Below are 71,752 nucleotides of genomic sequence, written 5' to 3'. Positions count from 1 at the left end.
TTTCCCGGAAACACTTGCTCGAAATTGTCAAAGGCAAATATGACAATACTGTCTCATCTTCTGAACCTCCTCCCCATGAAACACCACACTGTGGCTCCCTTAAACCAGAGTCAGGTTTAGCAGGGTTCTGCTAAATAATATCGATGTTCTTGCTTTTACATGTCTCTTTTTTCCCCACTCTCAATAGGCACACTCACTGCCGAAAGTTTAGAAAGAGAAAAAAAAGCAAATTTTTTAAAATTTAATACTGTCTAATATGGGAAAAGAGGTGAGCATGTCTTGAAATGAAAAGGGACGTACCAGGAGGCAGGAAACGTGGATTCTGGTCCCAAAGCTGTAAGAGTTAGCTGGGTTGGCCCTGGGGCAAGTGACATGTTCTTGATTTTTTCATTCATAAAAGGAAAAGTTTGGGCCAGGCACACCCACCATCCTAGCATTCCCAGGTCACAGAACAAATCAGGCAGATGCTATGGCCTGACTGTCTGGGTTTAGGCTCCCAGGCTTATCCTATACGAATGGTTTGAGCCAAGGCAAATTTCGTAGGCTATCTGTGTTCATTGTCACCAACTATAAATGAAGACCACGGTAACAGGTCTCATGTCCTGATGGTTCAGTGAACTCTGGCTTCTGTTGTTATCTTTAATATGATCTAGTCTGCCTGTCCAGCCATAGCTAATGTCACACAAGACCTCTCTTCTGAGAGACACATGCCCTATGTTGACTTCACCTTAACCCCCCCCCATGTTATTTGGAAACCACAGCTTTGTGATGTCCCAAAGTAAGTGAATAATCCCCATGCGTCTCAAACCGGGGCCTCCTTGACTGCTCCCTATCTCAGCAAATAAGACGAACACCCACCCATTTACTCATCCCCCAAGCTGGGGGTCCACCAGATAGCTCTTGGTCCCTTACTCCCGAGATCTGATCAATCAAGTTATGTTGACTATCTCCTTGGTGTTTCTTTTAACATCAACTTCTACCATCTCCCCTGCCACCAGCTAAGTCCAAGTTACCAGCATCTCTTACTTGGGCAACGACAATGGGGCCTAATCGGGTCCCATTCATTCCTGCTCCCACACCTACTTCTAGCTTCCAATTTTTTCTGCTCATGGTGACCAGAAAATTATTTTTAATATTGGGCATTTCACCTTTCTGCTTTGAGTTCATCAGTTGGGCACCGTAGCTCTTAGGACGCAGCCTATTTGTAATGACTGCTACATGACCCTGAGACCCATCCCATGTCCCTCTCTCTCGTCTTTATGCCCCTGCCACACTGGCCCCCTTTCCATTTCTGGAAAACCCAAGCCTCTTTCTGCCACAGGGCTGTCACATGTAGCCAACATTCTTCCTCACTTACCTCTTACCTGGCCAGCTTCTCCTCTTTGAGGTTCTAGCCAATATTGTGACTTCCTCAGGCAAAAATCTCCCCTGACTCCTCCCACCAAGACTGGGGTAGATCCTTCCATCATGCCTCTTCTGGGTCTATTTTCGTTAAATGCATTTTTTTTTTTTTTACTCATTCAAGGAAAAGATAGGATTTTTATACCCACATTCATGGCAGCTTTGGTCACAATAGCCCAGAGGTGGAGGCAGCCCATATGTCCGTCCAGAGATGAGCAGATGAATACGCACACAGCCCCATATTATTCGGCTTTTGAAGGGAAGAAAATTCTGACACATGCTACAGTACAGTCAGTAATTATGTGCTTCCCTCCATGCTGTCTGTCTTTGTCTGTCTGTCTTCCTAACTGGACTGTCAGCCCCCTGAGGACGGGGCTTGCTGCTGCTGCTGCTGCTGCTGCTTCTTCTTCTTTTTAAGATTTTATTTATTTATTTGACACAGCGAGAGAGGGAACACAAGCAGGGGGAGTGGGAGAGGGAGAAGCAGGCTTCCGCTGAGCAGGGAGCCGGATGCGGGGCTCGATCCCAGGACCCTGAGATCATGACCCACACTGAAGGCAGATGCTTAACCAACTGACCCACCCAGGCATCCCAATACATAACTCCTACTGCATTGCAAATCCCCCGTAAGCTTGGTATGAATGTCTGTGGAGTGAAGACACAAGAGACATGTAGCAGCTCAGCGGTAGGAAAGGTTTCTTCTCACTGCCTGAAGTTTTCTTCCTCCACTGTGGCCCTATGAGAAAGCTACAGTTATGATCCCCATTTTACAGGTGAGAAAACTGAGTCAAAGAGACTTTGAATAGCTAGCTTAGGTCAGGTAGCCTTGAGCAGTAAGTAGCAGAGCTGAGATTTTTCACCCCAGGCAGGATGGTTCTAGAAGGAACCCTCCACAGGCTGCCCTGGGCTGCTTCGGCCCAGGTGAATACCAGCTTGATGACCTTAGGGGACACAGGTTACCAATGTCTCCCTGCCTCTAGGGTTTCAGCGTCCCTAGTGTTCCCATCACAGGCACAGACTCGGTCTTCTGGACCTTCAGCCTCTCCTTCTGCTTCTAGAAGACAACAGATGGGGAGGAACAGATGGGGGAGACCCAGACAGTGTGTCTGTCCTACCGTGACTTTCCAAAGCAAGGGGCTTTCCAGAGTTCCTCCCAGCTGCCTTCTGCCTCTGGCTTTCCCAGGGAAGCCTCCTTCTAGAAGGGCGCAGGAAGATGACTGATCTTGGATAAACAAAGGAAATGAAAGCGGGGGCACCTGGGAGGATTTTGACATCCAAAGTTTTCCCTTTCTGAATTTAGACAGGCTGTTCCAAATCCCACTCCCCTCCCTCTTATCTCTCCCTGCTCCCACAGGTCTAAACTCAGCTTCTCTACCTCTCTCCCCATCCTCTGCTTTTCTCCCTCCTTGCTGGCTTTCTCCTTCCCCAGTAACACGAGTCGTCACCCCTGCCTTGGAAACAGTAGCTCTGTCCTTTTGCATCCCCTGTCTCTCTTCTGTGGCCAGGCAGCTCTGCTAGGTTCAAAGCCAAGGCTGCTCTACAGACAAACTTTTTTTTTTTTTTTAATTCAAAGCCTGAGAATTTATCTTCCTCAAGGATGGCTAGCATGCTAGCATCCCTTCTTCCAAAACCTTCTTCCAAAACCAAGAATGTGACTCCCAGTTGCCTCACACATAAGGACCGCAACCCTCATCCTGGCATTCCAAGGACGCTCCCCAAGACCCTGTTCTATGATCAGTTCAGGTGACTTGCTTTCTCCTGGGCGCACGATGAACCTGCATTTGGCTCTGGCCTCTCCCTCTACCTGAATCCTCTCCTCCACATCCTTTGCCGTTGCTGCAGTCCCAAAGCCCCGCTTTGGGAACAGCTCCCTGCACCCCCAGCAGAGTCGCGTTTCCTTCCTCTTCTTTGGCCCTGGTGCGGTGCCCGCTTGTGACCCTGGCTGCTCTGGGAGCCAGAGTGGGAACACCACAACCCCTCCAGACTGCAAACATCCCCAGGGGCAGAGCGAGGGGCTCCAACAAACCTCTTCACACCCCTCACCCTGCCCCTGCATTACACCCTTGTCCACCACCCACCTGCCTCCCCATCTCGGCCATGCTCCAGAAGTCCCCTTCCTGAACAAACTCCCCTCTGTCCTCCTCCCTCAGTTCCTCTCCCTGCAGAACTCAGCCTGCCTGGGGAACTCCGCAGCCAGCCTGAGGGCACCACCTCCCTCGCTTCTCCCCTGTCCCCTCCCTCACGCCCAGAGCAGTGGCTTCCTGCTTCCTCCCACACTCCCCCACTCAGATGCTACAAGCCCTCCTCCTCTGGGGCTCGTTCTGCCAGATACTGGTCTCCAGGTTTCTCCCCGGTGTTCAGTCTTCATGTTGGGTGACTTCAGAGCCCGTCCCCCACCCCCAGGTGACCCATCCGATGTCCCAATCTTATAAATTCCCAAGGATCTCTGCTGCCTCTTCACGTCAGACACCCATGCTCGAGGCCACCCCCTGGACATTTCTTCATTCAGAAATAGGCCTCCTTCAAAACCTGGGTTTCAACTTCTAGCCGTGCGAGCTGCTTCCAGCCCTTCCAGCTGTTTCCCTCGTGCTCTCTCAGATGCCCCTCACTGCCAGGGGCCAGCCCTCCGGGTCCTCCCTACCCACATTTCCCACCCCACTGGGCCTGGACTGCAGGTCGTTGGAATGAGCTAACTTCTCCACAGCCTCTTTGAGCCCCTCCATCCCCGCCACCCAGCAGGTGGACCCTCACAGCCCCCAGGCAGGGCAATTCCATGGGCAGTTGCTGAAGAGAAACTGAGGAAAACCCCAGTTGTGAAACCTGGTCTGTACAGTCCCAGGCTACTATCAGATTTGGGTCAGCCCCTCACTGACCTTGGCTGCTCCCTCTGCAGGTCTCCCACACATCGGCCCTCTTCTCAGGCTTGAGCAAACCCCCAAACCACTCATTCTCCACAGGCCACCCGGTATGAGTTTGGCTAAGCAGCTGGCAGCCTTGAACCCTCCCTGCCCCCCTCCTCCCCACCGCCACAAACGCCTCCTCAAGAGCGTAAGGTGTCATTTCTCCTGTTCAAGGCCACCTTGTCCAGCTGTGTTTCCACTTGAGTCTTTTTCTTACTCTCTCCTCCGTGACCTTGCTCTATTCTAGTACTCTCTGTCTCTGTGTCTGACTCTTTCTGTCTCCTCCCTTGGCTATGGGCCTTGCCAAGAATGGTCTGCTTTGGTAGGGATTGAGTTGTGTCCCCACCAAAAAGATATACCTAAGTCCTGACACCCAGTACTTCAGAATGTGACCTTATCTGGAAATAGGGTCTCCACAGGGGAGATCCAGTTAAAATGAGGCCAGGTTAATCTGCAATGCTTGGCGTCCTCATCCCAGGGGGAAATTTGGACCCAGGGAAGGTGATGTGAAGACGCACAGGGAGGGGAGGGCCATGGGGGTAGAGTGATGTGTCCTCAAGCCGTGGGTGCCAAGAAGTGCGGGCAGACACCAGAGGCAGGAGCAGCAAAGGGGGGGTTCTCCCCCAGAGCTGTGCGAGAGAGTGCAGCCCTGCCTACACCTTGATTTAGAACTTGAACCTCCACAACCGAAACAAAGAATTTCTGTTGCTGCAGTTTGGCTACTTTGTTAGGGCAGCCCTGGGGAGCTCTTGCAGGTGGGGGTGCTGACCCTAAGAAGGGCTTCAGCACGTCCTTGCTGTGAGGCCGGCGATGGACACACAGCTGAATGTGGAGGCTCCCTGAGAACCCTCTAGACTACTGAGTGCCTCCCTAGGGAGTTAAAATTGTGCTCACAGCTGGCTCTAGTGACCCCAGATTCTGCACCATGGGGTAATTTATAAACCTGAGCCCCGAACCCCCCACCCCAGGACATATCCTAAGTACATTCAAATCCCCAGCTCCCAGCCCAGACCTAACACCCACAGGCTTCCGAGGCCAGGCATACGAGTCAGTCAACTCCAGCCAGCTGAGGGAACAGGAGTCTGTGGAGGGTTCGGGGTGGCGAGGGGTGTCCACCGGCCTGACATAGCTTGGGTTCTACAGACTGCTTCCCAGGGGCCACTCACAGCTCCGTGGAGAGTAGCAGGTCTGGAAAAGAGCCTGGGCTTTCTTCTCCTTCTGTCTTTCCAGGAAAGACAAGAAGCTCTTGGAACAGGATGTAAAAGCAACTCTCCTCATGGAGCCAGGCATCCTGCTTCCAAAGGCAAGAGGCCAAGCAGGCCACAGAGATGACATTCGAGTGACCATGACCATGATGTTCCTATTTGAAAACAGGAGCCCAGCAACTGCCCTCTTTCTCCCATGTCCAGACCTTTAAAGTGGTCTGATAATACATTCTGCTTTTAATCAGTCTTCCTTGCTAGAGGTGACCCTCAGAAGCAGGGGCATATGTCATATGAATCTTTATGGGCTGGGGTTCGGCTCCTAGCAGGACCTCAACAAATATGTCGTAAATGAGGTGTTTTGGGGGGCTTTTTGTGTTCTTTTTAATAATTTTAAATTTTTTATAAACATATAATGTATTATTAGCCCCAGGGGTACAGATCTGTGAATTGCCAGCTTTGCACACTTCACAGCACTCACCATAGCACATACCCTCCCCAATGTCCATAACCCCACCACCTTCTTCCTACCCCCTCCCCCCAGCAACCCTCAGTTTGTTTTGTGAGATTAAGAGTCTCTTATGGTTTGTCTCCCTCCTGATCCCATCTTGTTTCATTTATTCTCGTACTACCCTCCAAACCCCCCACATTGCATCTCCACTTTTGAGGGTTTTTTTTTTTTAGAGATTTATTTATTTATTGGGGGAGAGAGGCAGAAGGAGAGGGAGGGAATCCCAAGCACACTCCCCCTACTGAGCTCAGAGCTCGACGAGGGGCTCGATCTCATGAACCTGAGATCATGACTTGAGCCAAAATCAAGAGTTGGATGCTTAACCAACTGAGCCCCCAGGTGGTCCTTTAAACTGAATTTTTAAAACAATTATTGAAAGGCAGGTCAATGTTGGAGCAAAGTGACACAAAGGAACCACTTGGAGGAGGTTTGCGGGACACCCCTTCAATCAGGCTCCCTCTTGCACTCCGTATGGTGACCGTCTTCAACAAGGGCTCAGTTGCGCAGATTTCACACCTTCTTTTCCCCCAGGCCCTCCCAGTCTGGACCCCCAGACCAAAAGACAGAAGCTGACGCGGGCTGACTTTTGCGTGGAACCTGAGTGATTGTGCTTTCGAACGAAACTGACGCCGCCAGCGCTTCGTCTCACTGATGAAGGTACTTTTAACATCCCCCAGGCCCCTGGTGGGAGCTAAGCACCCTGGAATAGACAGGAGAGAAGCCTGAGAGGAACAAGGCTCGTGGGTGGCCACAGGTCCAAGTCCTGCTGGAGTCTGTCTACAAAAGTGCATTTCTTCCTGCCGCGATGTCATCTCGTGCGGTGGTGGCTTTGCTCTGGAAAAGCTTTACCGTATTTCTGTGGGATTAGTGCCCCAATCCAGCGGCTGAAGGCTGAGTGCTGAGCTAAGGGTTACGTACATGTGCAAGCATTTGTCGGGCACTTATGATGTGCACATGGTGGTGGAGAATCCAGGGCAAAGGACACAGTCACCAGGGAAAGATCCTGCTTGTATGGGGGAGCCGAGAGCCACCCAGAAGAGCATAAACAGCATTGGGAAGAATGGGGAGAGGTCACGGGCTTTAGAGCCAGGCCGGCTTCCAGGCTCGGCTCCAGGTGTGCTGGACCCGCTCCCCAACCTCGTCCCGTCTCATTCTCTTGAAGTGGAAAATGGGAATGATACTCATCATCTTACCGACTGACTACTTTGTAGGGCCACTGCCGAGCCTGGGACGGAGTACGTGTGAAGCTCTGAGGGCAGTTTCTGCCACTTGGTCGGTGTTCATTGATGTGATTATTACCATTAGCTATACTGTTAAATGAGATATCGTTTATGAAGTGCTAAGCCAGGCCTGGTACTTCTCAAGCACTCAGTAATGCTAACGGCCATTGTTCGTGTCATTTGCATTTTGAAGTTCTGGGTTAGTTATATCTTGCTGCATGACAAGTGACCCCCCCCCCCCCCCCCGATTTCACAGCCTTGTGCAACAACACACACTGATCTCTCATGGTTTGCCTGGGCCGGGAACAGGGCAGGAGCATATCGCTTCATGGTTCTAGCTCAGAGCCTGTCAAGGACTGGCAGACAGCTGGGGCTGGGGTCTGCTTCCAAGGTGGCTCGCTCCCCTCCCTGCATGTCGGCGCTGGCCCTGGGCAGGAGGCTTCCTTTCTTTCCTTACCTGGACCCCTGCCCGAGTGCCCTCACGGTATGGTGGCTGGCTTCCCCTCCGGGGAGTGATCCAAGACAGGGAGGCAGAGACACGGTTGCTGTATCGTGAAACTCCATGCCACCATAACCCACTGGTTACACAGGCCGGCCCTGCTCATCTGGGGAGGGGCTACCCAAGGGTGCGAGTACCAGTAGAGACTCACTAGGGACCATCCTAGAGCCTGGCCACCACAAGTCCCCAGCTGTGCAGCAAAGACATGATTTCCGTAGGAGTTCAGATGAGAGGGAGAATAATGGAGTGCTCGGGAACATTTGGATTTTTTTTTTTTTAAGCTAAATCTTGACCATTTCTTTTTTTCTCATCTTCCTTACTGGGAAGAGAGGACGATAGGACTCTTACAACCAGAAGGGCGAGAGGGAGGCAGGAAGTATGGAGAAAAGTTTAAAACGGGTAAACAGGACCTGTGGGAGGGATAGTAAGAGAGAGACTGACGGGGGGCATGAACAAAGTCCAGAAACAAAGAGACAGCTGGGCCCCCAAGCCAGGTAAATAGGCTGAAACCAGCTGCGGTAGGAAGTCAACGTTAAGGGCAGAAGGCTTTGGCTAAACACATTTTCAAAATGCCTGCAGGCTTGTTTGATGTGGGGGAGTTGAGGCTGGGTGACGGCTTTTTGAAGGTGAAAAAATATTCTCCTCTAAGGGACATTCACTTCGATGCAAGGCTGCCCTGGAGAGGTCAAGGCAATGCCAGGAAATGGACTTTAATAGCTTCCTTCTATCAGGGTGGGAAGCTTCAAGTTGATAAGGAAGTCAGAACCAAGCATCCCACTTGGAGAAGTCTCTCCACAGGAAGCGTTGGAGGGGGAGATAGTCAGTGTTTACACAGCACGCCGCGAGGTCTACAGTTTATACAAACGGAGCTTGCTCAGGCCTGCAGAAGACAGACCTGCCTGACCTAGAAAAACCCACATCTGCTGCCCCGCCAGCCCCGGGAGGAAGTGGCTGCTCGGACCCACCCTGCCAGGAGGCTCGGACCTGCTGGACGCCTCTGGGGCTGGAGCTCCCTTCCACCGCTCCCCTCCACGCTGGCCGCTGCCGTGCTGGGCAGGGCTCTGACTGTCACTTCATGTCCTAAATGGACATGTCCTAAATGGATCCTTTAGGGATCCCCTTCGTGTCCTAAATGGAACCACCTGTTCAACCCTTCCGCTTATCCCCGGCAGCCCCAGGAAGGCCCTCATGACCATCCTAAGACATGACTTCGGTCCACTTACCAAGACAGGAATAAAACCTAATGTTTGTAGATCCGTGTGGAGGTCCTAAGGGCTCCCAGTAAGAGGCCGGGGAATTTGCCAGTCCTGGAGTGTACTGTGTGCTGAGAGGAGAGGCATGAGCAGGTCATTTCTGGATTCAGATCAGCACCAGCTCTTGAGTCTGACCTTGGCAAGAGCATTTTACCGCTCAGAGCTTTGGTTTCCTCATCTGAGAACTGGGGAGCAGGCTGACAGATAAGGTGCTCTTGGACAGTGCCCAGCATCTAGCAATGACCACCGCCATACTCTCACTATTAGTCCATTTTTCTTCCACACCTCCCGGGCTTCATCTGGGTGTTACAGGGCCCTCCTTCCCAACCCCTTCTTCTTTCAAAACTCTGCTTCCAGCAGCCCCTGGATGGCTTAGTCTGTCAAGTGTCTGATTTCAGCTCAGATCATGATCTCAGGGTTTTGGGATCGAGCCCCACGTTGGGCTCCATGTTCAGTGGGGAGTCTGCTTCTTCCTCTGTCTCTCCCCCTGTTCGTGTACTCTCGCTGTCTCTCTCAAATAAGTAAATAAATAAATAATCAGAAAACAAAACAAAACAAAAAAACTGTACTTCCAAAGAGGCCCCACACGGAGCTCTGTAGCTGGTAGAGATGTTCTAGCTCTCGGGTCCCTGGGCAGCTGTCCCTGCTGCCATCACTTAGCACAGTAATGGCTGGCTGACCAGCTGGCTGTGCCCACAGTGAGCTCCTCGTGAACTCATTCTCCTTTTGTTCCCCCACAAGTAGCACAGGGCCTGGTCCAAGCAGGCAATCCCCACATGTCCAGACAATGCAGTGTCCGGTATGTTTCCTAGTGCCAGGTCAGATCTGACTATGTGCCAGCGGCCCCCAGAGGCTTGCTTTTGACCTGGACCATTGACATTTGGAGACAGGAGATGACAGTAACTCAGTCTGTTTGGTGGATTAGGGGGGCCCAGGGACTTCCTTTCCAGCAGAGCCTTCTCCCTTGCATCTAACAAAACCTGAATTCAAGGTAGAAGTAATGCTTTTCTCAGAGAAGGTGTCAGGTATACAAAAAACTAGCAGGGAGTGGAAGGTTAGACATTTCCTCTGACTACTGAGAAGTCCTTAACTCTGTTCCGACCTAGACCCCACACCCCAAGGAGTTCCCTAGAGCTAAGGAGTGTCTTCTACAATCTCAGAAACTCTGGGCAAAGTCCAGGGTCACTGTGTAATTCAGCGGGTGGAGTCAGTGTTATAAATTATACATTTGCCTTAAAAAAAAAAATCCATAAAAAACACAGTCTCCTGGGCGTGGATTCAGCTACTTGTCTAAGGGGAATCACTTTCTGATAAGCACCAGCACCCTAGTCCCTTAAGACTTTCCATGTTAACCCTGTCCCCCAAGCGTGCAGCCCCCAAGCCTCCCGCCATCTTGCCCCTTTCCTCACCCTTGCCCTGAAGAGCCTCATCGCTTTCTAAGCCTATAAACTGGGCTTCAAGAAGTCTCTGGAGGGTTCTCTTCACTTGGCCAGCTGCTATCACTGCCCATCTGAATTACCACAGCCACCTCCAAGCTGCTTTCCCTGGCTCCCAACTCTCCCCTCTCCATCCCCTCATGGGAACCAGATGGATCTTCCTAAAACAGTACAAAAGTCACCCACGCCCTGCTTAAAAATACTCCAGTACCAGGTGCCTCGATGGCTCAACAGGTTAAGCATCCGAGTTTTGATTTCAGTCTCGGTCATGATCTCAGGGGCGTGAGATTGAGCCCCACTTGCGCTCCACACTCAGTGGGGGGTCTGCTTGAGATTCTCTCTCTTCCTCTGCCCCTCCTGCCACTTGTGTGCTCTCTCTTTCTAAATAAACACATAAATAAGTAAATAAAATCTTAAAACAAATACTCCAGTGGTTCATTTTTAGCAGCAGAATAAAATCATAATGTCATAACCCAGGATCCAAACCCTTGACCAGGTTCTGATCAAACTAGCTCCCGTGTTGTCCTGGGCACACACCAGGGGCGTGCCCATCTTGAGGCTGTTCCACCTGCCTGGAATGCTGTTCCTTAATCCTTTCCTTGTAACCAGCCGTTCAAGGCTTCTGTCTACTTCCCATGGATTGACCCAGGAAATAGCCACTAGCTCCATGTATCTATTGAGCACTTGAAATGTGGCGAGTGACACTCATTGAACTTCATTTTTAAATTTTATTTAATTTTAATAAATTTAAAGAGTGATATTTGATTGCTTTAGTGGGAAATATTTAAGTATGTTTGGAATCTACTTTTGTGAACCCCTTTTCAACTCTAAATTTTATGACATCTCAATACAGACCAGGTCTCTCTGATGACAATTCAGCCCCTGAATTGAGACTGTCATGAATGTAAAATGCACGCGGGATTTTTGGACTTTGTACCAAAAAAGAAGATATCTCTTTAATAATCATTACATCAGTTACATGTTGAAATGATATTTGGGGCATACTGGGCTTAATAAACCAGATTGTTAAAATCAATTTCACTTTTTAAAAAATTTTTCTGATATGGCTACTAGAAAATTTAAAATTACATATGTGGCTTGCGTTATATTTCTCATAGGCAGCCATGCTCTCCACTTTAGATCCCTGAAGCAATGATCAGTATAATCCATTTAGAACTTAGCATATGTGGGCCACCTAAGTGGCTCAGTTGGTTAAGTGTCTGACACTTGATTTTGGCTCAGGTCATGATCTCAGTCAGGGTCACGAGATTGAGTAGCTGCCCCCACCCCCACCTTGGCCTCCGTGCTCAGCAAGAAGTCTACTTGAGGTTCTCTCTCTCCCTCTGCCCCTCCCCCTGCTTGCTCTAAAGAAATAGATAGATAAATAAAATCTTTTTAAAAAGTATTTTAAAAAACTTAGCATATGCAACTTTGCATTTAAAAAAAAATCTCTATATGACAAAATCCTTTTAACCGCTTTTAACCCCCATCTGACAGCTATTATTTGGGACTAGGTACTTTGCTACGTGCTTTGCATATCTTATGGCACTTCATTCCCCCTGCAATCCAGGGAGGTGTGGGCATAATTGCCCCCATTTTTCAGATAAGGAAAACGAAGCTCAGGGAGTTTATGTGGTTCATGCCAGGATCCTGAGGACAGATACAAGAGACAGCCGAGTTGGGATTTGAACCCACACCTGTCCAATTCTCGCTGACGTTCTTTGTGACCCCAGCTCATGCCTGACGAGAATGGGCACCCACTAAGTATCTGCTGTTGCTCACGTTCAAGTTCCTCACTGAGAGGTAGAAGCACTGTCCCGCTTGCCCCCTTTGTGAGCAGGCTACCTGGCTGGCATCCAACATGTGATGGTGTGTCCCGATCACCCCACCCCACACACACCCTCCAGCTAGTTCAAGTCACTCAGTAACCCATACTGTGATATTATCTAGCCATTCCAAGTTAACGCAGTGTGTAGCAAGGCCCAGGTCCTTGGTTCTGACAAGTCGTTCTGAGCCAGAGGTATCTGCCCTACTCCATGTATAGATCCCTCCAGTCCTGGAGGGCTGCAAATCCAGCTGGCCACCCTCAGAAATGAAGGAAAGAGACTTGGACGTAGCCAGATGGTGGCATACTCATTTAAATTACATACATTTAGCAAGCCATCAGGATATGGCACGCTAGGTGTTGAAGATACTGGATAAGTTAGCTGTGTCCCTTGCCTCGAAGGGCTCACATTCTTGAGCAGTACATGAGGGAGGGACAATTACAGTGTCACCTGTGCTGTGATGGGATGAAGCAAGGATGCTGTAGGACCAAAGGGGCCAGGTACTTCCTTTGAGGGAAAGATGGGAAGGAAGGGTTGGGAGGAGTAAGGAAGAAAGGATAGGGCAAGCGGAGGGAGGGCACAGAAGGAGGGGAAGCCGGAAGAAAAGGAGCTGGGGAAAGAAGGATGGGAGATAGAGGAAGATAGTCTGGAAACCCAAACAGGGAGAACTTCCGGTGTTTTTCACCACCGCTAGCCAAGCTAGAAACATGGGTGGTACTGTTAGGAAGGGGTGAAATTTACCAAGAGAGTCATTTCATATAACATCTCCCTAGGAAAATGCTATTATTCCATGACAGGGTTATACTGGGGGTTTGTCAGAAAGTTTTTCAGAAACATTTCCTAGCCGGCTGTCAATAAAGTATTATTTGCTCCCTAATTTACAGAGAAGGTTAAATCACGAAGAATAGGGACATGGAGGAACAAATCACTTGGGGATCCAAGACAGCAATGGAGGTCTATAGTTTGTTCAGATTTTCCATCAGGACTCATTGCGCCTTCACCCTGTGAGCCTACTGGGTCAAATATGTTTGTCCCAGGAGAAGTTAAATAGCCCCCAAACCCAATGCCTTAATGGTTGTAACAAATTAGCAAAGACTCTGTGTGATTCTCGGAGAGAAAACTGCCTAAGGCAATAGGTGTTAGTCTTTCTTAAATCAGAGCCCCTGGCCCTTTCTGCCGTCCAAGATATACGGAGTTCCTAAATTACAGAGGATGAGTTTCGCCTTAAGGGCATCACCCCTGGCCTGGGGGAGTCCTGCACAGCAGCCTCCCCTCTTGGAGCTGGTTTTAACTTCTAGGCAGTAACTTCCTTTGCTTTCCCTGAGGACCTTAGCAGACATTTGGGGTGAAGGAACACCTGGGGAATGGTCCAAAAGGCATTCATTGTGTATCTCCTAGTCCATAAAGTACTCGTTGACTTCTTGCCCAGAGCGGCCTTGGGAAAGGCAGTGATGACCCCGAAATTTAGTAGGTTTCTACCAGAGAGGCATAAAAGTTCCCAAACAAGGACTGGCTCAGGAATGACCTAAATGCAGTGTTTCGGCCATTATTTCAACCGGGGAAATTGACCGTTTCTGAGGTTGAATTTAGATCCTGTGGCTATAAGATGGGGGCAATTTAGATATGATCTCATTCTATGCCCCGGATCTCATTATATGTCCCTGCTCTGCCTATGGTTTAGAGGGTCCTCTGCTGGCTCTGTCCTGGTGCTGTCCCTACTTATAGGGTAAGACCAAGGGACCCACCCAGAGCCTGTGTCTCTCCCAGAACAAAAGCCAGGTACCCAGGATCCCAAACTTACCTTATCCAGGCAGGCTGAGGCCATTTCCCTGAATATGGGTCTGTCCTAAGGGGTGATGGCACCACAGGTACGCCCATATCTAGGCCCCTGGCTGTCTAGGGGTGTCTGTTGGTGGGGGTGTGATCTGTGCACAGGCCTGTACCCACAGGCATGTCCGTGAGACATCCCTCCTTATCCATAACCTTCATGACATAGACACCAGTTCGTGAATCAGACAACTAAACTCTTTGATAGAAAGAACCATGGTGACATTGACCACAAAGCCTGCTCTGTCATTTCATATAACTCCCCACAAAACCTCTAAGATGATTTTGTGCATTTTACAGTTTGGAAACCGAAGCCCATGCTCTTATTGGTCTGTGCCAACATCTCCACTTGAACCTCTGCTCTCCTAGCTGATCCCTTACACTCCCAGTACGGATGGGAACTGATACAGCCTGTCCCTCTTCAGAGTTCAAATGTGGAGGACAACCCCTTATATAAGTGTATTTTCTCATTCTTGTATTAGATTCTTTTGACCAGAAAGAGATCCTGTTGGGGGAGACACAGAAACTGCCACAGGGGAACCTGTGCTGAAGGGATGCCTTTAAACTCAGAAGGAAGAGCTCGTGAAAGATGGGGAGACCGTTAGGACCAGGACAACATTCCTAAACCTTCAAAGCATTCTTAAAGAAGTTTCGATGCTCCTTCCTCCAATGGCCTAAAACTGAAACTTTCGTGTGTGGACAGAGACTGAGTGCGTTTGTTCTATAATTTAATCCTCAGGACAGATCCTTCTGTATAAATGCTCGCATGTTACAGATACGAACTTGGGCGAGTCTCAATGAGGTTGTGTTCACCAGGTTCCCGCACCCATTCCACATGCCCTCTCTGGCAAACTAGCCAAAATGACCAGCAAACAGTCTGATATGATTCGTATGGTTTAGACAGAAAAGTGGATGACCTCACTACTTAAGAGAATTTTTCTCATGACAGCAAAGACAAGGAAAACAATCCTAAGGGCAAACTTGCTTGACACAGAATTGATGGACAAGGGGAGTGGCTTCCGCTCGTTTTTATTTCCTCCTCCTTTCTCCTTCTGGGCAGGCCTGGCATCACCCTCCCATAGCCAGGAGAAAGCTAATTACTAAAGCAAGAGACAGGAACCTCAGTGACACAACTTCTGTTTCTAGACCTTCGATTCTGTGATTTTGACTCAGCAGCTGCCTTTCCCTGAATCCTCCCATGAGCTAGCCCTGCTTTCCTTAGCAGCTGACACAGGAGTTTGGAGACAGAGGCTTGGGTGACATTATTTGCACCAGGAAAGGCGACCTGGCTAGCCAGCTGGCCAGGAGCATGGTTTCTGGAAACAGCAGGTCCAAGCATGCACTCCAGTATTCTGAGGGAAAGAAAACTGCATCCACCCAGTTTGGGTCAGAAAATGTTAAGATGCAGGAAGAAATTGAGACTTTGCAGCCTTCAGCCTCTCTGGAGAAACAGAACTCACGTTCAAGGTACCTGTTTCTGGCAAGGGGCAGTCCATTTACAGGCAATAGAACTAAAAAAATATCCCTCGTCTTTAAAAGCTCTGAGGGGAACTAAAGGAGAAGGACTGAGCAGGATGTTTTGCGTTTCTCAGAAAGAATCTCAGATTTACAGGCAAAGCTTTTTGTTACTGTCATATAAATAGACTGCCCATAAATGAGTCTGGGGCAGCCAGCAAGGTGTAAGAATTTCTGTGGGTGCTGGCTTGTGTCTTGAAGACAGCACGGGCTTCTGACTTCAGATAAGCCGAGTAAGGTCACAGCTGGTCACCAGCAGCTCAGGGATCTTTCTCAGAGGCTGAGAAAAATACAACCGGTAATTAAAGTCATGTTTTCCACTAATAACAACAACAACAACAACAAAAAACCCCACCAACAATGCAATTCCACATGCCTCGTTTCACACAAAACTTTCCACATGAGAGGCACATTTCATCACCCAAGAAAGTCGCCTCTTTGTATCTAACTCAGGTTAAGAGAACGTCTGGGGTTTTACGCATCATGTAAATATTGCCATAAGCTTGGCTCCTCTTTTCTAATTTCTACATCAGCCACCTGGAACATTTGACAAACCTGGGGCTGATCTCAAAGCATGGAACATCTTACCAGAATCAGCCTAAGAGCTGGTGAACTTCAAGATGACAGCCAGCTGCAAAAATTCTGGAGAAATAGACTGACTGACCAACCAGCCCACCAGACTGTTGGTCTCTGTGTGCCTCATGGTTAAGCACAGTTAGTTAGCTACTTGTTTTTTTTACGTCTGGACATCCGGGGCACTAGCGCAATTGTGGCCTATCGGAAGGAGCACTGGACTCAGAGTCAAAAAAGGGTCATTCCTGGTTCGGGCTCTGCAGCTGGCCGGGCTGAATGAGGCTCAGAGTGTGTCACTTTTCTTCCTGTCAGCCTCCCAGTGTGAGACAGGAGGGGACTGAGGGTGATACTGGGTGTTCCTAGTCAGGCTATTGTGAGCAGAGGAGATAAAAGTGGGTCAAAGTGCTTTGGGGCGTTTCAAACATTACACACATATAAGGGATTTGTGTCACAGAAGGGCTAGGGAATCCCCTTCTTTTTCTAGTATGGGAAAGGAAGATATGAAAAACCTATGCCTGTTTTATGTGTAAGAAATAATTAGAATCAACCTATTTTATATTACTGGGGAGGCAAAATGGAGTTGTATGACAAGAATGTTGGATGTGTTGTCATCTTTGTTAGAAAATTAGCACAAGGTTTAACCACCGAGTGACATGGCTGATTTTTAAATAAATATACCTAGATGGGTGGTGTCCTTTCCTGAGTGGCGAATACTTACTTGGACAGGGGAATCACTTACTTAAATCGTATTTTCCATCATTCCAAAAAAAAGTTTTTTTTAACTCCTCTTTTGAAATTGTTCCTAGAGCTTCTGGCGTATTCTTCTGAATATGTCTGAGGGTGAGAAAGTCTTGTCCTTTCTGGATAATAGTGATTTTTGTAAATAGCCCCAACGTATTTGGCATGAAGGTTGGTAAATGAGCAAAATAATGCCATTTTTTTAAATTGTAAAAAAAAAAGCTGTGACAAGATAGGAAGCCTGTCTTTCAGTTTCAACAGGAGGGTGGCTAGTGGTTGGTTTCAAAAATTGGCAGTATTGCTGGAAAGGGCTGGTATCCTTCTCCAAGTGACCATGTCAGAGAAGAGAAGCCACTGAGAAACGTGTTTCTACATTTTTAGTCCCACCTTCACTGTTTATCTTGCAAGACTGTTTGCCACCAGACCTTGGGTTTCCAGAAGGAATAGAGCATCGCATCTAATCAACCATCGGATGATTTTATCACAGCTCCTCAGGGCATCTGAACCCCTTACCTGCGCGTGGATATATGCGCTAGCAACAGAGACAGATGTTTCCAAAGAGTTAACATCTGGCTCTACTGGAAATAGAGCACCCAGCAGATTCAATTCTAACCAGTAGACTCTACTCCCTTAAAAAGTTCAGATTTTCTTTTTCGGTTACGAAACAATCTATCCGGAAATTAAAATATCACTGATATCATTACAATGTAACCTGAAGCAGCTGCTAGAGTACACTTCCTTTTGGTAGAGATCACTTACCTTGTTATATTAAAACAAACACAATCACACGTTCATTCATTGGCTAGCTGTGAGTGCTTTACTGTTACACGATGCCTTTTCTTTTATAGAAAATATTATTTTCCCCACCTCATTTTTTTTTATTGTGGTAAAATTCACATGACATCAAATTCATTGTTTGGCCATTTTATTTTTTAAAAGATTTTATTTATTTATTTGACAGACAGAGATCACAAGTGAGCAGAGAAGGAGGCAGAGAGGGAGGAGGAAGCGGGCTCCCTGCTGAGCAGAGAGCCAGATGCGGGGCTCGATCCCTGGACCCTAGAATCATGACCTGAGCAGAAGGCAGAGGCTTTAACCTACTGAGCCAGCCAGGCGTCTCTGTTTGACCATTTTAAAGTATAAAATTCAGGGCATTTAGTACACGCACGATGTTCTGCAACCATCACAACGTCTAGTTCCTAAACATTTTTATCACCCCACAAGGAAACCCTGTCTCCATAAGCAGTCATTCCCCGTTCTTCCCTCTTTCTAGCTCCTGGCAGCTACTGATCTACTGTTACTACAGATTTGTCTGTTCTGGACATTTCCTACACATGGAACCTTACAATATCTGGCTTCTTCCACTTAGCATAATGTCTTCAGGGTTCATCCATATTATAGCATCTGTCCATCAGTATCCCGTTTCTTTTTATGGCAAATAATCCCATTTTATGGACATACTACATTTTGTGTATCCCTTCATCCACTGATGGATATATGGGGTGTTTTCATCTTTTGGCTATTCTGAATGGTGCTGCCATGAGCACAGGTGTACGATTTTTGGTCTGAATACCTATTTTCAATTATTTTTTATATACACCTACGAGTAAAATTACTGGCTCATATGGCAGGTTTATGTTTAAGTTTCTCAGGAACCCCAAAACTCTAACCTACTTTCATTCTTATAACTTCAAGGTGAGACTTGATTATCAGACAGAAGCAGTGGGACTGCTCTACCCAAACCTCAGGCTGGGTCCAAAGGTGTCTATTTTTCAGAAACACTGACTATAGCAGCTAGGTCTGATCTGAGCCAACCTTGTTCCAGCACAAGGTTACACGCTGGGCTTTGAAGAGCTTTCGCTGCTGCTCTGCGTGTCACAACATGAACCGGCCAGGCAGGAAAACCTTCCTGCCTCCTGGGCGTCCTTGGTTCTCCATTATGCTGCACACACTTTTGGACAAAGAAAAAAATATATATGTTCCCTGCCTAACTTACAGGCATCCCTCCTGATTTTGCAGAAGAGCTCAAATTAACATCTGGAGTCCACATAGAAATGGTGCGTGGGGGCCAAACCTGCTCTCCAGTTGTGGACAGATGTTGGAGAGTGGGGCCTCCTGAACACAACTGAGACTCTAGAGAGATTTTCCATCCAGGGTCAGGCTTTTACCATACATTTTGTGTGAAGGCACCATCCCATGATTCTGACCCTATCCATCCATAGATACTGGAGCTGGACCTATCCTGCTTTGTGTATTGTGGATTTTCCACCCTCTGGGATCAGTCACGACAACACAAGATAATCCTACTACAGCCATTGTTCATTGCAGCCTAGTTACTGAGTCACGAGGCTTCTCAGCCATTAAGCCAACCTGACAGTAGACTGGCACTGACTTTTTTCATTTAAACCTGTCATGGGCCAACTCAGAGTGCCGACCTCTTACCTCAGCTCCCCAACACATAGGCAGCTTTGGAGTTACAGAGGCCCAAATCAAGGAGCACTGCCGTTGCCCTACACAGAAGAGAGAAACCAAAACGGCTGTTTCCACTTGCCATTAAATACCGAGAATAAAGAAGTTGGCTTCTGGGGTCCTTGCTACACAGTCTATCAATCCAGCTGTCACTTGTCCCTGGTCCCCTAGCAGCCCTTTCAGGTATCCTGGCCTGAATCTGCTCTTAGGGCAGAAAAAAGTCCCTTGGCTGGTCACATCCTCTGTAATCTGGCAGGAAACCGAAAATTTGCTTGCTCCGGTCCTCGGTCTGTTTGCTTATCTGCTTGCTTCCTTGTAGGGAAGAGTCTGCTTCACAGTGTCCGGTTTAGGGGGATTTTCACCATGACCTCACCCTCCGCAGCCACCATCCACTGACTTCAGTGCGACAACTCGAGTGGGAATCCACATTAATGAGACATTAACCGCCCCCCCCCCCGCGCACGTCTCAGATTAAGGACAACTCCAGTTTCCTCTCCTGAAAGGAGAGTCTTTTGCAGGGTCTGCAAAAAGGGGGCTGGGGGGGCTGATGATGTCTGGGTATCACTCTGGGCTTGGGAGAGCAGGGTTTCCGAGAAACCACCTTCAGAAAATGCACGAAAACCTTTCAGACTCGCGCCCGCGGTCTCAATACCGCTCGCGGCAAGGGGCTCGAAATTAAGCGCGCGAAGGGTGACAGGAGGGGGCGGGCACGTAACCCAGGTGTAAGAGCGTGGAGAGCGGTAGGAAAGCCCAAAGGGCAGTGTCTGGGACCTGTTCTCGGGCCTCCGAGAAGGAAGAAGATCCGGGAAGAGGCTTCTGCCCGCCAGTGAGGGCAGCTAATTAAAAGGAAACAGAAAGTCGAGCTCCGCCAGCGCGCGCCCGGACCGGCCGGAGACCACGTGACCATTCCCAGCTGCCCCCACCCCCGCGCGCGCCGGGCTCGAGCGTGACTCGCGGAGGCCGGGGAGGCTGGAAAGCGGCCGCGGTGTGCGTGCGTGCGCGCTCCTGAAAGGCGGCGGGCGCGCGCACGCCCGGGGGCCACCGCCCCTCCTGGGCCCGCCCTCCTTCCCTCCCTCCCCTGCTCGCCCGGCCCGCCCTGCCCGGCCCGCCCTGCGAGTCACCTCGCTGGTTCCCTCCCTCCGCGGGCGCGCTCGGGCCGCCGCAGCGCTCCCCGCCCTCGAGCCTCGTTGCAGGAGCCGCCCGCCGCCCGAGGAGGAGGTGGAGGGAGCCGGAGGGGCCCGCCGAGGCGGCGGCGGCGGCGGCAAGATGGCGGACTTCCTGCCGTCGCGGTCCGTGCTGTCCGTGTGCTTCCCCGGCTGCGTGCTGACGAGCGGCGAGGCCGAGCAGCAGCGCAAGTCCAAGGAGATCGACAAATGCCTGTCCCGGGAGAAGACCTACGTGAAGCGGCTCGTGAAGATCCTGCTGCTGGGCGCGGGCGAGAGCGGCAAGTCCACCTTCCTGAAGCAGATGCGGATCATCCATGGGCAGGACTTCGACCAGCGCGCGCGCGAGGAGTTCCGCCCCACCATCTACAGCAACGTGATTAAAGGTGCCGGGCGGGGGTCGCGCGGAGACCGTGGGCCCGGCACTGGCCGGGCCGGGGGGTTGGGGGGGGGCGGAGGCGGCCGGCGCGGGGCCGGGCACCGCCCTCGTTCGCTCCTGTCCCTGGCGGAGGACCGGGCCCGCCGGGCGGGCGGGCGGGAAGGGGGCGCGCCCCGGGCGTCGGTCCTGCTTGCGCGGGGAGCCCTCGCGCCCTCGGGGGGAGGATGCCCGGGGGCGCCCCGCTTTCCACCTTGCAGTTCGAGAGGGGGTCATGGGTGGTCCCCCACCCCACCCCCCGCCGCTGGCCTCGTCCCCTCCGAGAGGGAAGTGAGGCGAGTCGGGCTTCTCGGGGTGCTGGGTGATCGCGCCTGCCTTCCTCCAGACGAGGCCAAAAGACCCAAGAGTCAACCCCGGACCCTCACCCCCATCCGCCGGCCCGGCACTGCCTGCCCAGCCTCGCCGCCCCGGGTGGGTGACCCGAGTCACATGGGGTCGGGGCTGCTCCCAACTCCTTGCTTCTTTGGCCGCCTCCTAAGCGAGGGAGTCCTGGAACCGTCTCAATAAGGAAACTTTTGCCTGAGACTTGTCAAGGGCGAAAGGTGACAGTTCCTGGGCCCTTTTGGTCAAAGATAACGCAACTTCAGGGAGTCCTGTGTACTGGGCTGGCATCAGGAAAGAGTAGACCCATACAGTTAGTCTGAAAAAATTAGCATCAGTGGTTTTTCGCCCCCTTGTCACGGTCGGGCAGGATGTTTTGCCTGCAATCACTCTGCAACACGATTCTCTCTCCTTTTTGCTTAATAACTTGGGGGGGGGGGTGTAACCACCACTTGCTCTCCTATTTAAATGAAGTCGTGCTTTGGTATAAAAAATCTTTGGCCTAAAAAGTGATGCGGAGCCTGTACAGGTTGAGTTAGTAAGTCGCTGTCGGCTTGGATCATAGGCTCTGCTTCTATTTGACAAGTGTTTTTTTTGTTGTTGTTGTTGTTGTTGTTGTTTTAAATTAAGCTGTTTGTAAGTGAAAAATACACAGATAATTTTTGGGCTTTCAGAGAATTGGAGAAGATGGTTCTTATTTCAGTGACAGTTACGTTCACTGAAACTAACATTTTCTAATTTGTAAGAGGCATTTTGGCAAATTTGAGATACAGAGCCTGGTACTTCAGGTGCCTCAGGAAGCCACCATCTGGGTAGCAGTTCTCCAGGGGTTTGCTACAGATTTCAGTAGATTTGCCAGCAGCGTTTCTTTAAGTGGGATTTTTTTTGTTCAGGAAGTTCTTAAGCAACACCTTCTCATCACCTGTTTTTTTCCCTCCCAGAATTGAGTTGAGGAAAAATATCCACCACCCCCGACCCCCCAGGAGGGGGTGGGGGTCAAGGGGTGGGAGTCGTGGGGTAATTAGAAGAGCACTAGGCCAGGAGCTCACAGATGACAGCCAGCCAGCTCTGAGCCCTGGCATTGCTGCAGTTAGGCTGTATAAAACAGTTGTATTTTTCCCATCCTACTGTTGAGCACAAAACTAATTAAGGTCTCTTTCAAGGCTTAGAGATCCGCCTTGCCAGTCCTTAATTGAAAGTACCTTTGTATCCTGATGCCGCTGAACTTAAGGAGTTATGTCAATGAATAGGGTTAGCGTGTTAACTGATTATGGGCCATGTAAACACCTGGTCCTTATTGTGCACTGGGTCGTAAGTGTGACCTACTTTGAGCACTGGTTATGAGATGAAATAAGTCACTAGACATCTACTTTTTTGAGTTGGCGTGATCGGAAGATTGACAGCAAAACGTTATCCAGACAATTGACTGAGTAGTCATGTGACTGTTAATTAAGATGGACCAAAGGTAACAGTTCAGTGATTAGAAATCCTGGGTTTGGATTAAGCTCTGTGAGTTGAATTCTCTGTTTCTATGTACTTTTTGCAGTTGCTCTTCCTCCCTGTTGGGGAAATCTAAGGCTTTCCTGTGACTTACACTGACTAGACGCTTGGTTTGGGAGTTTTTGAGTTTCAGATGGATTCTTAGAAGACTTGGTGTTGGGGCGCCTGGGTGACTTAATCTCTCACTCGATTTTCGGCTCAGTTCATGATCTCGGTTGTGAGATCTAGCCCTGCATCAGGCTCCACATTCAGCTTAGAGTCTGCTTGGGATTCTCTCCCACCCTCCCCCTTTGCTCCTCCGCTCCTTTGTGCGATCTCTTTCATAAATAAAATCTTTAAAAAAAAAAAAGAGACCACTCGATATTGGGTTACAGCCGGGTGCTGCTCAGGGAGCAGACGAACTCAGAGTGATAATGTTTGACTCTTAGCATTTCTTAAATGTCTTTGAGGGGCTCAGAAAATCTTAGCTGCAGCTGTTTTTTTCAGAGCTTGGAAGTTGGCCTGTGCAGCGTGATTTCTTTATTCTTTACTGGTTTTGGTTCTCTTGTGACTACCTTTTTTCTTTTTTTTTTAAAGATTTTATTTATTTGACAGAGAGAGAGCACAAGCAGGCAGAGCAGCAGGCTCCCAGCCGAGCAAGGAGCCCGATTTGGGACTCTATCCAAGGACCCTGGGATCAAGACTCGAGCCAAAGGCAGCGGCTTACCCAACTGAGCCACCCAGGCATCCCGTGACTACCTTCTATTAAAAGTTTATAAAAAGTTATCTTATAAATTAGAACATGTTAAAATCGTTCAAAAAGAGCAATTGTGTTTATAGTATTTGCTTTTCAAGGCTCTAATCTTATGATTGTGAACAAGTGTTAGTTTTTTTTAAGCTCTGAGAAGTTAAGGGTGTTTGTTTCAGTGTTGGTCTCCAGTTTGGGAGGAGGTGAGCCTGCAGTAGTTAGAGGCTTTAGAAGATAATAATGGAATAGAATCCGTGAGAATATCTAATGACTCCTAGCACACCTTTCTCTTTCTTTTTAAACAAAGGTATGAGGGTGCTGGTAGATGCTCGAGAGAAGCTTCATATTCCATGGGGAGATAACTCAAACCAAGTCAACGGAGACAAGATGATGGCGTTTGACACCCGCTCTCCCATGGCATCCCAGGGAATGGTGGAAACTCAAGTTTTTTTGCAATACCTCCCTGTTATAAGAGCATTATGGGCAGATAGTGGTATACAGAATGCCTATGACCGGCGTCGAGAGTTTCAACTGGTAAGAGATTTGTTCTTTTACATTGTTGTCGTTTTATTTTAATAACATTTACCGGTGACTGATTCTAACATACCTTTTTTCACTGACTTCCACATTAAAATGTATCTATCCAGAATTTTAGCCTCAGAAATTTGGATTGCTATATAGATGAGCTGCTTTCTGAAGCAAGATAAAAATAAAGTAAACCCCTGAGATTTGGTGAAACAGTTATGTGTAATTGGTCATTATTCTTTTTTGTGAGTGAGATGATTTTCTTAGGTACTTTCTCCTAATTTTACTCTACTTTTGAAAACAATTTCCTCCTAATTGTAGCAACAATATTCATCCTTCTGAAAAATTGATCTTTTGTTTTCAGACTGCGAGCTCAGTAACTGCACCTCGTTGTTCAGATGTGTCATCTGTGTGGCCTTTTGATGTACTCCTTTTATGATTCAGATTAATTTATAAAGAGATTAAAGTCCTTGATAACATTTAAGTCACTGTTGCATTCTATGTGTGTGTTTTTCTAAGGTTTCTAAGCACATTTTACAAAACGTTTCTTCTTTAGAAGCAAAATAATCTTAGACTGCTGTAATGTTTATAGCCGTTATACAGCGCTGTGGAGAGGGTGGGAAAAGAAAAGGATCTGATCTAGGTTAAAGATACAAAATAATGATTGAAATCAATTTTTTTTTAATCAAGTGTTTTGCAGTTTAATTGTGAATGCTTTGATTGTACTCTGGGTTTTATTTGCCGAAGACCGGAAAGATCCCCGGGAATGATAACAGTCTAGACTGTTTGCACTTTGGAGGTGGTTCAGATTTGAAGTGTTTTACTGTAATATGATCCCAAAGGAGTGACATTTGAAAGTAAAACTGCTTAGAAAGTTGTTTGATGATGTCATTGGCATTGAAGTGATCCACACTTACGGGTGTGGCTACAGAACGACACACAGCCGGCAGTCTTTGCTGTTAGAGTTTGTACTCAGAAGCTGTCTTGGCTATTAAAAGTTCTAGAACTGGGTTCACGACGGCTTTTTATAAAGCTGAGTTTTGGATCTTTACTTTCTCTGCATTATGGCTCTCACGGGCGCCGTACAACGGTAGCTGCTGGTTACCTACTGTCTTGTATAGTTTTCCTCTTGGGTGTGTGTATCTCGTCAGGTACTTTGTCCATTAACGAAAGGCAGAGACTGTCTCATGTTATTAAAATCGAGTCGTTGGCAGCATTATATGCTGACAGTTATGAATTTAACTTGACAAGTGACCTCTGTCCAGTTCTCAGACTCATGGTTGATTTTTGTCCTCTGGTCGGTATTTCTTATTTTATAGCCAATAGTTCCTCCGCACACTGTTTCTCGTCTCTTGTCACCCTCCATCTTGCTTTTAGGTGCTGCTTACTCTCCTTTCTTCTTAATTCATTTTCTTGAACAAACCATACTCTCCACTCTAAGGTTTCTGAAGACGTTATTCATCCTTCTAGGTCAGGGGAGAAACATCCAGCTGCAAAAGCGTACGGTTGGTATTGACTGGATGAAGGAATAAACAGCTGGACTCTAAAGGTTTCTGAGGGAAAGTTCTATAAGTCCATTTCATTGAAGTTGGGCCTCAATGACACTTGATTTTGGACGTTACATTCTTTTTTCTTTCTTTCTTTCTTTTTTTTTTTTTTTTTAAGATCGTATTTATTTATTTGTCAGAGAGAGAGAGAGCGCACAAGCAGGCAGAGTGGCAGGCAGAGGCAGAGAGAGAAGCAGGCTCACAGCTGAGCAAGGAGCCCGATGCGGGACTCGATCCCAGAACCCTGGGATCATGACCTGAGCTGAAGGCAGTGGCTTAACCGACTGAGCCACCCAGGCATCCTTGGACGTTTACATTCTAACAGTTTTGTATCAAGACTGTGCTGTCATTGTAGTGGAGAAAAAGCATTCCTGAGTATTTGCCATTAAGAACAAATAACCAAAACCAGTCAGAGTGAGGGCCTACATGTTCTTCACTGGGCCCAGCTGATGCTTTAGGAACGAAGAAGGTCTTGAGCACAAGGAGTTACAAGCTCCAGAAATACTTTGCCCCATAAAAAGTAGGGACAGAAGAAGAGAGGAACAGGGAAGGATGTAATTTTAAACTCCTGGAGGACAGGAATTTTTTTCCTGTGTGTATCCTTGGCATTGTTAATGGTGCCTGTCAACGTATAGGAGGAGTTCAAGTATTACGTTGAATTAATGACTCTTGTGCTTTTGGCTGCTGTGTGGTGCTTGGCACAGTGGTAGACATCAAGAGGGCACCTGACTCATTTAAAATATTCCTGCCGGTCCTCTTTAATTCCTTTTCTTCTCCACATGCAGCAAATTCACAAGTCCTATTTTTTCCACTGATGAAAAATCTCTTGCATCTGCTCCCTCCTTTCCCTCTTTCCATTAATGTCTTAGTACCTCTTGCTTGGACTCCCAGGTAATCTTGTTCAAACACTACACGGGTTTGTTCAGAAAGCTGTGTTCTTTCCCCCTTACCTCCAGAACAGAGTTCAACTCTTTATTTGAGTCAAGCCTCGTGAGCTTGCCTATGATTCCAACAGTGTATTCATTAGACTACTTCACACACCTGATAACCTCTCAGTTCCACATACCCTGATTTTCTGCTGCTGTGGCTGTCTTTACAAGGTCTTTCTGTCAGGGTTTTTCACGACTATATATATTCAGTAGGTCCTACCCTTGACTTAGAAGAATGGTAATCACATTTCAGTGTGACTAAATGTGGTCCGCGGACCCCTTGCATCAGATTCACTGGAATGCCTGTTTGATACAAAACAAAACAAAAGCAGAGTTCTAGACTCATCCCAAGAGGCTCTGATTCAGGAATCTGGGATGGGACCCGGTGATGTGTATGTATAACAGATAGTCATCAGTGATTTGGATGAATTCGCTCCTTGGGCCGCCTTGGGGAACAGTGCCTTAGGGTCAGAGCTTTCTCCAGCCCTCCGGCTGGAATGTAGCTCTGTGCCCTGTGTTCTCCTTGCTGTGCTTGCTTCCAGCCCTCGTTTGGTTGCCTGTACTCCACTTGTTTGCACTTGTGTTTGGGTCTCCCACCAAAGTAGAAGCTCCATTGGTATGCCTTGTTTGTCTTTTGCTCTCTCACTAGCATAAAAGCCTGACACTTATTTTATTTCCTCCTTTTTTAGACATTCCTAATTATAAGGTTCTTCTAGAAAAAAAAGAAACATCCCACATTAAGTGTCTTCTGGGAAATAGGAATCATTTCTGTACGCTAGTCTGTTAATTTTTTAGGAGCTGGGAAGTCCTTATATTACAGTCATAATTTTTCTTTTTATGTTTAACAATGTATATTCTTGAGTCTTGGATAGAAAAAGTAAAACCAGGTGGTTGGGTTATGGACATTGGGGAGGGTACGTGCTATGGTGAGTGCTGTGAAGTGTGTAACCTGGCGATTCACAGAGCTGTACCCCTGGGGCTGATAATACATTACATGTTAATAAAAAATTAAAAATTAAAAAAAAAGTAAAAGTAAAACCATCAGGCGAAGAGAGTTAGTAGATAGATAAAATTCATCTTTTTTTGTTTCAACTAACAATTGATTATTACATTTATTAATGCAAATTGAAATACAAAAAAAAAAAAACCCAAACAGGAATAGTTTTTAAGCCTTTTTATGGTTTCTTTGCTTAAGATGAGCAACTGCCTTGTAATCAGTCTTCAGGGCAAAAGGGATAGGATAGTGGGATCACAGCTTAGGTTTTTAGCCAGCCATTCATTTGTTAGTAATAATTTTGGGTACAAACATGAATGTTTTCTTTTCCAAGTTCCCAAAGGAAAACATTTCCTTTTCTGGTTAGTTTCATTATGGGTAAGCTAAATAGTTTACTGTAGAAAAAGAAGAATCCAAGATTTACATTGCTCTTCTAGCTTTTAAGATACCTTTCTAATTCTTATAAACGAGCTCCCGGGATATACATACTCAGAAGCGGTCTCTTAGCACTGGATTAACTATTTGTGATGCTGAGCTTTGGCTGTGTGTTCACTATGGCCTACCACTACACACGTGAGATACCCCCTCTGGAACAGCGTGTGACTGTGGTCAGGGAATTCGGTAACTTACATGACTGGAGATGGGAGTCAGGGCTTGGCTGGAAAGTGTGTAACTGCAGATAACAGAGCAAAACTAACAAAATGGCCAGGAATGCTTGTCAGTTAATTTTTTTAGATATTTTATATTCAGTTACTTCTTTGGGAATGTAAGCAACATTAACAGGACTGGTTAAATAGGGCAGGAAAGTGTGTGACTGGGAGGGACACTCCAGAGCTTCCTAGTTTCTATAAACACTTTAACTTGTCAGCACTAATACAGCTTCCTGTAATGACCAGTCTTTCTTTGCAGTTCTTGAAACCAAAGTTATTTTCTTTGTTATCGTGGTACCTTCAGTTGGACTTAATTTTTCTTATTCAAGCAGTACAGTTTGTGCTGGACTTTACACTTCTTCAGGCTGATGAGGTAGTTTATCCACTAAGACAGAGCTGCTCTCAGTCTGGGCAACAGACTATTTAGCCCCATTCATTGACCTATAAAGAGCTGAGCGCTAAGTAAAATAGGAACTTCAGTTGGGACTAACATATTTATTTCTGTATTTATTCTGCAAAATGGATTTGAAATGCTATAGAATTAGAGGCACTGGTTTATTCTTTAACTCTAATTTGGATTGGCTTTAAAAAAATGAATCAGTTACTACTTTCAGTGGCAGAATATGTTTCTGCTGGGGAAGGGATTGGTCTGTTTTCTCCATGAATAAAATCAAAACAGGATTTTGACTTCAAGTTGCAAAAAACCAATTATCTCTGGATTCAAGGATTATGGTAAAACACTTGAGCATATCTAACAAAAAGATTATATATAACTGCAGAGATTTTAAAATTTTAGGTCTCCATAGATAGAATTGCTTCTTGGTGAATTTTCGATCAGAAGAAAGTGGTTCCTTTTTATCCAAATCTTAGCAACCCAGAGCTATATAGTATTGTATGTTAAAAACAGAGAGGCTGCTTTGGCATGTGCTTATGGTTTTAATACAACTTCGTGAGATTGTCTGGATGTGTGTGCATTTATATGCGTGTGTATCTCTTGACATAGTATGTTGGTGTGTTTGTGTTTATATCTTTTTTATTTATTTATCTTTTTGGTGAAAACGTAACTAGCTATGGGATGTCTGGGTTCTAGCCAGGTGTTGTAGATTACTGTGCTGCTTTATTACGTTTTACTGCTGAATAAAGCTAGTGGTATTAGTAATTTATGCTGCTCGGAAAATGTTCACTAAACAGCAAAGAGATGAAGCCAGGAGATGGTTTTGTTATGAAAACTAGACTTTGGTTTCAGAATTCCTTAGAATGGACCTAGTCCGGGAGAAAGGCTTGTGGCCTTTAGTTTAAGAAAACCATAGTTGCCGAAGGCCTCCCTGGATTGAATAGTCGCTGTTCCTTGTTCACAGATAGGAAGCCGACTGACCAAGCTGGGACACCTTGTCCTATTAGCCCAAAACAGGTGCCAGTTTCTTTCTCTAGAAAATCAGTTCAAGGGCTGATAATTATATCACTTCTTATTACTTTACATTTTATGAAAATCGCTTTGAACTTTTCAGAGCCCTATCACGTATACTACCATATAATCCTTTAAAAACACTGTGAGAGGAATGAAGTACTTGCTATTGTCTCCGTTTCACAGAGGAAAAAGTTCAGACGCAGAGAGGTTTCTTGATGCTTTGGGTCACAGCTAATGAAAGGATAGACTGGACCCTGGAATCCTGGTCTGCCAACTCCACTGGTCCGCAGCGCTGGCCCGTGGACCATTGTGGAGCACTCAAGCATTACATCCGTGGAGCACTTTTTCCTTCCATGCCCAGCCTCTTCTGGCCAACACCCATGCACACAAATAATTAACACTCCCCTAGAAAGTTCTAGCACGTCACTTTAAATGCGTGTGAGGTTTTATTAAGAATACATGGCATTGCACTGGTGGGTGCACAGTTCTTCTGTTCTGAACTTTCATGATATCCTTGTGCTGTTCCTTTTTTAAATTCAGATTACAGTTATGATATAAATCTTAAATGACTTTTGGTAGATTTACTCATTTAGTGGCACAGTTCATCCCAACCACCATTCGTCACGATAAAGGTGGTTTGAATCTTCACCTCCTTGAAAACCCACTATACTAGTATCCTCACCTGATGTTCCATCAGTGAACATGGTTTGTAACGTGGGCCTTGAAATGGGAATGTTTAATGACGGCTGCCTGTTATCTGACGGGCAGCTGTGTATTTTTTAGGCAAGTGTCATTTGGGAATTGGCCTGCCTGGCATATAGTTGCCCAACTTTGTGCTTGGTGTACAGAAGGGGTTATCAGTCCTTTGTGTTCTGTTATTTTATGAGCTCTTTGCAGTGTCTCTCACGGAGCGGCCACAGTTTTTATGCTGCTTGCGAGCCTTCCAGATTGCAGTTTGTTGTAAGTTTTTGTTCCAGTTAGAAACTGCCTATTTTTTTAAGTGCATATTTCTGAAAGTTGACAATTATTTTTATTTCCTTGTTTGAAAGTACTTTGTCTTTTTTTCCAGCTGTATGATACAGTCTACTTTGGTCATTATTGTGAACATATTTTTTTTTACAAGATGCTCCTTTTTTTCCAGAAGAATTTGTTTCATCTGCATTAGCAGAGCATCATTAGAATGGGCTGATAGGGATCCAGGGAATAGTAATTTTGTTTCGAGAATCGGACTTCAGTGGCCTTGGTTAAAGTTACCAATCTGTTGCAGTGATGGTCACTGTTTGTCTTACTCTTTCCAATTTAATCTCTTTCTTCTCTTGGCAAAATAAATAAAGATTTTTAAATCAGTGCAGTGGGCGAACTGTTTCATCCCCAAGGATTACACAAGAGATGCAGAAAACTAGTAGTGGAATCACTCTCCATTGGTTTATTTTGGCTTTAGTTCTAAGTCATTAAAACGTGTGTGCTTGGTTTTGTTCCATGAAACTTTGTATTTTCCAAGCAGATTAGAAAATAACCATATCCAAATTCATTGATTTATTTTACATGTTGTAAGACATTTTTACAAATGGTTTTAATGTGATGGTGTTCCACTTTGATGTGGTTATCTGCCGTGCAGAGGGCTAACGTGGAGCTGAATGACCAACTAGAACTTGTGTCCTGGCTCTGCCCTTCAGTGTGTGAGCCTGAGGCAGTCCCTCAGCCTTTCTGTTTCTGAAATTGTAAAAGGGGGACTATCCGAAGACCTATTATTATTATTAGTTGGTGTAAAAATTGCACGAGATGATCCCTGTAAAATAAGCCTGTGGCCCAGTGCCTGACCCATATTAACCATATTATTAACATGAGCCGTTACTATTTCTAATAAGCCATACGCGCATAAACCACAAGTAGCTTTTTAACAAAATAAAGCCCTATAAGCATTGATTTGCTTCCCTCTCTGAACTTGATTACTGATATAAAAATCCTGAATTCCAAAACACGCAGAATACGACTCCTATTCTCATGACGCCGTCTGTTGTCCTGCCGAAGGTGGAGCATCCGAGAGAGACCCGAGCTCCTCTGTGTTGCTGTGTTGGTTCGTGTTGCTTCTCACACCACTTCGCTTGATTTTTAATCTGATGTGTGGGCTGAATTAACCAAATCCTCATCTTCCTGCTGGCGGCTCGGTAGGATAGCTATCAGCGGAGGCGCTATCAGCGGAGGCACCGGCGCTCTGCGCTGCCACTGCACGCACCTCTCTGCTCCATCTCCGCGGTGACCCTCCACCCCCACACTCGTGCTCTCTCCCTCTCTGGTCCTGTGCCTGCAGCTGGTCGAGGCTTTGCAGGCTTTGCAGGTCCGCAGGTCAAAGAGGCTATTTGGGATGCTTTTCCAAGGTAAAAATAAAATTCCTTACACAATATAGAATGATTTTTTTAAATTTCATATTACTTTTTTTGAGATTTTATAACTTCTGATCATTTTGTGTAACAGCCAAGTAAAAGCACTAGTAAAACAGTGTCTTTGGGTTTCTTGAGCCAGAGCTGCCACATTTATCCTGTTAGTAGGACATTTCTCTTCTCACCCTTCTAGAATGGTTAAAAGAGTGGAACTAAGGAATAATTGGTGTGAGAGACTTTGACTTTCCTTTTCAATATCCTGGTTACTCTTATTCTCTGGATAATCTTTTTAAGAATTATTTTTCTGTTAACCAAGACCAGCTGCCTAGTAGGAGTGTCTGTCATCTTATGTCGTTGTGTGACTTTTCATTTAGGCCTCATGATGTGCACTAATTGATACCAAGTAAAAGAAAAATGGAAGCTACTAGGTTTTCCTAGTTGCTGGAGTCACAACTTACTGCCTGGCCAACTCCCTGTTATGGGAGGCCTAACAAACAAGGAGATCATGCTTTAGATAGATTGCTGTTCCCGTGTGAGATGGTCCCTAAATTCCTATTTATTGATTTTAAAAGCCTAAGTAAGTGAGTGCTGTATTTTCACAAAGCTGCGAATACTATTTATCCTAGTGTAAATATTTAAAAGAGAGTAATGTGATTTAGCCTATTGAGTTAAAATATTGCAATAGTAATGATTGGCTCTTTTTAACTGTTACTTGCTATGTTTGCAGTAAAACTATTGTTTGTTCGCTACAGCTTCAAAAATTATAGGGACTTTATACCATATAGATGTCACACATTTTAGTTCTAGAAAACGGCAAGGAGAATTATATGTACTTGCTTAATTTTTTCCTTGACTTTTAAAAATTATCTTATGATTAAATGTTGCAACCAGTTTTAAGGTTGGTGTTACAACTTAGTAAGAAACCAAGATTTTTTACCTGTTAAATAGCATTTTGCACATCAGGTCATAATGTAAGATAACTTCATTTTGAAAAAGAAGGCTCCTTTGTTTTGTTTTTTAAACTTTCGTTGTGTAGAAATGCATTCTTTTGAAGGGAATGTGTATGTTCATCTTTTTTTTTTTTTAAAACGTTTTATTTATTTAAGTGATCTTTACAGCCAGTGTGGGGCTTGAACACACGTCCCTGAGGTCAAGAGTCATGTGCTCTTCTGATGAGCCATCCAGGCGTCCCTCATCTTGTGTTTTTATTTTTATTTTTTTTTTTTAAATTTTATTTATTCATGACAGACAGCGATCACAAGCAGGCAGAGAGGCAGGCAGAGAGAGAGGAGGTAAAGCAGGCTCCCCACTGAGCAGAGAGCCCAATACGGGGCTCGATCCCAGGACCCTGGGATCATGACCTGAGCCGAAGGCAGAGGCTTTAACCCACTGAGCCACCCAGGTGCCCCTCATCTTATGCTTTTATATGTAATTCTGTTCTGTATGAAATGCAGGTATGAAGGTCTAGAGCATTACTTTGAGTATCCATGTTCCTTATAATCTTTCTCAAATAGGAAAAGTAAAGAGCAAACAGGAAAGACAGTGTGGGTAAGAAGGCCTCGAGTAGCAGATTTCAGGAGATCTGTTCTTTCACAAGTCTGGTAACAGTTAACTGGGAGCTCCCAGCAGCCCTCCAGTCACATGGTAGTGAACATCTGTTAATGAGCCAGGCCCTTTCCACAGGCTGGACGTTTGCTAGTGAATCCAATGAGAGCATTCTCTGTTCTCACTGATCTTGCTCGTTGGAGGAACCTACATTCGTGGTAAATGTTCTGAAGGACAAGAAAAGGAAGCCCTGAAGGAAAAAGAGGATGGTCTGAGGAGGCGACCTATAAGTTAGGACCCCGTGGGTAGAAAGGGTCAGCCAGGTGAGGAGAAGGAAGGTTCGGCAGAAGGAGCACCATGCGTGCAGGACGTGGGTCGGGGAAGGCTTGCTGGAGTGTGGAAATTGGGGGCAGATGAGAAGAGCCACGCTTAGTCAGCAGACTGTTGTTGAGAGGCCCTGGATGCTAAGCGGTTCCAGCGTTAGGAGACTGTTGCGGAAGGAACAGCTGGTCATCAGGTGGAAGCTTTGAAGATGGAGGGAGATGGTGGCTTCAGGATGTGCTTTGTAGGGCGAATCACGGGGATCTGACAGATTGGAGATGAGGTGTGAGGGGGAGGCAGACGGTAAGAGTGACTCGGCTTCTGATTTAAATGAACGGGTAGATGGCGGTGCTTTTTGATGAAATGAAAAGATTTTGTGAGAGAGAGTTGAGGGGGAAGATGAAGACTTCAGTGTGGGCATATTAGGTTGAGATCTCTGTGAGACATAGAGGCGGAATCAGGTAGGCAGTTGGACACAGGAGTCTGGAATCCAGAATGGAGCTTTCAGCTGTAGCTAGAAATTCAGGAGTTACTTGTATTCCAGTGATCTTTAAGGTCTACGGAATGTGTGCATGCACTCAGAGAGGGTGTGAAAGAGAATAGGGCTCAGGGTGGAGTCTTTAGGGACCTTCAGGCCGCTTGAGAACATTCAGAGAAGGGGATGCTGGCAGACATGTCCAGAAAGGTAGGAGAATTTCAGGAACGTGTAGAGCCCTGGGGGCCAGAGAAGTGTTTTGGAGAAGAAATGAGTGGACAGCGGTGCCGCATGCCACTGAGGCGCAGTAAGGCGAAGACTGATGTGTTCCTTGATTTTGGCATCTGGAAGGTTGTTGCTGACTGGGGCAGTGACCTGGTGAGGGACAAGCCAGGCTGGAAGGGCTGGAAGAGGGAAGAGAGTTGAGGAAGTGGAGAAGATCTACTTGAGATTAAGTTGACTGTTCTCATTTCCCTTTTGCAGGACTTTGAACCACCTGGCTTCGTAGGTTGGGTTTTTTTTCAAGCCTTTTCAGAGTTCAAAAGGACATTGTGTTTATACTGACCAGTTTCTTTGCCTCTCACTGTCTCGGAAGTAGAGTTCATAGCAGGCGATAATGCTGTTAACATTAGGCCAGGCAAACACAGAAGAGTTTTTCACTTTGTACGTGATTGTTTTACTTATGACCATTTCCTGTTTAGTGAGGGCAATAACTTGATCAGTAAAACACATTCATTCCTTTGTTCCTTCAGCAGACATGCACTGAACACCTGCCCACACCGAGTTCTGGACCGAGTAGGCCCTGGAGCTTACGAACTGCTTGTCCGGCTGCCTGGGTGCAGGCTCTCAGTCTGGTGGGAGCCGGATAAGCCAGCCCCAGTGCTTGCCAGTGAGACGACGAATGCTCTAGTATACTGCTTTTGCTGCCTTTCCGCCAGGAATGTGCACAATCACTGTTTACTAGCCTAGAAAAGACCTTAGAGAGTATGGGTCCCGTTCACTTCATCTTGTACAGAAAACATAGGTCCGTAGAGGTTAAGGTTCACAGCAGGTTTTGATGAGAGCCGCTACTCAAAGTCGGAGCTGTATGACTCCATAGCCCATGTCTGATACTCACTACCATGCTTTCCTCCATCCCTTAGTAATATAATTAACTCAACAGTGATTTGGAAACGGGAACTGATAGGCCAGCATACGTTTTGAACTATTTCCCACGTTGGTCGGTGTTTAGAAACATTCAAAGGTTGCACTGCCTTGCTGTCTGACGCGATTGATTGGCAGATGGGGAAAGGAAAGGTAGTTAATGCCCTTGTAGGCTGTGTGGAGCTTCTCTTGACAAGAGAACTTGTGCTGATGGACTGAACACTAAAATGGAATAAAGTGATCTGGATTTTCCTCCCATCTGCTGTGTGATTTTAGGCATAGAATTTATTTATTAATGTTGATTGTTAATGTTAATTAATGTTGCAATTATTGCATAATGTTTGAGCTGTGGGGATTTCAAGATGCATTGTAGCACATCATCATAGAGCAGAAATTTCCATCTGGTGTGCATTCAGAAGGACTCTTATAGGGCCCTCTATTTAGACAGCAGGGGAATTGAAACTTTTTTTGGGAAGTATGTCCTGTGTTGGAAGACTGTATTCTTTTTTCCTTTTTTTTAATAGTTGAGGTCATTTCTTTTTGAGAGTAAAAAAAAAAAAAAGTTCTGAAGATTTTTGTTCTGGCAGAGCTTAATGTTTCTTTATATATTAGCAGGATTGTGTATGATTGACCCTTTGCAAAAAATAGTATTTTAACTTTGGAGAATTTTTTCAGAGCTCAAAAAACTTTAAGCTTTTTAGTGTAATCATTAAGTGGAAACTGAAAAATAAGAAAATCATTTTTTTCTTGTTTTTTGAGGAAATTACTTAAAGGCTCCAGAATCCAAATTAGCTTTTTAAAGTTTAAATTTTAAAAATATATATCCATTTTAGAAAATCATCCAGTTAGCCCTAATCACCATTTTAAGATATCTTTGTTGACATTTTGGTATATTTCCTTCTGATACTTGAAAATAGTATTGGAGGTGGAGATAAACTTTTCTGTACTTTCTGTACAATTTTATATCCTATTCATTTAATGTTGCAACGTTAGCATTTCTTGGAGGAGGTAATTTTTCTCAGAGAACTGGTAAGGGATTCTTCTAGAAATGGGTGAATTTTTGACTTAAATGTAAATTCTTTCCTGTATATATTTTTTTATGAGCAGGAGGTGGTGGTGCGACATGGGAACATGAGCTAAATCTTACCAGGTTGCTACCCAGTTGAACAACATTATATATGATATCGTTCTAGCCCTCCATCTCTGCCATATTAAACTGCTTCTTCACATTTAAAATCTGTATTTAGAGTCACCTGGGTGGCTCAGTTAAATGTCAGCCTTCGGCTCAGGTCATGATCCCAGGGTCCTGGGATCGAGAGCGCCTGGTTGGACTCCCTGCTCAGCAGGGAGCCTGCTTCTCCTTCTCCTCCCCACCTGTGCTCTCCCTGGCTCTTTCTCTCTATCTCTATCTTTCTCAAATAAATAAAATCTTTAATTTTTAATTAAAATGCTTAATTTTTGAGGGAAGATTTTAAAAAGGAATGCTGTCCTCCATTCTAAAACCTGTGTTATTTTAAAGAAGGGATTATAGTTCTTAAGTAGGGTTTAGAGAATAATTGGTACTCAAGATAACAAAACTGAATAGCTTATATGTGTTAGGTATGTGCACATAAATAGGAGATACATATGTATGTATAAATACTTACTAAATGTATGACTAAACTTTTTTGTTTTTTTGGGATGAAATGTTTTAATGAAAGTAAGGTTCTTTTTTGTGATTTCTATAGTAGAAGAATTACCAAGCTGCATTGTTGTGTTATGTGTGAATTGGAATTTGGTAGGACTACAGTAGTACTCTTAGAAAACTATGATCATTAGCCTTAAATTTTTTCTGGTGAGAAATCTCATTGAAAAACTGGATGTAAAAAGGAACTTATTAATTTGTGAGCAATGGCAAGGAAAGGGCCGTTTACAAAATAAAGCGATAACTTAGTTTGATCCAAAATTTTCCTGTTTTTAATCTTGTGCACGAGTTTGTTTTTACAGCTCATATGCAGGCAACGTGGAAATTAATTGCCTAAATTAGACAAAACTTTTTTGGGGAAATTCTGTTGAGGCTGTTATAAACTATCTTAGATTAGTCAGGAAAAGTATTTACTTGAAAAAATGTTTTCAAATACTGGGGTGGTTTTTAATGTAACTGACTAATTTTTGGCTCTTCTGGAAGTTTTAAGTGATACACATGGAAAACACTGGCCAGAATTTGAAACTGCATTCAGTTGGAGTCCACTGAATATTGACCTGTTTTCCTTTGACAAAGAACAAGAGCTTATATATTTCTAATACAAGTAAATACTGTCTTGTTCCATGTGAACCAAACCCTCACGAGTGATAGTACTTCAATAAGTATGCTTTCATCATGAAGATGTCAGCATGACCCTCGCTCCAGACATGCAGCGTGTATCACATCGGTACTTTATGATGCTTTTTTCCAGAGAAAAAGGAATAGGGAAAGCCATTTTTTAAAAAGGGGGGAGGGCGTTGTCATTTCGAAGATATGGAATAATAGGTCCTTTGTGAAGAACAGGTGAAAGGAGAATGTTGAAGACACTAACAGAAGAAGTGAGCCTGCCCCGTGGCCAGCTCTGAGAACCAGGGGGAGGGTTTTGTGTGTGCCCTATGTGCCTACGCCGTGTGTAAAGCTGGCTGGCCTCTTTATCGTATTTTAGTTTGAAGAAAAAAATTAGCTGGGGGGAAAGACATGGAACTCTTTAGAGAGCTAGTATATTTCACATATTTGGAATACAGTGGTTTCAAGCTCTTCTCACTTTATTGTCATTTTCAAAGGTATGAATAAACTCTTAAAATATAACTAGGCCACGTTTATGTTTAACAACTTCGAGAAATTAAGTATAATGTTAGAATCTTAGATTTCAGATAAATAGTGTGAGCAGAGCAGTATCATGGTAACTTTCATATTTTCATGTGAATATGTGAAGAGAATAGAGAAAGGACCAATCTGATGGGAAATTGAGTCTTTAAATAATTTTAAAAATATGTACTATCTTCTGCCTTTGTTATTAGCCGCATCATTAGATTGAAATGAAGAGTCTTGATTCATTAACCAGCTTTAACCCCGAACTTTTCTGTTCTGTACCTTATTTATATTTGCCATTTGCTTCTTACTGTAAACTTACATAAGTAAATGCCAGGTGGAAAAGCTTACGTTACTCAAAGTCTATTCATAGAATATTGTCCTAAAGTCTCCTTATTTAGATACGACTTCATCATGATATTTGCAGGGCTTAAATTACTAGTGTATACCAATATAAATTACTGTTTTGTTTTGTTTTTAAAAAAAAACATATATGTTGGGGTGCCTGGGTGGCTCAGTTGGTTAAGTGTCTGCCTTTGGTTCAGGTCTTGATCTCAGGGTCCCGGGATCAAGCTCCCCCACCCCATCCCATGCTCATGCACATGTCTTCTCTCTCCCTTAAATAAAATCTTCTAAAAATTTTAAAAATAAAATTAAAGAACATATAGGTCACTTTTAAAGGTGAGTGGATGTTTTCTTTTGAATAGATTTTTCCAAACATATGCCTAATGAAGCCTACCTAATGAATATTTGGGAAACTTTGATCTGGCTTAGTTTGGGGGATTATAAGACTGATGAAAATTAAAGGCGCATTACAGGCATACCAGAACCTTCTTGTGGCGATCGAAGTAGTACAACTCCCAAGGGTAATCAGTTTGAGGAGTAAACAGATTTCTGGTTTTCTCTCTAATCTCTTGATTGTTTTTCATCTTTAAAGTTTTCCAAACTTGCAGATGAAAGACTTCACATGCATGGGAAGTGTGTAAACAGCTTTAAACCATTGCACTTAGCCATTTTACAGCACAGACATCTATTCTGTAGTTCACTAGTACTTCTTCAGGTAATGTTTTGCTGTTTTTAGCATTTGGCTAGTGATTGGTTCTCTATATAAAGAGAAACTGGATATTCACTTGGAGTTCTCATTTTCAGAATCACATGTATACTTAGATTTCAGAAGAAAATTTCTCACTGCTTAATTACCTTGGTAGTATAGATTTTCTCTACTGTTTATTGTACTGCCATGTTTATTTTTAAACAGAAAACTAGGGGCGCCTGGGTGACTCAGTTGGTTCAGCCTCTGACTCTTGATTTTGGCTCAGGTCATGATCTTGGGGGTCCTGGCATCGGGCTACATCGGGCTACATTGGGTTCCCTGCTCAGCCAGGAGTCTGCTTGTCCCTCTCCCTCTGCCTTTCACCTCGCTTCTATCTGTCTGTCTGTCTGTCTCAAATAAATAAATGTTTAAAAAAAAAAAAAAAAACAGGGACGCCTGGGTGGCTCAGTTGGTTAAGCAGCTGCCTTCGGCTCAGGTCATGATCCCAGCGTCCTGGGATCGAGTCCTGCATCGGGCTCCTTGCTCGGCGGGGAGCCTGCTTCTCCCTCTGCCTCTGCCTGCCATTCTGTCTGCCTGTGCTTGCTCTCTCTCCCTCTCTCTCTGACAAATAAATAAAATCTTTAAAAAAAAAAAAAAACTGTTTTAGGTAATGGTGGTCTCATAACTAAAAGGGCCTCAACACATAAAAATGGGATACTTTTTAATTCACTTATTTTTTTCTGATTGACTTCTTTTCAGTGAGTTTTCTGCCACTTATAGGCACAGTTAATTAGCCTGCAGTTAAATTCTAGATATTTTAAAGGATTAAACAATGGCAGTTTTTTTTTAATAGTAAACTAAAATCTGATACATTTTCCGCATTTTTTTTCCACATTTGATTGAATTTTATTTGACCTTTTCATCCCACAGAGTACTTGTTTAGCAGGTAAAAAGATAGTGAGTACTTCTTCCTTTTTAAGCACCTTGAGTTGCTTTACCTTATCATGCAAAGTTTAAGTGTCTGTTGTAGGAGCAAATTAATTTCCTAGGTTTAATTGAGGTTTTAAGTTCTTTAGGATCCTATGCTAAGATATAAGTAGTGGTTCTAGTCACTTTTCTCATTTATGCTTTTATAACATTTTAACAGTGTAATACTTATTTACCAGGTTCATCAATTTTTGACCATAAAATTCTCAAGGAGTTAGCTCTGAAGGCTGCAGACTCTGGTGGACATTTGAAAATAGGCCCTAGGGATATGGAAAGGAAGGCAGCTAGAATGGCAGTAAGGTATACCTGGAGTGACCAAATAAAGGAAAAGCTCTGCTTGTAGTCTTAAGTCCACTGTTTATGTCACATTTCAGATCTGTCAAAAGAAGGTGTAATGTTTTACTTGTAAGACCTAGTTGAACAAAAGTGATACTTGAAACCTACTTTTACAATAAGATAAAGCCAAGTAGGTTTCTAATCTAGTTTCTTGAGAGCTTATTTTTGGAATTTCTAGCTGGGGGACGTAGCTGCTCATATACCCTTGACCAAAGAACGGTCTTCCTCAATCGAGGAAGGTTTTCCTCTTGACTGAGCACACAGCTTTGGGAGGGACGCACATAGAGTGGTGAGGGAGGAAGGGGAGGCCTTGCCTAGCCAGCCAGATCAGCCCTAGCGATCCGTGCGGTGACACATATCCAGCCAGATCGCCCTCACATCCTCTAATCTAGTTTCTTAATATTCTTGGCATTTTTGCAAGGCTTAAAAAACAAAACTGACTTGGTGTAATCGATACCAAAAGTCATGAAAATGTCAATATAAAATCCAGCTTTGAGTAAGATGGGTGTCCAGATCTGAGCTGACTCTGGGATGGCTACATCAGAGTCTCCTCTTTTAGAGCTTTCGTTTTTGATCTGGTAGATTTGTGGTGGACCTTGGAACCTGTCGTTTTTTAAAAAGACGTATTTATTTATTTATTTAGAGAGAGACACAGGTCTCGATACTCAGTCCCCCGACCCCAAGATCAAGACCTGAGCTCAAATCAGGAGTTGGATGCTTAATGGACTGAGCCACTCAGGCGCCCCGGGAGTCAGTATCTTTGCCAAGCGCATTAGAAGTGCTAAGGCACTGCCAGGTGTAAGACCCTGGGTCTAGAACTGGAATCAGAACACTGTTCCTGAAAGGGGCCAGTAGTAGGAGTATAATATTTTAGACTTTGCATGCCAGCAGACAGAATCAACGGCATTACATAGGTATTTATATAACAAAAAACACAAATTTCCACAAGTTTTTTGTGGGTGAAATTCAAAATAGAATAATAATTATATAGAGTGTTTTGTAGTATATAGGTTTACTAATGAGAAGAGTGGGATTCTTTTGGAGATGAGTAACAGTTTGCTTAATTGGGGTTCAAATTTGAAGGTTCCCTCTCACCAACCTAAGTTGCAGATGTTTATTAATGCTGATCTGTACTGAGATTTTATACAGTTCATCCTTGAAAAAGATGCCTTTTCATACAGATAGATACTGCCAAATGAGCATATGATTTTTTTAAAGATTTCATTTATTTATTTGAAAGAGCAAGTAAGAGCACAAGCTTTGGGGGAGCCGAGGAAGAAGCAGACCCCCTGCTGAGCAGGGGAGCCCCACTCTCCCGGGCTGGATCCCAGAACCCTGGGACCATGACCTGAGCTGAAGGCAGACACTCAACTGACTGAGCCACCCAGGCGCCCCTGAGCATATGATTTTAATTGAGCATAGTCATTGCTTGGAAGACATTTATAGAATTCTGGTAGATTCTTCTCAGTGTTTGCCTCTTGGCATGTCATTTACATTGCAAATTATCCATTTCCAGTTGATGGTTAGGCGGAAGCTCCTCGTTGTACAGTTAAGTGGATTTTGAAATATGACAGTATCCTCTGTCCTTGCAGTGGGATCTGAAAGATGCTGCAGAAACTATAGTTTGATTTTGGAAAAATACATGCTGCAAATTTATGTGAGGATGGTGGTCTCACTTGTTTTAACTTTTGGAAGCAAAGAAATTATATATATATATATAAAACTTTAACATTGCTTATGATTAAAATAATGCCAGTTGTTGAAATGAGTTATCACAGTATACGTTTTGTAAAAACTGGTTTGCCTTTTAATTTGAGGTTCAATTCCTTAAGATATATAATCAGATGTTCCCTAAAGCTAATTTCTAGAGCCATTTATGGTCTGCATTAGTGATTAAAGGCCATTCTTACTGGGAGAAATTCACTTTCATCCATTAGTTCCAAAAATCTCAGTAAAGATTTACCTCTGCTAAGCTCTTGAACTGTGTAATAGGACAAATCAGCATATTCAGCTTCTATTTTTTACAGAATTCATGGAACTGATGAGACATAAGTCCATGGGAAGTGAATTAAGTTAATTATTGACACTTCTCTGGTTCAGAAACACATGAGAGACCCATCTACTTTCCGCAAAGTACCGAGTCACGCAATGTGCGGTCATTGTACAGTCTTCCTAAATTTGTCCTTTTTTCTTCTGCGCACATACTTCTACTGTGTACTTCTATCAGTTGTAACACACGCTGGCGCGTTACAGTTTAGGTGAAGTCGCTCTCGAGCTTTCTCGGCTTCTTTGAGTGTACGCTCACGTGTAGCTCCCGCACACAGGCTGTTCAGACCGGCTGAATCTTCAGTGCCTTCAGACTTGGCGCTGGTTGCTGGAGTAAACAACCGCGGAGCAGTGAGTGGGAGTCCTTGCTTGGCCAGCAAACCTGAAGCACTTGGAAACTGACTTGTTTCAGTCTGTTTCCATCTTTCGCGAAGAAATCCTGCTGTGATGAACTATTCCCTTTTAAACTTTGTGATTTTTTTTTTTCCCCTGTTGCTTTCCTGTGAGTTGGGATTATTTTTGAAGAGTGTTTAGTCTGGTGATGTGGACATATATTGTATTCTCTTAGCATAGCCGCGGTACCGCTGCTAATACACACGGTGCTTTTCCATCGTGTGTGGTTTATCAGAATTACCCACATTCTGTTGTGCCTCAACAGCGGGACATTGAAAGTCCTCTTTTGCTTTGTGTTTTGATGGATAGTCACTAGTTTAAAAAAAGAAAAGAAAAGGAGGTCACGCTCTGGCACTCCCGGGGACACGTGAGACCTTTTCAGGCTGTCACTGCGTCAGCATCGTGTCGAGCACAGTGAGGAGAGCCCCACACTCAGCCGTGTCGTGACCGCTCGTGGCGTCTGCAGCAACCGTCGCCAGTGCGCAAACAAATGAGGGAGGTCGTGTTCGATACAGCTTTATTTATGGACCCTGAAATTTGAATTTCGTATCATTTGCAGATGTCATGAAGTATGCTTTTGATTTTTTCTCCCCCCAACCGTTCAGAAACGGGCCACACGGAAACCAGCAGTGGGCTGGCCTTGGCCTGCAGGTCATGGTTGGAGGATCCCTGCTCTAGAAGATAGGGAAGAGGAGACCTCGGGCAGCCCCAAGCCAGCCTTTCCTTCTGCCACAGTGGCACTATCACTGCCACACGAACATGGATTTTTCCTATAGTTCTGCAGTGAGGATCCTGTTTAAAGTTCCTGTTACCCATTGCCAAGTTGCCTTATCTAGAATATGCATGCCTTGCTTTTTTAAAAATCTGTATTAAAGTCAGCTTAAATTCCACATCCTTTTAAAGTTGTAGATTCTAAAGTGCTGTCCTTTATACATTTTAGCTGTGCAGAAGAGACTGTTGAATACATGGGTCTCTTGTTCAGTAATTGGGCAGATAAACTGCCAAGCTTGCCATACTCTGACTACACATTTGCTTAATAAAAATCACATTCTCATTTGTGTTCTCAGCTTCTCTGTTACCTTTAAACTCGGTCTCTGACTTATTTTACCCCAAGCAAAGAAAGAACCTTTGTAGCACATGATTCTTGTGGGATAACATTCAGGCCGTTCCTAGTTTAGACACAACTTACAAAATTCAGTTTGTAGAACTAATAGGATTTTTTAATTCACCGGGACACTGGAGCTAATTACATCTCTTAGCATTTTGTTCTTGAAGTAACTTAAGCTGAGTAGAACTATCTTGTGTCTAGAACCCAGGCCCACTGGCTGCTATGCCACACTTAGACAGTTATTCCAGTATTCCGAACAGAAGGAAAAGGGCTAAGGGATGACATGAAACATTTAAAACATTTTAAAAGTCGTAAGTGTGACTTACTGCTCTTCTTTGCAGTTTTATGAAAATTTCTCTTTAGTAATATAAAACAGACTGAAGAAGGATATAGTAGAGTTTCAGGTCGTCACCAGCAAAAAGTGAGTGTTAGACCCATGAAATTTCTTGCCTGATACATGAAATTATTTACTTCTGTATTAGCCAAGAGACTAAGCAACAGCATAACTTGAATAATGAGTCACAACAAAAGTGGACTTAAGATTAACAGACGCAGAGATATAGGGAAAGGAGAACTTAAATCATTTGTATAAACTGAAATTGTTGCATAGAGCAGAACTTCAGTAATTATCCATGGAACCACGAAACTTCCTCATTTTATTGACAGTTAAACTGAGGCATGGAGAAGTTTAGAAACTTGCCAGATTGCTGTTAGAAAAAGGACTAAAATGCACATATTTTCCTTAACATTAATAGTAGACAACTAGAAGACTTTTTGATCATTTCTGAAACTGCTAAGAAAAAATACCTGAGGGAAATTTCCCCCTGGTAGTTCATCCTTCATTCGCCACTTTTGGGGAGGTGGAGAGGAGCCTGCTGTGCTGGGCACTGAACTAGATATAAAATTTGCCTAGAAGCAGTAAAGCACGAACAGAAGGGGACCTTCAGAAGCTCTTGGGCTTACTGAGAACAGACTCGAGTATTCATTTTCCATATCCTTCATGATGAGATTGCAAACAACACATGTTTTATATTTTTTAATTTGGGATTTTTTTTTGAGGTTGTAAAAAGACAGGTTCTCTCTCTCTTTTCTTTTTTTTGCAGTAACACCCTCTAAAGCTACTGTGGGAAACTTCTCCTTTGAAAATATTTGTCTTTTTATTGTACACATGTGTTTGCACATGCTTGTGTGTGCGCACACGCTCACACTTAAACGTCTGTGTATGCTCACACGCTCATGTTTATGCTTATGTCTGTGTTTGCATGGGTTTAAAGTTGCTTGTTTCACAGTAGCTTAATCTGGGAGGCCTGACCACTTAACAGAGGATTCTGGCTTCAGTTTACAGCCATGCGCATTAAAATGCACTAATGCCGTCCTTGTGTCTGTCCCACTCTCGGGTTTCTAACTATAATGGAAGGATCAATAGTATAACCTAATGGTCTAGAATGGTGAATTAACATCGTTTTTTATGTTTGTGGTGTTATTTTAACCATACCTGTATTTTTTATAGGAATGATAAGTTGAAGTATTTATACTCCTTAAGGCAAAGCATAGGCCCAGTACAGTCAGCTGGCAGTTGGGCACCTTCTTGGGGACTTGAAATACTAGAGTTAATCCATGCGTTCAAATATGTGGAAGTGATTTTATAAATATTGTGTACAGCCTCAGGTGCAGAAAGGACTGTGTAAATTACACTGATGAAACTTCAGTAGATGTTGAAATTTAACAACAGGAGCAAATGCATATTTCTCTAATTATTATCATTTGATTTGGGTGAGACTATGAATTCACAGTAAACAGAGAGGCCTGCAGTAATTTGAACCTAAAAGATCTCAGATCCACTCTTAGAGAATGTGTTTAAATCAGGACACATCAGGGAAAAGAACTTAAGCTTTTTTTTATATTTGTAATACCAAGAGAAGAACAAATAGGAACCATTTTCTTTTTTTTTTTTTTCTTTTTTTGAGAGGAGAATATAGTCACTCATTGAGCTACAAAGTTACCCTTTCCATATTTAAAGAGAATAGTTAAAGCATACATGCTACAGACCCATTCTTATAAATCCTTGAGTCTGGATTTGTTAATGGAATTATGAATTTTTAGATTTCAGAAAGCTGATATAGTACATATACTGTTCATTTTGTAAAATCCATAGTTTTGCAGCAAAATGTTTGAGCAGTTTTACTAAGTGGGTGAAATAAAGACCATAAAGAACCTAATGTCCGTTCAGGTCAAGTTTTGCTCCCAGTTAAGTGTTGGAGCCAAGCTTACCAAAAGCTTGTAGATAGGGGTTATAATTTCTTTGTAACCTTCACTTGGTGATCTAGTACATTAATTTAGCACTTAATGGTGTAAATACTTCATACATAGCAGTTGTATCAAAATAATTATTATTTGATGACATGTAATGTTATTGTATTAGTATAACAACATTTATTAAATCATTCCACTAATGATAAATGGAAAAGTGGACTTCCAAATCTTGCTGTGAGAGGTAATGTTGAATAAAATATCTTTTGTTTGTAACATTTTGTTTATGTTGAATAAATTCCCTAGAATGGGTGAAAGTTCATTAAAAGTTTTCACCCATACTACTCATAATTTTCTAAAATGTTTGAATTTGCAAGGTCACTAGAATGAGTATACCAGCTTCTCTCTATCCACAGAAACAATGGGATGGTTATAAGCATTTATTTTTTTAAATGGGAAAGGAGGAGCTTGCTGCTTTAGACCATATGCTCATGTTAAGGTGACTTTAACTTTCATTTATTTGGCCATTAGTTAAGATAAACAGCAGTACTAATTGAAATATGTTTCTGTGTAGCTGATTTTTATTGTCAGTTTGGATGTGGAACCTGCCATTTTCTGTGCTCCACAGGGCCCCCTTGCTCGGGGGTGTCTGCATGAGAAGCATCGGGGTCCCAGTATGGAGCCAATCAAGGTTTGCACCTTAGTTTATTACAAACACATCCACAAAACACATCCTCTCTGGTCTCAGCTTCATTTATTTTATTCATGACTTCACACCGTTGGGTACGAGAGTCAGTAGAACTGTTGTGGCAGTGAGTGGTAAGGATTTTAAAAACATTTATCCTCTTTGCCTTAGTAATTCTTCTGAGATCACTCAGGACATAGTTTAAGAGCACAAAGTGCTGTACTCAAAGCTGTTTATCACAACATTCTTTATTTTTAAAGTATTTTTAAAGTATTAAAAATGTTTACCAAAAAAAATTCAAATAGTCAACATTAGGTCGGTGGTCTTATTTAACCTTTCAGATAATAAATACTAGGAATTATTTTGACCATTAAATTTACTTAACAGTTATTTAAGTGGAAAAATGAGGAACAAACTTGTCTGTCTTATTTCAACATGTTAAGTATACAAAAGGTGCTTGAAGGAAGATGTCATCAAATGTTAACTGTGGTCCTCCCTGAGTGGTGGAGGTGGTGGCTGTTGCCACTTTCTTCCTTGGTTCTTTTTATTAGTTATCAGTTTCCACAGTGGGTTTATATTAAATCTAAAATCAAGGGAAAAGCCAATAAATGCAATATACAACACTCCCAGTCCAAAAAAACACCTTTTTTATAAATTTGCTAAATTTCATTTAAGGTGTCTGACATTATGTAAGTATTTAATATGCACATTACTGAAAGGATAACAGTTTTGTTAGTCAGACTCATATATAAACAGAGTGACTATCTCTTGTCATATTTGTCCAAGTGACTCCAGTATATCAGAATCATTATTGTTTGAATTTTTACTTTTTAAATACTTTTGGGTTATTTATTTATAGTCCTGTAAATAAATACTGAAATTTATAGATTAAGCCCAGATTCCCTTTGGTCTGTAGATCTCAGTCAGAACACAAAAATATTAATTTTTTCATTAAAATTCACGATATAATACAAAAAAATCCAAGTTTGCCCAGATAATCTCTTCATTAACGCAAAATGAATTCCTTGAAGATTTTTGCCATCTTGTAAAGATCATCTTTAGATGCTATAAATACTCCACAAGGTCCAGAAAAAAGCAAAACCATCTATCACTGCTTACAGCCTTGAGGGAGTCAGCCAGGCGCTCCCCACAGGGACACACTTGTGTACTTGCCCATGAACGCACTTCCAGGCAGCCATGCTCCAAAAAGTGTGTCCCACAGATCTCTTGGGGGGTCCTGGACACCGCAGAAAGGGAGTCTTCAAGTGAGCACTCTTCTTAGTGGTACTAAGTGCCGTTTCCCTTCTTCCCTGTGCTCACACTGGCGCCGAGGGTACAGAGAGAACGGCAGTGGCTGCGGCCGGCCGCACCTTGGCACAGGTCCAGGCTTTGGCCCCACACAAAGCTGTTGTATCCTTCACCGCCATGCACTTGTGGTTGTCATTTCACACACACACCCCCTCTGTCACTTAAGGTGGACCCTAAATAAACATTAAAAATTACTGTTTTAAAATCTTGACCTTTGAGTCCCCCTGTCTTTCCTATTCTGTGTGATGGGCTGGGAGGCCCCCGCGCCCACTGACTCAGGATAAAAAGCGCTTTGGCAACTGGTCGGAGCATGAACTGAACTAACCATATTTTTCATGGAACACGCATTTTTACTCAAGAAACCAACCAACATATTCAGACTTGGGCATTCGACATTTTTTTAGAAAAGAAGTGAAGGTAGCCTATCACTTGAAGGAAAATACGGGAGAGTATTTGTTGCCATTGATAAAATTTGAGCTTTGAAGTAAAAAATCACAATTTTAGGAAAACTTGTTTTGGCCCACCACTGCGAGCTTGTCTGATTCCCAGTACTTAAGACAGAGAGGTGAAACACATACTCATGACTAGGATTTTCTGGATACGATGTAATGAAACATGCCAGCGTCTGGGAAGTCTGCATTACTTGGTCACCCCCATGACCCGTGCCTGGTGTTATAGAAGGGTGGTCAGGTGAAAGATCCTTTCTGCGGACGGGTAAACCAGTGAACTTCGGTGTGACAAAGTTCACTGGAAACTGGAAAGTTCATTGGGAGGCTTCCTGTGACACAGTGAACTAACTTTAAAAAAAAAAAAAAACAAAAAAAAAAACCTACCACTTGTCAAGTTTTGGTATAGTAGCAAAAATGTCTGCAGTTATCCGAAAATATTTTATGAAAATGCTCCCTTTCCAACTACATTTTTGTGAAAGACCAGATTTTCTGTCCATACTCAGCCAGAACAACCTATAGCAGCCGTTTACATGCAGAAGCAAATGAGTATCTCACTGTCTTCGTTTGAGCTTTACTAAAATGTGCTACTACGGAATGTGTGTATTATTAAAATGTTTAAATGAATTTTCAAAATATTAAATTTCTCAGTTTTCCTTTCTAATACGGTAAATGCTAATAGCTATAACCCACATCAACAACGTCTGTTTGGGATCCTTAAGAATCTTAAAGACGTGGAAAGGGATTCTGACACCAAAACAAATCGAGAACTCCTGTGAGGTCTGTGACCCAGTGTGGTCCCAGAAGTCACCTGAACTGCAGAAACTACTAGTCGGTTGTATCCCACCCCCACTCCCCAGCCCCAAGTCAGAACCTGTAGTTACCCAAGATCTTCAAATAATTTCTCCTGTACGTGAAAGAAGCACTGCCTTCCAGAAATTACAGAAGCAGCCGCGGGCAGGGGGGTGCTGTGATACGGCAGTAGAAATCCAGCAGCAGCGTGAAAAGGCAGGGAGAGCGTCCTAGGAGAAAGAGCCCTTCTTGCCCCAAATGGCTCCCCTCTTCTCTGTCCTCTGTTCAAGTATTTCCTCTTAGGACTGTGTTCTAGATATTCAAAACTGACTGGGAGTGTAATAGAAATCTGGGCTCAGAGAGAGTAGGCTGGTCACTCATGTGAAGACCTAAGGGAGACATGAAGCCTGCAGCGTTAATTCAAAATCTTTTGGAGGTAGGCATGTCTGTCCAGGCAAGTGCCTGTTACTGAAAGATGTTACGGTGTCCTCGCCTCATCTCTGGTTTGCTCTTGTCACTAACGATAACCACCAATTGTGTACACTTAAGGTAGAAAAATATAGACAAAAAGAATCCCCCTTAAATTGTATGTTTATCTCAAAAGCAGTTTTTACCTTTGAATTACATCTTCCCTTTGGCTACCCAGATGGCTCTATCAGTAAGCGTCCAGGTAATCCCAGCCATGCAGACGGTCACTGGGGCACCGCCTATGGAAAGCATTCGTGAAATTACCCAGCCTGTGGCGCTGGGCAGAGGCAGACACTGTATACGTTCTTAGTGGGGTCAGTTGTAACTAAAATTGTAACTAAAATTTGTAACTAAACAAATGGTGTTTAGATTAAGTGTACAACCAGACAGTTTAATGTAAACTGTTGTAACAGAATCTTCCATTTCTAAGCTCTAATAACTGTTTATTTTCTTCTTGTTTTAGGGTGAATCTGTAAAATATTTCCTGGATAACTTGGATAAACTTGGAGAAGCAGTAAGTTTTTGTTTATGTTTATTGCCCTTTGAAAGCAGTAGTCAGGATATTAGTGGGAGGTTTAGAAAAATTATGCATTAAAATAGCTGTTTGCTTCTTCCTTTTTCCTAGTGGCAGGACTCCGACTCTTGCTGCTCCATTTTTTCTCCCTCTGTTTTCCAGATCTCTGCCATTTCCCTGGGGGTGACTTGTCCACTAGTTCATGAACATGAAACTGTTTAAAGAAAGAAGTTCATGTTTGAAAATGAGATTGTACATTATCTCTTCGACTTTGGGGTCTCTCATGTGGGCGTTTTTTGGTCAGAAGAAACAGAACACAGTGGGTTGCTGGATTTCAAAACCCTTTAGGAAACGGTATTTTTCAGTTCGGTAAAGGCCTGCCGAAGAGCCTCCACGAAGCAGGAGGAGGAGTCGGCCCTGGAAGGAGGGTGGATGGTTTTCCTCCCAGCTGGCACTATGGCCGGCTCTGGCTGCCTGGGCCTCCTGCAGACTCGCAGCTGCTCTGTCTTCTCTGGGCTGGATGCAGGCCAAAGACTAAAAGAAAGGTTGCTGTGCTCAGAAAATGCTTGAAAGTCACTGCCCCAGAGTCACATGTTACCCTCTGGAGTTACCGAAGCATTATTTGCCTCCTCTTAAAGCGGCTTTCTGTAATACATGTTGGTTTAATCGTATGGGTTCTTTGAGATTCCCTTTAAAAATAAAACCAAAAAAAAAGCACAAAATGAAAAACCCACAGCAAGGGGGAAAGTGGTGCACTGATCTATCCAGGACATGTGACAGTGTGCCTTCTTTTTGCAAGATAATTTTTACATTCTCTTGCTTTGGATTTTGTGAAATTGTGCTTGTCTGCCCTTAAGCCAGTGTGTTTTTCTCCTAGACACGTGTGTTTCAGAAGTTGGGATCTCCATATTAATGGGTTTTTATTCACTCCATCAGTGAAACTTTGTATTAAGACTTTATTTCATTGTCTTTTTCCCATCTGATTAGATTATGAGCCTTGGGGTGGGGGAGTTACATGTAGGCCAAATGCAGAGAGCCCCAGTAAGAGTTATTGCGTGTTTTCCCATCCAGACAGGGCTGCTTTGACCTGCTCTTCCCAGTTGCCTTTCCAGATAAGCTGTCCCTGATGGCACCATGCAGAGCAGGTCCCCCTCTTGTGTTTGCATCAGCCCCTGCTGTTTGCAAAGATCGTTGCTCTTTCTGCAGTTGGTTTATTTATTTGTATGTTTACTCGTCCTGTACCTTCCTCTTGCCGTAAGAGCAAGGACCTCATCTCTTGATTTTGAAGAGTAGAGTTCTTGAGGCCTGATGACAGTGCCCGGCACACAGCAGGCACCAGCGAACAGGGAGTGAGTGACTCCAGGCCGACTCTAGTCCGGCTGTGCGAGCTGCTTACGGTCAGGTTGAGCACGGTTCTGAGGCCATGTCTGGAACAACGCAAAGAGAGTGCTGCGGTCAGTAGGTAGGTGTAAAGGAGGGAAGAATGGCCCCGGTGGCGCCACAGATGGGTCCTTCCTTTTGTGCGTGTCGGACCAGTCCCAAGATGGTATTTGCTTCTCCATCTCTGATGGGAGTACCGGAGCCACTGAGGCCCTGTGGTGTGCCCAGCCCCGTGACCCTCTGGGCAGGGGAACAGCGCAGGGGTCGGCAACGTGGGCTCTGCAGCCCGACCACCTGGATCCCAAGGCCAGTTCCCACACAGACCAGCTCTTTGTGACCACGGGCATCCCTGCGCCTTAATTTCTTCATGTCATGGGCGTAGTGAGAGAGTGCATGGGGTTATGGGATGATGACATGGAATAAACCCCAGGTCTTGGTCGGCTCAGGCTGCCATGGTGAAACCACAGACAGGGTGGCTCCGACAGCAGACCTTGACTTCTCACGGTTCCAGAGGTTGGAAGTCTAAAGTGGAGGTGCCGGCATGGTCGTTTTCGGGGGAGGACTTTGCTCCTGGCCTCCTCTCTGGGGCTTCTTCACAGGGGTCTGGCTCAGCGCATACACATACACAGAGATCTCGTGCTCTTACAAGACCGCCAAGACTGTCTTCTTAGGACCCTCTGACCTCATTTCACCTGAGTCATGTCCTATAAAAGCCTTATCCCAAAATACAGTCACTTTGGGGTCAGGGCTCCAGCGTATGAACTTGTGGGGGACAGAGTTCAGTCCCTGGCGCTCGCTAAGTTACTCAGAATAGAGCCTTGCACGTAGTAGTAAAGGCTCGTTAGCTGTTTGGTTCTTTGATCCCTGTTTTTAAGGAACTCATCCTAGTCGAGACAAAACTGCTGTACATAAAATAAGCAGAGGGCGATTAAGTGCTAGACAGGGAAGACAGTGTTTGTCCATAGAAGGGGGAGAGAGGCTCTGGCCCGGGGAGCTGGAGCTAGCCGCTAAGAGCGAGGATCCGAACTGTCTGGAGGGTGAGGTGGGTTTAGACCCGGAGAGGAGATGCGGCCCGCCAAGATGGGGGCCAGCGGGGTGGGTTTAATGTTAGCAGGCACATCTGTCTGACAGAGGACCTGTGATGCTCTTGGCTCTAACGTACGAAAACCGATTTCTAGAAGGCAGTAGCTTGGGCCTGGACGCGTTGTGCATTGTAGCTGCGCGACCGTGCAAGTGAGAGGTCATGCAGCGGTACCGAGACGTGCGGCTTTGGGCAGGTCCTGACGCGAGGCTCTGAGGGAAGCCTGGACAGGGTGGAGCGGAGTCTGCCAGCTCGAGAAAACAAGGAGCAAAGCGGGTCGTGGAAGCCAGTCAGCAGAGCTCATATCGGATGCAGTGAGGAAGCTCCCGCTAAGTTCTGAGGTTACGATGGAGGGGTGGGGCGGAGGAGTGGCTGGCGGGAGACACGACCGCACTCGAGACCACTTGGTGCCTACACCGTGTGCCTGGGCCGGTGCCCGAGCACTCCCCTGTTGAACTCACAGCCCCTTGATGTGAGGGCCGGTGAACGTCTGCGGTTCACAGATCAGGAAGTGGAGACACAGCACGATGAAGTGACTCGGCCAGGGTCACACAGCGGTCTGCGAAGCGCGGGCTCCAGAATTCAGTTCTTGGATGGCTGGTGTTCTGCCACACCAGTTAGCACTTGATGACACTGTCCCGGTTTGGGGGCTGCGTAGGAATTAGCCTTCAGCTTCCTAACCAGATTGTTAGCCTCGAAGTGAGGCAGTTAGAACTTGTAATTTTTATGGAATTAGAAAATTAAAAAACAACGACCCAGGGCCGGCATGTTTCCGCAGCAGCTGGCTCGTGTATGCACAGCGTCTCTGGAGAGCAGTTGGGCTCTGAGTGTCCAGGGTCTTCAAAATGTTCGTAACCTTTGACCTCATGATCTTAGTCCTGGTTATTTAGTCTCAGGAAATAGTCCAAAAGGGGAGGGGGGAGTATGTGTATGAGAATTTCAATTGCAGAATTTTTACTAAAGTAAAAAATTGGAAACAACCTTAGTGAACACTAGTCAGGGAATGTTTATGTAAAGTACAGTACATTCACTCATTTGGCGTATTTATTTACACTCCATTGAAGTGAAATACAACTACATCAGCATGTGTAACAGTCCATGATGAAATGTTAAACAAAAAATTAGGGGTAGGTAAAAATTGTGTGGGTGTGCTGATTCTAGGTAAACTAGTTAAGTATGTGAACAAAATCTAAAAGGGAACCTGGAAACCTAACATGTTTTATGAAGCCCTAGTGTTATATAATAAGTGGTTGTGGATTTCAGGTAACTGAGAACTGCCTACTTTTTTTTTTTTTTTTTTAATTCTAACTCCATTGCATGATTTTGAGGAGATGAATAATCACGTTGTACCGAAATTTCAAAATTATATCACACTCTTTGGAAAAGCATAAGGTACAGTATTATAACAGTCAGCGTTGTTTTAAAATCTTGCCTCAATTAGAAAAAATATGTATTTTGACCTTGACGATGAGCATTAAAAAGTTCTGTTCAGTATTGCCCAAGAGCTAAGTCAACGTTCTGGAAAAACACTAGCCTGGGAAGAAAGAACCAGTTATACTGCATCCGGAAGTCCGCTGTCCAGGATAGCCACTGACTCGTGAGGCTGGCAGCTTCTGTCTGTCCAAGGTCTCGGAGCTGACTGGTCCCGTGCACAGAGAAGGGGTCTTTTGCATAAGCTGTCCCTCTGAGGCAGCCCGGCCTGGTGCGGTCACCTTTGCTTCACGGGCCAAGGCACAGGCAGAGTGACTACTTGTGTCAGAGTGAGAGGGCAGGAGCATAGCTGCGTGGGCTGGACGTTGGAAGCAAACCTGAGCGGCGCCCTGAAGTCAAGTCAGTGCCTTGGCCTTGCATGTGGTATGGCCGTGGTGATGCCGTGGAGTGACTGTCGTGGGAATTCTTGGTCGTGAAGGTGGGGCACAGGCAGGGAGCGTTTAGAATGAGCTAGAGAGAGGTAGGCAGAACCTTGCACTGGGAGGTGACCCTCAGGAGCTGGCATTTCAGCCCTCCCTGCTTTTCGCAGAGAGCAAGGAGCGGGTGGACAAGCGAGCAGGAAGGTCCCGGGCCAGAGCGGAGGGTGGGTCGGTGAGAGTGGAGGTGTCTGCGCGGCGGTGGGCGGGGCGAGGGGACACCTGGTCCGTGAGACTTCAGTCTGCAGACGCTGCAGGAGTGAGAAACAGAGAATGTTGAACCAGTCTTCCTTCCCTAACATTGTTATCGATCTTGGCTGTCTGTAACGAGAATAATAGTACCAGTGCTTTAGCGCAGCCAGGAGAAGCCACTAAAAAGACGAGTTTGTGGGGCGTCTGGGTGGCTCAGTCAGTTAAGCGTCTGACCTTGGCTCAGGTCATGCTCTCTGATCTCGGGGTCCTGGGACCAAGCCCTGTGCACATCTGTGTCTGCTTCCAGGCTCTCTGCTCTGCAGGGAGTCTCCTTGTCCCTCTCCGCTGCTCTCTGCTCGTGCGGATGCGCTCTCTCTTTCAAATAAATAAATAACATCTTTTTAAAAAATAAATAAATAAAAAGATCGGTTTGTTTGCGTATCCATTCACTCAACCAGTTAGTTCAGTAGAAACTTTACTTACTCCTGGGTTACTGAGTATAAAGCAGTTTTTCTTCTTTTCCAGGATTACATTCCCTCACAACAAGATATCCTGCTTGCCAGAAGACCGACCAAAGGCATTCATGAGTACGACTTTGAAATTAAAAATGTTCCTTTCAAAATGGTTGATGTGGGTGGTCAAAGATCAGAGAGAAAACGATGGTTTGAGTGCTTCGACAGCGTCACGTCGATACTTTTCCTTGTTTCCTCAAGTGAGTTCGACCAGGTGCTGATGGAAGACCGACTGACCAATCGCCTCACAGAATCTCTGAACATTTTTGAAACAATCGTCAACAACCGGGTTTTCAGCAATGTCTCCATAATTCTCTTCTTAAACAAGACAGATTTGCTTGAGGAGAAAGTGCAAATTGTGAGCATCAAAGACTACTTCTTAGAATTCGAAGGGGATCCCCACTGCTTAAGAGACGTCCAAAAATTCCTGGTGGAGTGTTTCCGGAACAAACGCCGGGACCAGCAGCAGAAGCCTTTGTACCACCACTTCACCACCGCTATCAACACGGAGAACATCCGCCTCGTTTTCCGCGACGTGAAGGATACCATTCTTCACGACAACCTCAAGCAGCTCATGCTACAGTGATGTACAGAAAGACTGGCCGTTTAATACCTTCTGTCTTTTGATTGTTTTCTGTTCATTTTGTTTTTCTAAAATAGCAGTTTACAACAGGAATTAGAAAAATCTGAATTCTAAGTTTAACTTCTTGGAAATCTTAGTTCCCCTCCTGCGGACTCGGGTTTGTGGCCGAAAGCTGCTGAGTAACACATCGCCGAAACCTGTTGACGTTCAGCCTTTGATCTGTTTCACTGTGGCTTCCCTCTGAGGGGTTTGTAGCTTCCTGCCAAGCCTCTGACTGGGGAGAGTTCGGGCTCCAGCTTCTCCCACTTCTCCAGCTGAATTCTGTAGTGCCAAGTTCTGAAGGTGTCCTCGAAGCCTTATTGGTATGAGGTTAAGGACATTCAGTTCCGAAAAAAGCAAGACCCCTTTTATCTGCCCTGCGGCCGGCAGCGACCCTCGTGCCTAGCTTTAGGGTGACCTTGTTTGAAAGGGCTGTCGGAAAAAGGTCCTACCTAAGGACTGGCATTCTGTAGCTGTACACAGATTTAGCCTTCGTGTTTTTTTTAATTGCTTATATAGCGACAGTTGATTAGTTTTAAAATTTCTGTGGTTTCTGAAGGTAATGTTCTTGGTGTTTTACAGTTTACATAAGGATTCCTAGTCTGATGCTCGTGGAGTTTCACAAATGGTACAGGGCAGGGGGAGGGGAGCAAGAGGCGAGCCAGTGCCCTACAGAGTGTTTGGTGCAGAGTAATGAGTGAAATACAGTGTGCCCTTTTCATATTTAAGTATCATGTCATAAATGTGCCACATGTGAGGCATTCTGGCCATAGCAGCAACTATAAAAATTACAAATCGGTTGATAACAGAGCTTTCTGAATAAAACATACCCCTTCCAGGGCGTTACGTGCTTTACGCTCGGACTTCTTCGTCCTGTCTCGGGGCCTTCAGGTCCTCACTGCAGAGAAGCGCTGTTGTACCATCGCAGACATCTTTCTGTTGTTCTCCCGTCTGTTCCCACCAACTCCGGCTGTGGCGTTCATGGGAGTTTTTGTTTATTTGGAGCTTGCCAAGGGCAGTATTTTCCTGTCAAACGACTCAAGAAGGCATGATTTGAGATTCCTGTTCATGTGTCTCTAAAAGATACATGTTTCTATCTTATTGCTAATGAAATTCTAGCTTTATTGAGGTACATTTTGAATGTCTTGAAGATACTTCTAAGAACAAGTAGTGATTTTTTTAGTTCACACCGAAAGATGGTTACATTTGACCTCTCCTCAGCACATACGAGATGAACGTGTACCCTTGAGGACAGATACGGTGGTGGTGAACTCATCAGAAGGGCTCGTTTGCAGTCCTAGAATAGTGCCTGCTCGGTTGGGTGTGGTGTGAGACGGGGGCTAGAGAGGCAAACGCCCAAGCCTGGTGACACTTGGGAAAATCGGATAGCTTTTCTCCTTTTCCTGGAAATTGGGATTAAGACTGTGACGTCTGTGACTTTACTGTAGAGCTGTGTTCTCAGGTATTCATTGGCTAGAAAGTCCTTGAAAGATTGGTCAACATTACGGATCACGCAGCCTTTCCAAGGCCATGGCTCTTGGTCTGTCTGGTGTCTAGTGAGAAAGTAGGGCTTTCCCAGGAACTAACCAGGGATTGTTCTTAACCGTTCCTGACTTTTCTTGCATTTGAAGTTCCACCATCATTTTATCCATAACTTTCAGTGTGTCCATGCCTTGGTCATGCACGAGCTACAGACATGTAGCCCAGCATCCTAAAGCAAGTCTTCGTAGTATATAGCTCATGCATGTTTGAATACTTCTACATCCAGTGCTTCTCGCCAAAAAGAATACAGTGTTTAAATTCACAAATTAGAGTAACATCAGTGCTAGTGGGTATCAGAATGCGTGCACAGTAACATTTGGACTTTTTGCTGAAGAGTCTGTGCACAGATTGCACAACTAGTTTAATTGAATGACCCAAACCATTGCCCTCCAGTGAAGGCTGAGGTTCCTGGTACAAAGAGGAAACTTAGTCTTACTCGAGTTGTGTTTAAGATCTGTGATAGAAACCGTAAACACTGCCTGACAGCAGCAGTCACTAAGTTGTCCCTTGCGACTACCACCAAGACATGTCAAAACACCAGATAGGTAAGGTATTATTCTGGGTGTTTGTGATTTTCCTTCCTGATGTTTGTGATGTCTCAACGTTCTTTTAAAATAAAGTTTAGACCATACTTTGAGGCAGCAGGTTACTTCTCCTTAATGGCAGGCTTGTTTAGACAGTGGAGGTGTGAGGCTCAGTCTGAAGGCTTTGGCTCACATGTTTTTATAGACTGTATTTTAAAACCATTTGAAGGAGTCTTAATACCTGTATTATGAAAACTAGATCCTTTTGAAATACCACTATACGAAGAAGGAGATGGAACTTAGTGAACCAAATTATAAAAGGTGCTCACAGCTTTCACCACGCTAGTTTCCCCTCATCTCTAAAAACAGTGGCTTAAGGTTCTTTGGTCTCTTTGCTTTTTTAAGTCTTAATCAAGGTCATGATTTGGAATAAAATGTGCCTAATTGTCTATTACATTGAGTTCCTCGATTCAAATGTCTTCTCGTTGAATTCTTAAGAAATGTCACAAAAGTGCCCTCATTGGCCTCGAAGAAATGTATAATATACAGAGTTGCCTTATAAATCAAAGAATGCCACGAATTTGGGCCCTGATTTTCATAGGGAAAAGGTTTTGCCAAATGTTTTCTGAGGATCCACATCATGGAAGTCTTGCCTCTGCCACTTAAATATTCTGTTTTTGATAACCCGAATCATTGTTTCTGCCAACCAGTGTATGACATTGAGGTCTTCCCTCCAGCGTTACCGTGTGGCAGAGGCACCGAGGGGTGGGGGGCGGCCCCGACCACCCATGTCTGTTCTGTTTTCTTGGAAGTTGCACCGGCACGACCTAGGCTGGGAGGCTCCGCTGGTGAACCTCTCAAGTTGAGGTTGTTTAGGGAAACCCTTTTTCAGCTGGTGGCAGTGATTGGTTTCAAGTAGAAGGAAGTAAGAGTATGTCAATACCAGAGATGATGAGAAGTAGTGATTTTGATGCGACGGAAATAGTACGCCCCTGCCACTTTTGTGTAAGAGAGAATGAGTAAATCTGAACTTGCAGTGTGGACCCGAGTACTTGCATTTATGCTTTTGACAAAAATGTATTTTCAGCCTTAGTACACATCTCCGGTTATGCCTTATTTATGTGAAGAATGAAGTTACCCCAGTCCTGTTGTATTATGTTCTGAAACTCAAATCACTATTGGAGAAGGCCTCAAATTGGTGCTTTCATTATGTAATGATCCATTTAGACAAAACCCCAAACCAAGCCGTTTGGAACAAGTTTCTCTCCATTGCAATTTGTAGCAATGTTATTTCTGTCTGTGTAATAAGAAGGCTAACGATCAGTGTTAACTCTGAATTTCTTGTTTGAATCCATGAAATCATGCCTGTAAAAGCTCAGTCAAACATTTGTAACAAACTCCCCAATAAATCTAGAGAAAGTCGCTCTGTTACCTTTTTATTGCTTTTAGTTTAATGGAAGGAATCAAGCACAGAAAGTTTGCACGGGTGTTTTCCGGTCGGAAGTTTGACTTCGTCCTGGGTCACTTTATGTCGCTTTCCCATCATTTCCGCATGTTCGCTTCTGTCTGTTGGATACGCACGGGGTGTGCCGCTTCCCTCTAAGGACTGATTTTCCTCTGTTGATAGGGTGCAGCCTGCCCTTTCAGCCTAGTAAAGCATGAGGACCGGGGATTGCACGAGAGCGGGTGTGGATGAGTCTCCACAGTCCAGGTGAGGCAGATGGTATGATCCTTACCCATTATCTTATGGTACGAGGTTAGGGCTTCAAAGGTTTATACTAGAAACTAAAGTAGAGGTCTACACCTGAACATTTTAAACAGGTTGGACTTTATGATTTTTTCAAGTCCCATCAAGGCTATGTCAGCCTTGGGCTGGTGAGTGGTTATTAACAACATTTGAAGTAGTGTTTGTACCATTATCATTCTTGTGTCTGTACTTGAATGTATAGTTAGCATGTAAGGGGACATACTCATTCTTGTGGCATTCAGGTTTAACCGTCTGATTTCAAATGCCAGAGCTTATATGGAACAAAAAGTGAATGATGGGGCACTGGTTCCTGGGTTGATGGCAGGCTTGGGGACCTAGCCATATCTGCTGGTGAGGAAAAAATTTCCAGCTCAAGGTATGCTAGGACCCATATGTGTACATTTTCATTGTGGAAGTGGCGATAGGAATATGCTACTTCCTGGGTATCTGATTTGGGCTTGTATTTAGAAAGCTTGTTCATGATATTTCTTGCCATAGTAAGTGATACACATCTGTCCTCAGTGACGCCCATTTGATGGTACCAAGGGGGAACAGAGAGGGGGCGGGTAGGAATTCCAAGGAATTCTTGGAAGGTATATGTAACAATGCAACAAACTATACCATTTACTCTCTCCTTTACCTCTTACTTGAAAGCAGAATGGCAACATGTTTTAAATGGCTTTTCTGTACCACTCTACCTGAGAGCTCATTTACCACAAGAAGCCTTATCCGAAAGTATATTTTGTAACAACCTCACAGATACTGTACCCAACAAAACATGATTTGTATTAGCTTTGTATAAAAGTGTTTGTGGCTTAGATTTTTTATACGTATTATATCTTTTTATAACTTTCCAGGAACTAAGAAGCACGTTATCTGATATTGTACATTTTTTTTTCCTGTCAGTGCTTTAGTTCAGGATTGGCAATAAATTATTTCTAAAGGAGATCTGAAAGTGGAAAGCATGGTTTGATTTTACACAAATGAGTTGCTAGTCATGAAGGCTTTTTACTTTTGTACATATTTTGCAAAAATTTTGCCTCTTGCTATTAATATTTGCTTTGTAAAAATTACATTTAATAAACATTTATAAACTATTCAATACCATGATGTTATTTAAACCAACAGTTTGATAAATGTAAAGTATAAAGCAGATAGTTAAGTTTGGAAGCAAAAGCGTAATGATTTGAAACACTGAAATCTTAGCAGATCGCCAAGAATATTTTGCATTCCTCTTAACCTATAAATTTGTCTTTATTGTAGATGGGAAGGTGGACTTCATCCACGGAAGCTCCCAGACACTTAATATGTTTGCATATAGGAATTGGGGGAGGGCAGCCACCCCTTTATCTCTCCATTCTTTTTATTTTATTTTATTTTATTTTATTTTATTTTATTTATTTATTTGACAGAGAGAAAGTGAGAGATCACAAGCAGGCAGGCAGAGAGGAGGGGGAAGCAGGCTCCCTGCTGAGCAGAGAGCCCGATGCAGGGCTCCATCCCAGGACCCTGAGATCATGACCTGAGCCGAAGGCAGAGGCTTAACCCACTGAGCCACCCAGGTGCCCCTATCTCTCCATTCTTAAGATTGCTTAAACCACACTATAGTGTTGGGAGTTGTGTTTGCCCACCTGTGGGAGTAATGCTCTTAGGTCTGTTGTGATCGAAATAGTGTTTTTAAAAACCAACATACGACCACTCATTTTTCTTAATAAACTTTATTTTAGATCGTGACTTACAGAAAAATTGCAAAGGTCATAGAGTACCCCAATACACCACATCCTTTACATGGTTGCCCCAGTTAATACATTCTGCCTAAGGTACATTTGTCATAAAGAACCAATACTGGGATTTTATTATTAACTAAAGCCCACACTTCATTCCCATTTTTACTTAGTTGTTCCCTGATGTCCCTTTCTGCTCCAGAATGCATCCGGGATACCAGAGTGCCTAGAATTGTCCTGTCTTCAGCTCCTCTTGGCCACTACAGGTTCTCAGACGTCATTGTTGATGACCGTGGCAGGTTTGAGAAGGAACACTAGTCGGGTATACTGTAGATGGCCACTCTGTTGGGATCTGTCTGCTGCGTTTCTCTTGATAAGTCTCAGTAAAGTGTTGGCTGGACTGCAGAGGTAAAGCCCCGTCCTCATCAAATCCTATCCCGCACACTACCCATCTTTTCCCTTAACAACTTTGGCTAAATTAGAAGTTGTTAAATAACCTTGGACATGCTCATACCTTTGCTTAGGTGGCATATATCGAAAACAGCATATGCTTGCCTGAAGCAGAATGAAGGGCCATTCCCCGCAGTCAGAATCATAACAGCAGGTGTGAATAAAGTTTCGGTGGCCATGACTGTGTCCCAGACTGGTTGGCTCCAGGCCTTAGCGGCAAAGAAACATTCTGTTCTGAGGTCTCGTCTTGAACATGAATTTCACTCTTGGTCCCAAGAAAAAGGGACGTAGAAAAATTTGGACTGAGAAATATCTACAAATCTACAAATAAAGAAAGCCGTTAAAGCTTTCTTTGAGAGACTGAAGATCTTTTAAGGCTGAAATTAAAATCACGAGCATTTGAATCCCCAAAAGAAATCAAGAAGGCTTAAGAAAAAAAAAATTTTTTTCTCCTGCTATTGTTGGAAAAAAAGAATATTCCTTTGTCAAAGGAAGTAGCTTAAGACTCCATTATTGTCCAGTAAAATGTATGAGCACCACCGTGGTAACGGGCGTGAGATGCTCTCGAAATGACCTGTTCCCTTGCCCACAGTGTGGGTTGTTGGAAGAGAAAAGAGACTGGTTTCAAGAAGGCCGGAAACTCAAGAGAGTTTTTAGGTTAAACCAGAGGTTTGTTTTGGTGACGGGAAATTTGGCAAATCCTCAAAAAACAAATGACCGAGGACAGTGTTTTAAAATATGTGCTGTAATTTTTCCTCAAATTAGTGGGGCAACCAAAATAACAGTACTGTGGTTGCGAGGAGTATCTACGAAAATACTGCGCAGCTAGATTTCACAAGGGTCCCCTTTCAAATACACGGAGACAACAAAAGGCTCAAACAAGGGTTCAACACAAGCGAACCATTCAGGGCAGTTGTGTGAAGCTTCTCTGCCGGCCAAAAGAATACGGAGGGAAGTTGTGTCCAGAATTAACATTTATACTGAGTGGAGGAGTGTGTTGGTTTTTCTTTCCCCGTGGAGGTACATGATAAGAAAATGTAAGCAACAAAGTCTTTTTCCAAAGTTGATTGTCCTTTTGTAATTTACTACACCGCAGCTTCAGGCTTCCGTTTGACCTTCGGTCTGGGTCAAACATCGCAGAAGAGGGGGAACATGCTTTTAAGACGAACCTGAGGGTCAAACTGCTGACCTTGAGAGAGAAAAAGTATACTTCGTTTTTTTTATTTTTCTGCGGAAAAACCCAATTCGTGTAAGTCTGGCAGGATTTAACTAGCTGGTTTATTTCAGCGCCAGAACGAGCTCCTCCAAACTTCATCCTGAATAAAGAGAGCATCACAGCACCTATGGCTCAGCGATATTGGTGACGTCACATATTAAAGTGAGTTCTGTACATGCAATCCTTGCGTGTATGTAGCCGGCTTAGTTTGGGGGGAAAATGCTGTGAATCAGTGTAGAAATGGTGACATGCCAGGCTAGGACCTGGATGGAAATAAAGAGTCTCAATTCAACCCAGGCATACTGTATGGCATAAGCCTCTCTGTAAAGTATACCAGACAAAATGACACTCAGCCCCCCTGCCCAACATTCAAGACATCTAGAGTCAACCTCCCTTGCCAGCCAACCCTCCCTTCCAGCTGCCTTCACCCACTTAAACCAGCTCTGCTGCTTCCCCCCCACCCCGCGCCCCCTTCTCTCTGGTTCGCTTTGCCCCAGGCCAGATCCTACTCACCTTCAAGCCCAGCTCTGAAGAAGACTTCTGGCTTCCCGCCCACCCCGAGACCAGTAGCAGTTTCCTTCCCTTGTGTATCTCTCCCACCTTATTCCTCTCTCCGGGCACGTCAAGCCTTCTACCTTATTTTCTAGCTATTTCTCAGCTCCTCTCCTGATGGTGACGTGAACTCAAAATTGCTATGCAGATGTCCTCGCTAAGCTCCCTGAGTGCCTGTTGGACGCACCTGACTATTCCTTTTTTTAATTTATTTATTTATTTTATTTATTTGACAGGCAGAGATCACAAGTAGGCAGAGAGGCAGGCAGAGAGAGAGGGGGAAGCAGGCTCCCCGCCGAGCAGAGAGCCCCACCCGGGGCTCGATACCAGGACCCTGAGATCATGACCTGAGCCGAAGGCAGAGGCTTAACCCACTGAGCCACCCAGGTTCCCCTCCTTTTTTATTTTATTTTTTAAAAGATTTTATTTATTTATTTGTCAGAGAGAAACGGCAAGAGAGGGAACACAAGCAGGGGGAGTGGGGGAGGAAGAAGCAGCCTTCCCGCAGAGCAGGGAGCCCGACTCAGGGCTCGATCCCAGGACCCCGGGACCGTGACCTGAGCTGAAGGCAGACGCTTCACAACTGAGCCACCCAGGCGCCCCACACCTAACTACCCCTAAGTGTAACCAACACAGCGTCCACTTCTCAGGAGACTCCCATTTCTGACAGGAGCCTGAGTGAAGCCAGACTGTGAAGAAGTAGCCTCTGAGTTGACTATCACCAGCTTCAGGAGGGACCTGATTCCATTGCTGATCTGAGACACCAGGAGGCTGAGCTAATGGCTTCCATGTTCTTTCCTACGTTCAGATTCTCAAAAGCCTACTAGACTATTCCAACATGTAACAAAAATTGTTTATAGAAGAATATAATAGTATTACAGTCTCTAGTACAGAATTCCTATGATAAGGTCTTTAGTTTTTCCTCAAAGAAAGAAACATAATAAAAAGGGGACTGTGAGGGGGAAATTCTTTGAAGATGTTAAGGGTAACCCAACAGGTTTTGAAAAAACGGACCCCCAGTGTTTTGCTATTTTTTTTTTTTTCGTGCACTCTGCCCTCAAAGGGAATTTCCCCATACCAAGAGCACGTTAGTCTTCCTGAGGTACTGAAAGTTAGGATCTGGCAGCCTCTGAAAGTCGTGGGCACTTCCACATTCATTTGTGTTAACGGCCACCATCTTAGTTCAACCTGCTATAAAACCGGGCGGCCCACAAAGGACAGCAGTGGGCTTCTCCCCGTCTGTAGACCGGAAGCCCGAGATCAGGATGTGAGCACGACGGGGTTCTGGAGATGGCCCTTCTCGGCTTTGCACACTGCCAACTTCTCACTGGCAGAAAGAGCTAGTTGGCCGCTTTTTCTAAAGGTACTAATCCATCCATCAGGACTCCACCATCATGGCCAAAGCCCCCATCTCCAAATACCATCACACCAAGATCAGGGTCTCAACATGTGAATGGCGGGAAGGGGGTGACCTTCAGCTCCTAACAGTCCACCAAAATGTCATCACGACTGGCTTGGATCCAGCTTGATCTGCTTTTTTTTTTCCCTCCTCCAAGAAGAACCACTATTTTCAGTGATCAGAGCTGAGATAAGGACCCAGCAGCTTCTGAGCATCTTCTGTTTCGACACCTTTTTTGGTATGTTTCTTTTCATATACTACAAAAAATGTTTGGTGGAAAACCACCCCTAATCTTACCGCTCGATCACAAATGCTGTAAGTAAGTGTGATCTTTCTGTCTTCGTCAGTCTTCCCGGTATATGATTCAGTGACATGTCATTAGCATAAGTCCCAAGGATAATTGTTTTAAATAGTTGCATAGTTCACCTAGTACCTGCCTGTTTTATTACTAAATGAATAAAATTGCCTACCATCACGATTTGAGATATCTTCCCCAAATGGAGAATTATTCATGCAACATCAGTGATCTGCCCTATGTGGGATCAGTTTTAGACCTTTCTGTTCTCTCCTACGGTGCCTCAAACAGTGTCAAGGTCTTCGAGATGTGGGATTTATGAGGGACATAGGAGGACTCAGAACCAGGCACTGGTGTCTAGGAGAAAAAGTCAGGCTCTACAATCATCTGAGCAGCAAGCATTCGAAAACGAAGTGGGTGTCGTCATTGTTACCGTTGTCAGAACCGATCACGTCTCAGGTCTGGGCGAGAAGTTGTCTTTAGCCCAGTCCTCAAGTAACCAAGGTTTTTGTAACAACTTTCAAATCACGTTCAATGAGTGCCTGAAAGAATTCTCACCATGAATAGCGACCAGGGAGATATAAATCAGAGCCGCAATGAGGTACCACTTCACAGCTATTAGGATGACTAGAATTGTTGGTTTTTTTGGTTTGGTTTTTTTTTTTTTTTAAATGAGTGTCAGTGTTGGTGAGGATGTAGAGAAATTGGAACCCTCAGGCATCCCCAGTGTGTATAACCCCTTTGGAAAAAAGTCTGTCAGTTCCTCAAAACATTAAATATGGAATGGCTGTATGATCCAGCAATTTCGGTCCTTGGTCTAAGCCACAGAGAAATGAAAACATACATCCGTACAAAAATGTGTGCATGAGTGTTTATGCCAGCATCATCAATAATGGACAAAAAGTTGAAACAGCCCAAATGCCCAGCAAGTGATGAATCCATAAAATGTGACCTATCCGTACAACGAAATATTATTTAATACAATGAATAAAGTACTGATCCATGCTGTAAGATAGATGAACCTTGAAGACATGTCAAGTTAAAGAAGTCAGACACTAAGGGCTTCATCTTTGCAATCATATTATCTAATTCAATTTACAGGCAATGCCCAGAGCAGGCAAATCCGTAGATACAGAACATATATTGATGATTATTTGGGGAAAACAGGCAGCGCTAGTAACGGGTACAGGCTTCCTTGGGGGATGATAACATTGTCCTCAAATTAGATTGCGGTAATGCTCTCATAACACTGTGAATGAGTTAAGATCCCCTTATGAAATTGAATATAAGATGCTTAGAGTCTAGGGGCCCCTGGGTGGCTCCATCCATTAAGCTTGATTTCAGCTCAGAGCATGATCTCATGGGTTGTGGGATCTAGCCCCATGTCAGGCTCCGCACTTGGCAGGAGTCTGCTGGAGATGCTCTCCCTCTGCCCCTCCCCCTGCTCATACTCACACTCTATCTTTCTTAAATAAATAAATCTTTTTTTTTTTTTAAAGATGCTTAGAGTCTAGCGGGACAGAAAAGATATGTGCATAAATAATTAAGGCCAGTTATACAGTAAGAAATACCACTCAAGGGGACTAGATAAATTGCTGTGTGCCTTCAGAGAAAGGCAATTCCTTCCACCAAGATGGCATCGGGGACACTCTTGCAGAAGAGAAGGCCTTCCAAGATGACTTACACATACCTGTATGTGAGGAGTGGGATAGGCTGCATGTTGGCTGGGTGGAACGGCAGAGAAATGAGAAAGCACTTTTCACTGAGCAGTCTTCTGTAAGGCACTAGAAATAGGAGAAACATCTCCACTAACCCCATCCCAAGAAGCTCACTGTCCAGTAGGGGAAACAAAAATAGGAAAGGCTATGAAAAAAGATGAATAAGTCATAGGGAGCTCTAATCAGAGGGTACAGCATGTGTAAAGGTCAGGGGGCCCGGGAGGAGCTTACAAATGGGGGGGAGCAGCAAGAACCCTCCCTAAGAGTCGGAGAGGACCAGAGAGGCAAAACCCATGGCAAAATATTCATTGCTCATTATGTGCAAATTCTGTGTAGCTGAAATTTTTCAGAATAAAGAGCTAGAGGGGTGGCTGGGTGGCTCAGCCAGTTAAGCATCTACTTTCGGCTCAGGTCACGATCCCCGGGTCCTGAGATCGAGCCCCACATTGGGCTCCCTGCTCAGTGGGGAGTCTGCTTCTCCCTCTGCCACTCCCTCCGCTTGTGCTCTCTCTTTTCCTCTCAAATAAGCAAATAAAATATTAAAGAAAAAAAGAATAAAAAGCTAGAAAAAAGAAAGATATCATGGCCTTGTGGGCGGTGGTGATGTAAATATTAAAAACAGCTTCAAAGCCTAGACTTGAGTCGGGCCCCTACCAGTAGGCACTAAGGGCCGAGTTATGGCAAATCTATGACATCAAGACGCTATCTCCTCTCGCTACTCCTCTGGTGGCCTCCTTCCCACAAAGCCCCATGGGGCTGCCGCTCTCTCCAGCCTGCCTACCATCCATCTCTGTAATGGCCTCTGTGCTCAGTAATACAAGAGGTCCAAGCTGCCCGTTCCAGCACAGGACACATTGTTTTCACGCAAGCTTTCGAATCCAAATTAGGACATTTCTAGAGAATTGCGGGACTGTCTTTTCCTTTCATTTTGGAAGCTTATTTAAGGAATGATCGTGGGATGTTTCTGTGATTGATAAACAAGAGGGTGATCTTGGAAGCAAGACGAGCTTAGATTCAAATCCAAACTCTTATTAAACTCTGTGACTTCAGGCAAATTACTTAGCTTTTCTGGGCGTTGACTGACTCTCTTCTGTCACACCCACCGCTGTATGTTGGTTATTAAAACATGAAATGCAGAAATGCTACAGTGTTAGGCATGGAATAAGACTTGGGGATGGCTATTGTTTTTGTCTTTAAGAATGTTTGGTTTTTATCTTCATTTCTCTCTTCTATTCCCTTCGATTTCTGTCTTCCTTCTGCCCTTTCATCACCTTCTTTTTCTCCTTTTGCACCTTAACGATTTCCCACTTGAAGAAACCGGAAACCAATGTGTGAAATTCTCAACTGTAAAACTACGTTTGCCTCCTGGAGGTGACACTTGAGCTGGAAGTTCCTGAGAAAGGACTTGTGTTGTTATTTGGTGGGAGGGGGAGGGTACTGATGGAGAAGTCCGCCTTCTATTAATTAAACCTTATATTAAAAGGATCTGTAAGCAAAATACATGGGCACCTCCATCTTTTGATTGGCTGAGCTCTACAGGTAGAAAGTGTTATTAAATCAGTGTCCGATGATGGGATGCTTGGGTGACTCAGTCAGTTAAGCATCTGCCTTTGGTTCAGGTTTTGATCTCAGGGTGCTGGGATTGAATCCCACGTCAGGCTTCTTGCTTGGCGGGGAGCCTGCTTCTCCCTCTGCCTGCCACTCCCCCTGCTCTTGCTCGAGTTCTCTCTCTCTCGCTCTAATACCTACATAAATTCTAAACAAAACAAAACAAAAAAAGCCAAAAACTTAAATCAATGACCAGTGAAAAGAGAGTTCAGCTCTACTCCATTTTTACAATGGGAAAACACAAAACAGGCATTTTTTTTAAAGTTGGCATTATGTTCAGGCAGGTACTAAATATTCCTCAGTGCGTGAAGGGTTTAACACTCATTTTTCAAACATTTTTAATTCAGGCAAGATTGATACAGAGCAAATGGGGTCCCGGGTTGCCCTATCTCATTTGGACCCTTAGAAAGTGAAGAAAGGCAACATGACGTGTTCTCTGCCTGGAGCTGGTTCAGTTAGGCTTCCTCCTGGAACCTGTCTCAGTAGAGAGGATGCCCTTGCAAACCCACCTTGGGTGAGTGGAGACATCACTGGGTCTGGGGAACACACCTGACCAAAATGGGCCCACCCATCTGCTGACTGGGTGGGCCAGAACAGAGCCCTCCCATCCAGCAAGCTATTAATTAATCAGACTCGGTCTCCCTAGTGAATTGGAGAATGGAGACAGACAGACAGACAGAGACGAGACAGAGCAATCTGTCTCTGGGGAGAGCTACACTGCATCCTGGCAGCTCTCCTGGAAGGGCTAGAACGTCCTCACTCCCCATCCTGATGGAAGCCTTGATGGTTCCCCATGCTTCAAGATGGCCCTGGGCTTCCTATATGGCTCCCAGGGCACAAGGCAGAGGCCAACGGACACAGTTAATAGGTTTTCTCCCCAACCCATTCGCTCTGCATCTTTGCATTCAGATGTCTACATTTCTTCATTCCTTTTTGAGGTAATATATTTATAAGAGCCTTCCCGAATGTATTTGGCTGTTGCAGTAGCAAATCCGCTCAAATATCCAGAATGTTCTCCCCCATCTCAAGACGTAAGTAACGATTAAGTAATCACACCTGCAAAGACTTTTTGTCACCACACGTGGTGACATTCACAGGTTCCAGGGCAAAGGACTTGGACATCTCCCCCGGGTGGGGTGGGGGGGCGGGTAGGGGAAGAGTGTTCCAATGGACTGTGATTCCGCACCTCCCCCTCTGATTTGAACTGGAGACGTGCCCTCCTATTCTCCAACTTTTGGTAACAGCAAACACGTCTGCTATCTGGCCCAGCCTTGCTCCCTTCTGACTCCCTATCTCTGGGACAACCGCGTCATTTTCTCCAGGATCCTCCTGGGAGCTATCTTTGACCCTTCCAACTCCTTCCCTACCCTGCCACCGCCCCACCCATGCTTTATATGAGTCACAGATCTCAGAATCACGAAGTCTCTGAGCAGAAGGGAAACTTCCCATCCAATACTTTGACTCAGAGACAGGGCAGGGCCCGAGAGATGTGGTGACTTGCCCTTGTCACGTGCTGATCTAATGGCAAGGCTGGATGAGAGTCCCAGGCCCCCAGCCCCTCCTAGCCCGGCTGCCCATCCTGGTCAGGATCCTCCTGAGGACACCACTCCCCCATCCGTCATCTCCAGCCCTGCTCTCGCCTCCTCTCCTCTGGGCACTACAGAAACCACCTGGGACCCCCTCTTCCAGCCTCCCATTTGGCCAGTCTCCCCAGCGTCCGTCCGTTCACTGCTTTTACCTAACTTGCATCCTACCCACCCCCTACCCCGCCCTGTGGAAATAGCTTCAGCACCTCCCTGCGACGCAGACGCCAAGTTCAACGAGTCAGCACGCCTGTACTGAGCATCTATTTATTATGTGCTAGCCGCTGGGAGGTCGGGAGGCGGGGTCCATGATGAACCAGACCCAGGCCTGGCCTTCGATCGCCATCTGGGCTGTGCACTGTCATGGCCCAGCATTCATGTGTGGCACCTGCCTTTCCGGGGCCCCTGCCTCCCCAGGCTCCCACTCCCCCAAGCAGCCCACCCCCCAGCTGGAGTGGGTCAGGGGCTTGTCCTCTGTGTGCAGAATGGCCTGTCCCTTCCTGACCCCGCAATGCATGTGCCCGGCCCCCCCCCATGGAGCCTGCCCGGCACTGCAGCCCAGAGCCCTGAACTTAGACCTCTTGCCAGCATGGATCCTTCTGCAACCCTCGGTCCTGCTTTCCATCCTGGGTGACAGAAGGAACCCCTGTCAGCTGCCTCATAGGGTGGTTTTCCACCTCCAACCCCGCTCCATTCCACCTGTCTCTTGTGGGTTTCTCCTGGCAGGTGGGGGAGGGGACACCCCGGTGGTCTGCCCAGCAGAGGAACCCCAAAGCTCCCCACTCCGAACGCCCTGCTTGGTGCCGCTGTGTCTCTGAGGGGGCACAGCTGCGGCTCAACAAGGTCAGGCTGGCTCCCTCCGCCCGGGGTGCTCTGTGCCAGAGCTGAGGACCCCCCGTGGGTGTCTGTCACCCATCCCCACCCCAGAGACCAGAAGCCTGGGGTCCTCGGGGAATTCCTGTTTGGTCCCCAGTCCGAAGCACTCCTGCCTGTGGTTCCACTGAGCCCGTCCTTTCTTTTGAGCCCGAGAAACCTGACCAGCCAGATGGCGCAGATTCCTGACATTTTTCTGGGCCTTTTACCT

The 71,752-nt window shown here is 44.9% G+C and overlaps 1 protein-coding gene across 1 annotated transcript; it reads left to right on the top strand.

Annotated features, from left to right (window-relative positions):
• The first annotated feature begins 20,457 nt into the window (after positions 1-20,457).
• GNA13 (G protein subunit alpha 13) lies at positions 20,458-59,131 on the top strand. The gene is made up of 4 exons (XM_032870783.1): positions 20,458-20,919; positions 23,825-24,051; positions 50,566-50,616; positions 55,702-59,131. The coding sequence occupies exons 1-4, from the start codon at positions 20,637-20,639 to the stop codon at positions 56,272-56,274; spliced, it is 1,134 nt and encodes a 377-aa protein (XP_032726674.1). The 5' UTR covers positions 20,458-20,636; the 3' UTR covers positions 56,275-59,131.
• Positions 59,132-71,752: the final 12,621 nt, after the last annotated feature.

Source organism: Lontra canadensis, unplaced genomic scaffold (genome assembly GCF_010015895.1).
Source record: "Lontra canadensis isolate GAN:19392208 unplaced genomic scaffold, GSC_riverotter_1.0 scaffold41, whole genome shotgun sequence".
NCBI lineage: Eukaryota > Metazoa > Chordata > Mammalia > Carnivora > Mustelidae > Lontra > Lontra canadensis.
This window is presented reverse-complemented; position numbering and strand designations above follow the sequence as displayed.

Coding starts and splice junctions, on each gene's coding strand:
- GNA13 (XM_032870783.1), top strand. CDS start 20,637: ATGGCGGACTTCCTGCCGTCGCGGTCCGTGCTGTCCGTGTGCTTCCCC. Junction 20,920..23,824: donor CTACAGCAACGTGATTAAAG/GTGCCGGGCGGG, acceptor TTTTAAACAAAG/GTATGAGGGTGCTGGTAGAT. Junction 50,617..55,701: donor TGGATAAACTTGGAGAAGCA/GTAAGTTTTTGT, acceptor CTTCTTTTCCAG/GATTACATTCCCTCACAACA.